Source organism: Nicotiana tomentosiformis, chromosome 6 (genome assembly GCF_000390325.3).
Source record: "Nicotiana tomentosiformis chromosome 6, ASM39032v3, whole genome shotgun sequence".
In the NCBI taxonomy this organism is placed as follows: domain Eukaryota; kingdom Viridiplantae; phylum Streptophyta; class Magnoliopsida; order Solanales; family Solanaceae; genus Nicotiana; species Nicotiana tomentosiformis.
This window is the reverse complement of record NC_090817.1, coordinates 91907744-91979832: the sequence shown is the minus strand read 5'-3', so window position 1 is coordinate 91979832 and position 72089 is coordinate 91907744. Positions and strand designations below refer to the sequence as shown.

General features: G+C 38.6%; 5 protein-coding genes across 5 annotated transcripts; 1 reads left to right on the top strand and 4 right to left on the bottom strand.

Moving 5' to 3' along the window:
* Positions 1–41678: 41678 nt before the first annotated feature.
* Positions 41679–43343, bottom strand: LOC138894974 (uncharacterized). Its single transcript, XM_070179685.1, has 3 exons — positions 42781–43343; positions 42137–42525; positions 41679–42047 (listed from the first exon to the last, which is right to left on the bottom strand). Exons 1-2 carry the CDS (start codon positions 43075–43077, stop codon positions 42358–42360), a joined length of 465 nt encoding a protein of 154 aa, XP_070035786.1. The 5' UTR covers positions 43078–43343; the 3' UTR covers positions 41679–42047; positions 42137–42357.
* On the bottom strand, positions 41727–42222 carry LOC138894406 (uncharacterized). The gene is made up of 2 exons (XM_070179105.1): positions 42211–42222; positions 41727–42047 (listed from the first exon to the last, which is right to left on the bottom strand). Exons 1-2 carry the CDS (start codon positions 42220–42222, stop codon positions 41727–41729), a joined length of 333 nt encoding a protein of 110 aa, XP_070035206.1.
* A 730-nt stretch (positions 43344–44073) lies between the features above and the next one.
* Positions 44074–45918, top strand: LOC138893370 (cytochrome P450 89A2-like). Its single transcript, XM_070177585.1, has one exon. It carries the CDS (start codon positions 44124–44126, stop codon positions 45786–45788), a length of 1665 nt encoding a protein of 554 aa, XP_070033686.1. The 5' UTR covers positions 44074–44123; the 3' UTR covers positions 45789–45918.
* Positions 45919–61621: 15703 nt separating this feature from the next.
* On the bottom strand, positions 61622–63286 carry LOC138894973 (uncharacterized). Its single transcript, XM_070179684.1, has 3 exons — positions 62724–63286; positions 62080–62468; positions 61622–61990 (listed from the first exon to the last, which is right to left on the bottom strand). Exons 1-2 carry the CDS (start codon positions 63018–63020, stop codon positions 62301–62303), a joined length of 465 nt encoding a protein of 154 aa, XP_070035785.1. The 5' UTR covers positions 63021–63286; the 3' UTR covers positions 61622–61990; positions 62080–62300.
* LOC138894405 (uncharacterized) lies at positions 61670–62165 on the bottom strand. The gene is made up of 2 exons (XM_070179104.1): positions 62154–62165; positions 61670–61990 (listed from the first exon to the last, which is right to left on the bottom strand). The coding sequence occupies exons 1-2, from the start codon at positions 62163–62165 to the stop codon at positions 61670–61672; spliced, it is 333 nt and encodes a 110-aa protein (XP_070035205.1).
* Positions 63287–72089: the final 8803 nt, after the last annotated feature.

Here is a 72089-nt window from a genome sequence, read left to right as displayed (position 1 = left end):
ACCTAAGACTTTAAACCAATAAAATTTGCACATATAAGCCCGAGTACGTACTCGTCACCTTGCGTACACGGCTTTCAATCACTCAACTTTCACTTAAGACTCAATGCCTAAGGGGTAATTCCCCAACTCAAGGTTAGGCAATATACTTACCGTTTTGAAGTTAGGCCGATATTTCAAAATCGCCTTCTTGCTTGAATTGACCTCCGGGCAGCTCAAATATAACCAAATTAATTATATAACTTCATTAAAATTCATCGGAAATAATTCTAGACAATAAAATGTCAACTTAAAATTTTACATTAAAAACCAACCAAAAGTCAACGCGGGGCCCGCATATCGGAACCCGGCAAATTTTTTACAAAATCCGAACACCCATTCGGATATGAATCCAACCATACCAATTTTATCAAATTTTGATAATGAATCGTCCTCCAAATCTATATTTTTCGTTTTTGAAAGGTTTTATAATTTTTCCCAATTTTCAACTCAATTCACTGATTAAATGATGAAAATAACAATGGATTCGTGTGATATAGCCAAAATCGAGTTAGAATCACTTACTCCGAAGAATTCTTTGAAAATCCCATGAAAAGTCGCCACAAACCGAGCTCCCAAAGTCCAAATGTGAAATAATACCCTAACACCCGTTTATATAATACACAATCTTACCTCTCATTGTGCTGACCACACAATTTCTTGTGCGGTCACACATCCCAGGTTCTGCGGCTGCGATCCAAATTGTGCGGACGCACTTCAACAGTGACTGCACTACCAAGCATCAGTAAATTGGCCATAACATTCTCTTCAAATTTCCAATTGATTAATGTATACCTTTCTAGAAGCTAGATTCCAAGGGCTAGAACTTTCGTTTTTGCATCATCTCCAAATTCCTTATAGATAAAAAGATATAAGCTTCCGATATCGGACCATCGAACCTGAAAATCTCCTTTCTGCGGCTGCGAGAGAAATTCTGCGGACGACACAATTTCAACTGCGGAGAGCACAATTTCAACTACGGTCCGCACAATTTCCACTGCCTCTGCACTTTGGGAGTTTGCGGCCGCTCTCCAAAATATGCCCTCCGCACTTCAACTGTCCCAAAACATCATCAGAGTGCCGAAATGCCCAAACTCGTTCAAACCTCACCCTCGAAACTCACCCGAGCCACTCGGGACCTCAACCAAAAATACCAACAAGTCCTAAAACATAACATAAACCTGCTCGAGGCCTCAAACGACAACAAACAATGTCGAAACTACGAATTGCACCACAAATTGAACTCATAAATTGCCAAATCTTCCAACTTTAAAAACTCGTGCCGAAACATATCAAATCAATCCGGACTGACTTCAAATTATGCACACAAGTCATAAATGACATAATGGAACTGTTCCAATTTCCGAAATCAAATTTTGACCCCGATATCAATAAATTCAACTCCCGGTCAAACTTTCTAAAAATCTTTCATTTTCCAACTTTCGCCAAAATGCGTAAAATTGTCCTACGGACTTCCAAATTCAAATTCGGACTTATGCCGAAGTCCGAAGTAACCATACAATGTTATTAGAACCATCGAAATTCCATTTCGGAGTCGTTTGCTCAAAAGTCAACTCTCCGGTTAACTCTTTTCTTTTAAACTTCTTAAATAAGAATTGTTCTTCAAATTTGATACCGAATCATCCGAAAATCAAACTCGACCACACACGCAAGTCATAATACACATCACAAAGCTGCTTGGGACCTTAAGTCGCTGAACGAGATGCTAATTCACAAAACGACAAGCTGGGTAGTTATATAACGAAGAGGCAAAACATTTTTATGAACAGTTAGAGACCGCTAATCGTCCACTAAGTGAAGGGAGTATGCACTCTCAGTTGTATGTTGCAGTATTGTTAAGTATCAAATTAGATACCAATATTTCTCAAGCGGCAATGAATTCTTTCATTGGCCTTATGAGTGAACTATTTGACCCAACTTTCAACATACCTGAAGATTTCTGTAAGGTTAAAAGATTGGTTTCTAAGTTAGGACTCTCGTCTATGAGAATCAATTGCTGTGAATATGGTTGCATGTTGTATTATAAGGGTGATGCAGATTTAGAAAGTTGTAAATTTTGTGAAAAAACTCGTTTTAAGCGGTATTCCAGCGGGAAGAAGGTTGATGAAAAGTTAATGCATAATTTACCTCGTATTCCTAGATTAAAGAGGTTTTATGCATCGATGAGTTCCTCTCCTCATATGAGATGACACTATGAAAATAGAAGTCCGCCCAGTGTTGTGTATCATCCTTCAGATGGGGAAGCGTGGAAGCATTTTGATAGGACATATCCGGATTAGGTTAGTGAACCGAGAAATATTCGGTTAGGTTTGTGTGCTGATGGTTTCATGCCATTTTCTGTTTCTGCAACATCGTATTCATGCTGGACAGTCTTTATTACGCCATATAATCCTCCGCTTGAAATGTGTATGACTAGTCCATATATGTTTTAAATTGTGTTACTCCTAGTCCCCGCAATCCAAAGAGTTTGATTGATGTATATTTTCAACCTCTTATTGATGAGCTAAAACAATTGTGGTATGATGGAGTTGAGACATATGACATATCGACTATGCAAAATTTCAACTTGCGTGCTAATTTAATGTGGATCATTAATGATTTTCCTACGTATGGAATGTTATCTTGGTGTATGACTGCTTGAAATTTAGCATGTCCTTACTGCATGGAGAATGGTAAAGAGTTAACTTTAAGACATGGTCGAAAGCAGTCATGGTTTGATTGTCATCGTCAGTTCTTGCCAGTTGATCATGAGTTCAGAAGGATAAAGAATACAGTTGAACATGATTTGCCACCTCCAATTTTGTCCAGTGAAGAAATTTGGGAGAGGGTTCAGCACTTCACTAAAGTTACTGAGGCCCCACCTTCTAGATTTCTTGCATATGATATTACTCATAACTGGACAAAACAGAGCATATTTTGGGAGTTTCCATATTGGAAGGATAATCTTCTCAGACACAATCTTAATGTCATGCATATTGAGAAGAACTATTTTGACAATTTGTTCAACACAGTGATGGATGATAAGAATAAGACAAAAGATAACTCGAAGGCTAGACTAGACTTACAAGAATATTGCAGGGGACCTGAATTACATTTGCAGTCTGCGAACAATGATAAGGTGTTCAAGCCTAAGGCTAGCTACACATTCACTTTGGAACAAAGACGATAGATTTGTGAGTGGGTTACAAACCTAAAGATGCCTGAGGGCTATGCTTTGAACCTGGGAAAACATGCTGATATGGTTGAAGGAAAGCTGGCTCATATAAAAAGTCATGATTGTCATATCTTCATGGAAACTTTAATCCCTATTGCATTTTGTGGTTTGCTTGAAAATATCTCAAAACCCATCATAGAGATACGTTTGTTCTTCAAAGACTATGTTCTACCACATTAAGGGAAGAAAGGCTATTTCAAATGAATCGGAGCATTCCTATAATTAGTAATATGCTGGAAAGGATTTTTCCATGTGGTTTCTTTGATATGATGGAACACCTTTCAATTCACGTTGTACACGAGGTGCGACTTGGATGGCCGGTTTAATGCAGGTGGATGTATCCATTCGAGAGGTAATGATCAATCCTTAATTCATTCTTGTAATTTTCTTTAACATTATCGTCTAATATGAAAATATGCACGACTATTGACAAGTGTAAACGATTTGTTAAGCAGAGGAATAGGATGGAAGGATCCATATGTGAAGCCTACCTTGCAAAGGAAACTGCCCATTTTTGTTCTTACTACTTTGACAGTCATGTGCCATGTGCTAGAAATTGGCCTAATCGGTACAATGTCATGATTGAGAACAATCCATTATATCCACCAATATCTATATTCAATCAACCAGGCCGAGGTTCTAAAGATCGATCAAAAAGGGGCCTAATAGTATGGAGTACAAATCAGCTTCAAATCATGTGTTGCTAAATTGTCCGGAAGTTCAACCCTTTCTTAAGTAAGTGTTGACGTAAGATTAATTTACATGGACTACTATTTAATTCGGTTGATGCAACTAACAAAATTTTCAACGTGTCGCTCAGTGACGTCTTGAGTCTATTTGGCCATGATGGTGTATATTCTACATTTGAAGCATGGCGTAAAGAGTGTGTAAGTGCATCTTACATACTTTCTCACATGTGAATACACATACTTGGTCAGTTGTGAATATACTTGCTCACTTGTAATTTATTTAACAGTACATGTAGGTCAATAATCCAAATAACAGTGTTAATAAATTTTTGAAAGATATATCTTGGGGACCTGTACCTACAGTTACAACTATGTCTAAGTATTTTGTGAATGGTTATAAATTTCACACCGAGGAATGCTCCAAGTATATAAAAAGCAATAACAGTGGGGTGTGTGTCAAAGGTGGTGAAGGCAGCCAGGATGGAGAAAATAATTATTATGGTGTGATTAAAGAGATTCTAGAATTATCATATTCAGGTTGGCCAAATAAGAAGATCATACTTTTCCGATGCAAGTGGTTTGACCCAAAACCTAGAAGAGGTACAAGTGTACACTCGCAGTACACCATAATTGAGGTTAATAAAAAGAGGGAGTATGATCGCTATGATCCTTTTATAATTGCAGAAAAAGTTAGGCAAGTGTATTATGCTCTATATCTATTGTGGAGGGATAAGCCTGATTGGTTGGTTGTAATCAAAACTAAGCATGTTGGTAGGGTGGAAGTTGAGAATGTACTAGATGTTGCTTACCAAAACGATACCTCAAGTGTTAACCAAATGGTGCATGATCAGTTAGAAAATAGATTGGAGCATTCTCAACACATATTAGAAGAAGTTGATATGGAGGAAATAACAATCATAGAAAATGAGGACGAAAAATCACCTAATGAAAATGAAATAAGTGAAGAGGAAGAATTTTCGGACGAGGAAGAATACTTCGAAGACGACTAGCATGTTAGTTTTTTCAAGCGCTCTCAACTTATATATATTTATATTCTCAATTCTTACATTTTCTTTAATTTATGCATATGGCCAGTAGTGGTCGAGGTAGGTCTAAGAAGGATAAGAGGCCTATTGATCATGAAGATAATGCTACACCCTCGCTTCCTTCCACTCCACACTTGCATCCCTCCGCTTATGATGGCCGACAACAATCTTCTAGGCACATATATTTTCCACCACATTTTTATACTCATCAAACTACCTACCATTCGCCTCCAAGCTGTATTCTTACCATTCTCCACCACAGGGCTATACCTCGCTTCCTCCACATGATCCCACATATAGTTACATGGGTCCAGCGAGTCAGCAGTCACAGGGTCATGTGGTGATACGCCCGTCATCTTCTCTATTTGCTTCACTATAAGCTGATCGCATCCATCTAGATTTCAGCCACCCAGATCACAGCAGTGGTCTGGATCGCAGCAGGGGTCTAGATCGCATCCATCTTCATCAGCGACCCTGTCTCCCTCTCCACGGAGTTCGTCTCCTAGAATTTCTAGACTTCGCCTTCGGGATAGTAGCGTCGAGCCAGATGCTTCCCCTTCTATACACAATTTAGATTCATCGGAGGATGATGATCTAGAGGAAGTGCGATATGATCGTTATCATAGAATGATCATCAGGCCTGAGGGCAATGGGTAAGATTTATTTATTACTTCTTTGTTTTTGCTGAATTATAATAGCTAATCTTATTTATTTAATGTAATTGCTATGTTGCAATTTCATACTTAGTCATCAGAATATAAAGATAATCACTAAGCTCTTGGCCGGTTGTATGATGTACCCTATGCGACTTAGAGTGAATTTCCACCGGAGCTCGTGGAGTAAATTTCAACCAATTTAAGGTTTTAATACAATTCTTATCTATTTAAGCATTATATTAATAATATTTTTATCTAACATTACATACTTTATTTGCAGACTAAGTGTGCCTGGGAGGACCGGCATAACGGAGCCATTCTTGCAAATTTTGAGTTCAAATGCCGTAAGAGACTATCTGATTCCTTCTGTTCTGCTCGGAAGAAGAGCAAGAAGCCTTAATAGGTTCTACCGCATTTATGGGAGGATCTGCTGAGCCAGTGGACCATTGAGAAATTTGAGAAGCAGAGTGAATAGTGAAAGAACGCCCAAGCATTTGAGAAGGGTGGCTCCTTGCACTGTGTGGGTGAAATGAGCATGGAGACTGCGAGGAGACTACTGGTAATTCCTTAAAATATTTAAATTTATTTTTATCGAACTATATTTATATATTTTAATTTAGTTAACATGCTTTATTATATTTGTAGGAAAAAAAATATGAGAGGAAGATGACTCATGATGAGTTCTTCATGGAGACTCACATCCGGAAGAAGAAGGGACCGACATATCCAAGTAGATGGGTCGAGGACCGGGCGGAGACTACATATGTAAGTTTCATAACTACTATAACTTGAAATTAATGTTTATAATATTACATAGTTAATATTTTTTTATTTTCTAAATAAAGGGTCGCTACAAGACTAATGTGGAGGAGTACACTCAGAGTTTGCCATCGAATGAGCAAGGCGAGCGACCACCCATTTCAGACGAAGAAGCCCACAAGATATGATTGGATGTTGTCGGTGGTCCTAAAAAGGGGATAACATACGACCTTCCATGGATATCATATCGGCGTTACAGGGTTAGATTGCAAGGTATAGGGACTTCCGCCCAGGGCGAGGCAATTGATAGGTCGACTCTGTCGGCTATGGAGAAGAAAATTGCACAGCTGACAACGGAGCTTGAAGAGACAAAGACTAGAGAAGAAAAAAGAGATAAACAATTTGATACTCTTCAGTTTCAGCTAGAAAAGAGGGACCAACAATTTAATGTCCTTCAAGGTCAACTGGCCAATCTTCTTGCTAGTGGTGCTTTCCCGATTCCCTGGTCTCGTGAGTCTTCCCCAGATGCTAATCCTTCTCGTCGTAATCCTTCGAACCATGCCGACGATGAATCTTCTAGTAGTGGAGATGGAGATGGAAATGAAGATGATGTAGTAGAAAACACTCATTGAATGATGTTTGAACTTTTAACTTGTGATATATTTTATTGTTGGGTATTTTGAAACTCTATAAATATTGTTAATATAATTTTGATAGTTGTTATTGTTGTTGTTGATGTTACTAATGGTTGAATGGCAGCAATGTAATGCTGTCATTATAGGTTATTGGTTGTTGGCAGGTGGTGCAGCCGTAAAATAGCTATATTTTGCCAAAAGCTTACCCAGAAAATTGACCGCCTACCGACCGAAGTCGATCGGAAATGTTCATTTGAATTTTTCATAAATTTAAATTTATCGACCGACTTCGGTCAAAACTTTTGATTTTAAATTTTAAATATTTTAATAATACCGATCGACTTCGGTCAGAATTTTTGATTTTAAATATTTTAATATTACCGACTGAGTTCGGTCGGAAATGAAAAATTTTAAGAAAAATGAATAATTAAAGTTCCGACCGAAGTCAGTAGCTAATTTAAAAATAATTAAAAATTATTTTCAAGAATACCGACCAAATTCGGTTGGTAAATTTATTTTGTGTCAGATTATTTGGTCAAATTGCATTTAAAATTACCGACCGACTTCGGTCGAAAATATCGCCCGTATGCGGTCGTCTCGCATTAGCGACCATTGTTTTTTCGACGAATTCTAAATGGTCGAAAATTGGTTGATTTTTGTTCAATTCCAATCGATTTCAGTCGATTTTTCTGGACGCTTTTTGCCAGTTTTCTAGTACTGCGTTATACGTTACTATTAAAAGTGTAAATAAGAGTAGTCCCCCTATATCAGGGTTAGTGTACAACTTATGAGTTCATCGAACTCATAGCTTTGGCTCTGACCAAATTTTCCAAGCTTTTCACATCTTAATCATTTACGGCTCTACCTTAGCTTATACTCTTTATTATTGAAGCAAGACTTCTTAAATCATGTAAATTTACATGCATGCATACTCACATTTTTAATTAAATTTTTAGTTTTAGTCACATTTTTTATAAATTCTTGGTGTCTACAGACTATTTTTGTTTCTTTCACTGAGATTGGCAAGTACAGAGGAAAACATAAGACACGAGAATTAATTCAACTTGACATAAAAAAAATATTTAAAATAAATTCAACTTGACATGGAAAGTGACACAAAGATGTGAAAAAGAGTACCAACTCATTATATACGATCAATTCTAATTCTAATTCTAATTTCTTGATAAGATTTTTATGAAAATCTTAACTTAAGTCTGAAGTATATTTGTTGAGTTCTCTATGCAAGCATGATGCGTTCAAATGTTCTCTTTAAACTTTATATTTGATAGGAGTTTCATTTCCTTCTTTAACTCAAGCTTCATTCGTCGCGGCAAAGTGATTCAATTTAAACCAAAGCTACTTAGTTCAGATAAATTCATAATATATACCGAACATTCGCTCCTGATGCTATTCGTTTCTAACATTTTTAAACTGTTTATATTGTGGAAAAAATTATTTATATTTTATTGTATATGTTCCATTTTATTTCTTCCTACAAATATAATATTGATGCACGTCTAGTTGATGGAGTGCCCACCTGGCAACTTGTCAACTAGAAGAAGAGCATTATTTGTTTTTGTTTTTTATGAAGTAAGAATAAACATTATTTCATGGTCCTTACTTTGGAAGATATAATCTATAATGGCAATGTAACATATCTAAGGAAAGGTTGTTTGTCAAACACTGCCCATTATAATGTGACCTAGTTGACATATCTCCGCAAACATATACAGCTGTATAATATTCCAAATTGTAACACAAACGAATTATATTTCGTATCTTCAAGATTTTGTATCTTGTTTGAAGTTCGAGCGAGATATCGCAACCACTTGCAAAAGGCAACACAACGTTTCCAAAGTTGAAACGAAACCCACAACAAAATAAGTTGAATTTTATATTAAAGTTGACAAAGAAAAATTATTAGGATAATATAACAGGAAGATCTTTGGCCAAGATTTTTAGTTGCAAAGTTTCAACATTTTAAATGAAGAACGTGCAGCCACATTGGCTAAAATTAAGAAATTACTTTCTCTAACTTCACCTCCAAACTTACAGTTAAACTACTGAGAACATCTTGAAGTTTCCTAGAAAAATATTGTAACGATTCCACCGGTCGTTTTGTGTATTTGAGCACCTTTTTTCCTTTTGAAGCTTTTCGTATGTATATTTGTGATTATTTAATTTGTCGGGGTGGTTGGTTTGATTTCAGAGAAGTTTTGGATTAAATTAGGACACTTAGTCCCTTGGTTGGAGGTTTAAGTTATAATTGACCGGAGTTTGACTTTTGTGTAGACGATCCCGGAATGACATTTTGATGGCTCCAATAGGTTCATATGGTAATTTTGAACTTAGGAGTATGTGCAGATTTGGATTTGGAGGTCACTAGGTTGATTTGGTTCTATTTAGCGAAAGTTGGAAAGTTGAAGGTTTGGAAGGTTGATATGTTTGACCAACAGTTGACTTTGAAGATGTCGGGTTCAAATTGTGATTCCAGAAGTTGAAATAAGTCTGTTGTGTCATTTGGGACTTGCATGCAAAATTTGAGGTCATTTGATGTAAATTTTAAATTTGGAAATTTAGATTAGTTCCTTAGGTGTGAATTGAGGTGTGATTCGTGGTTTTGATATTGTTTTGTGTGATTTGAGGCCTTGAGTAGGTCCGATGTTATGTTTTGGGATTGGTTGGTGTGATTGGACGGGTCCTAGGGGCCTAGTGTGTGTTTCAGATGGGTTTTGAATTATTTTCACGTGTTTTGGACTAGTGATACACGTGTCTGGTTTTCTTCATAGCGATCGCGACAAGGCAGTCGCTTTCGCGGAGGGTATTTGATGGCAGATGTGTTTTCTCTTTGAATTCGCGATGGGATGGTCGCGTTTGCGGGGTAGGAGGGTCAGTGGCCTTCTCATTCGTAGATGAGGAGTCGTGTTCGCATAGAAGGGGAGACTGGTTGGGTGCGTCACGCCTTTAGCCTTCGCGTTCGCGTGTGAAGGACAACGTTCACGTAGGCTCAGCAGTGCTAGGCATCGCATCCGCGACCAGGTCCTCGCATTCGCGAAAGGTCTTCAGAGGCAGCTTCTTGTTTGTGCTTTGCGATTGCAACATAGGTTCCGCGATCGCGAAGGGTATCACTGGGCAGACCCTTAAATATGTTTTTGAGGGTTTTGGTTATTTTATCACATTTTTAGATCTAGAGCTCGGATTTGGGCAATTTCAGAGGGATTTTCATGATTTGAATTAGGGTAAGTATTTTTTACTCAGATTTATTTGTTATTCATGATTCCAACCTTGATTTTAGTGATTGATTGATGAATCTAAGTGAAGTAATTAGGAATTTTAGTAAAAACCTTTCTAAAGTAAAAATTGATGATTTGAGGTCGGATTTGGACGAAACACATTATTTGGAATCGTATTGGAATTAGTGTTTGGAATTTATGAGTTTTGTCGGGTTCCGGGGTGCGAGTTCGGGGTTGACTTTGCATAATTGAACTAAGATATTAGCTTTATTGTTTGACCTTGTTTCCTATGACTTCTATTGATATTATTATGTTGTTTTGGCTAGATTCAAGCTGTATGGAAGTTTATTCACATGAAAAGGGCTTCTTAGAGTAGTGACTTAGCTTTCTTGAGGTAAGTATCTTGCCTAACTTTGTAAATGGGGAATTACCCCTTAGGATTTGGTCTAATTTGCATTATTCGGCTCCTCCCTCACAAAACAGGGATTCGTGAGTGGTCGGGCTTCTTCAAGAGGTCTGGGCTGGATATTCCCTGAAGATTCTTCAAGAGAACGTAGTCCCTGCCCTCGGCCCTCTTTGCTCTAACATAGAGGTTGAAACCCTCAAAGAGCTGGATGATGTTACCTTGTCGAGGAGCATAGCTGGCCTTGCTCTCAGGGTGAGTATTTTAGGGATTCGTCTTTCTGTCTGTTTTTTTGTTTAGTGGTTTTCCTTTATTAGCAGGGGTATTCTCATTTTTTCTTTCCTATTTTTGCTTTTTATGACTGCAGAACATGATTTTGGAGATTGAAAGCGCTCGAAGGGAGGAGAAGCATAACGAAATATTTGAGAGGTTGAAACGCAAATATTTCGAGTACTTCGGCAAGTACCGGGAATTTCGCAGGCGGTTTGGTGAGGTGGCAATTTGCAGGCCCTTCGTGTTGAATTGAATTAGAACAATGACGAGCTGGTGAGAGTCATCGAGAAGTGTAGTGTCCTTGAGAGGTCGTTGAGAACTAGGGAAGAAGAACTCAAAGTCAGCAGAGCCGTAGAGGCCTAATGTGGCGACCTCAGACGCAAGTGGTCGAGCTACGCAGGCAATTTGAGGAGTGACGGCTACAGATGGAGGTCCTTCATGGCGAAGTCGCCGAGAAGCAGAGCAATCTTGAGAAGGCAGAGTCTTCCCGTTTGGAGGCTCGGAGAAAATCGGAGATGTTAGAGTTGGAGAATAGGACTCTCCGGACCGAGCGGGAGATTGATCAATCTACGGCGAAGGCAAAATAAGATAGGTTGGAGGAGAGTATCAAAGAGATGGAAAAAGACAACTCCCTCCTCTAGGTCCGGGTGGCCGCTTTAGAGGCTGAAAAGGCTCAAGTGCTTGCGCAGCCGTCTTCCTCCCGTAATGTAAATTTCCCAAACATTCCTCGAGAATTGATTCATGATGAAGCACAGTTGGACGTGTTTCGAGATTTTTGTAAGGTGGGGTCCATTTTTGTGGTCGCCCTCGATGACATTTATGTTAAGGTGCGCGAGGCTCGGGTTGCTTGTGGATATGATCCCGCCACGCCTGAGGTTGGTGATGATGAGGGGGATGGGGGCGTGGACCAACTTAAAGAGAACGCCTGGTATGATGATGCATACCCTGAGGGCGATGATGATGATGAAGAAGAGGATAGAGATGGCCCAGGCATCGGCGGTCAGGGTAGTGGAGGTGCAGAAGATCCCGATGGCGGCGACCAATAGTTTTTCTCCTCTTTTTGTTTTTGTTGTAAGCTACTGTACTTTTGTCGGCGTCTTCATGATCCTTTGTAAAAGATGTTTAAGTATGAAATGGAATGCCAAGATTGGTTTCTGCATCTATTTCCTTTTCTATGATTAGTTTTTCTGTACTTGCGTGTTTTTTGCTTCTGTTTCTTGTTCGAGCGAGGTTGAACATATTTGAACTTAGTCTCGGTCGAGGGCCAGTAGATGTTAGTTCGAGCGAGGTCGAACATATCTGAACTTAGATGTGGCCCAGGGCCGGCAGATGTTAGTTCGAGCGAGGTCTAACACAACCTGAGTTTAGTTATAGCCGAGGGCCGGTAGGTGCTAGTTCGAGCGAGGTCGAACATAACCTGAATTTAATTATGGCCGAGGGCCGGTAGGTGTTAGTTCGAGCGAGGTCAAACATAACCTGAATTTAATTATGGCCGAGGGCCGGTAGGAGTTAGTTCGAGCGAGGTCGAACATAACTTGAATTTAATTATGGTCGAGGGTCGGTAGGTGTTAGTTCGAGCGAGGTCAAACATAACCTGAATTTAATTATGGCCAAGGGACGGTAGGTGTTAGATCGAGTGAGGTCAAACATTACCTGAATTTAATTATGGCCGAGGGTCGGTAAGTGTTAGTCGAGCGAGGTAGAACATAACCTGAATTTGAGAGAAATGCGCTGGTAAATGTAAAGTTTATTGCCTTGGTTTAGTTGCATTTGTTACATACTTGGAGAATATTACAGATTTTGGGTGTTGGCTGGCATTCCAGTCCAAGTCCCAGTCTATCTAGTACCTTCATTGGTCGATCTGGAGAGTAGCGAGAGGTTGAGCAATGAAATAGTAACCAGGGCTTGGCCTTCGCGTACTTTAACTTGGAGTGTTCCCTTCATCGCCTCGTTAAAAATCTCTTTGAGAAAACCCAACTGGGACAAAACTCAAGTGAGGGAAAAAAGAGTACGACTTGAGGTGGTTGATATTCCAGTTGTTTGGTAGTAGCTTTCCTCCCATTGTTTCTAGCTAAAATGATCCTTTATTCGCTTTTGCTATGATTTTGTACGGACCGTCCCAATTTGTTCCCTGCTTACATTCCTTGGGATCTTTGCTCTCTTAGGTTGTAGCATTCAGTACGTAGTCCCCGACTTTGAGCGGCCTGACCATTGCTTTCTTATTATAATAGCGTTCTGCTTGCTGTTTTTGGGCGATCATTCTTATATAAGCCATATCTCTTCGTTCGTCGACTTCGTCGAGTTTCTGCCTTTGGCCCGCGTTATTGCTTGTGCCACTCTCGTGGGAGTACCTTAGGCTGGGCTCTCTGACTGGTATTACTGCCTCGGTCCCGTAGACCAAAAAGTCGTGCGTCTCTCCTGTGCTAGTTTTCGGAGTTGTTCGGTATGCCCACAATTCTTATGGTAGGACTTCCAGCCACAGTCCCTTGGCATCCTTGAGCTTATTTTTCATGATGATTAGTGTTGATTTGTTGGAGGTCTCTGCTTGCCCGTTGCCCGAGGGGTGGTACGGGGTTGAGAGTATTCTTTTGATATGCCATTTTTCGAAAAGTTTGGCTACTTTCTTTCCCGTGAATTGGGGTCCATTGTCGCAGCTGATTCTTTTGGGTACCGATTTGGTACAGGATGCCTTGGATAAGTTCAAGGTTATTCAAGATCGACTTCGCACAGCTCAGTCTAGGCAAAAGAGTTATGCCAACCGTAAAGTTCGTGATATTGCATTCATGATTGGAGAAAGAATATTACTCCGGGTTTCACCTATGAAAGGTGTAATGAGGTTCAAAAAGAAGGGCAAGCTGAGCCCTAGGTATATTGGACCCTTTGAAATTCTTGAAAGGGTGGGCGAAGTAGCCTATAGGCTTTCATTACCACCTAGTTTATCAGCGGTTCATCTGGTGTTAAATGTGTCTATGCTACGGAAATATCATGGTGATCCATCCCATGTGTTAGATTTTAGCTCAGTCTAATTGAACAAATATTTGACTTTTGAGGAGGAACCTGTAGCTATTCGAGCCCGGCAGGTCCAACAGTTGAGGTCTAAGAGTTATCCTTCAGTTTGATTGCAATGGAGAGGTCAATCATTTGAGACAGCTACCTGGGAGTCCGAGTCAGACATGCAGAGTAAAAATACACACTTATTTACCAGCTCAGGTACTTTTTCTAACAGCACATTCCGTATAATATTTTGTAAAGTGTTTATATGAAATATTGATTAAAATATCAAATAGAGCCTTAAAACTCAACTGAATTGACTTTGGTCAATATTTTGAGCAAATGGACTCGGATCAGTATTTTGACAATTCCAGTAGGTCTGTATCGTGATTTGGGACTTGGACGTATGCCCGAAATTTAAATTGGAGGTCCCTAGCTCAAGTTATGACCATTTAACAGGAACTAGAAATCTAAAAGCTAAGAGTTTCTAAACTTTGACCACGGGGTTGACGTTATGGATATCGGAATCAGATTCGAGTTCTGAGTCGTTGTAGAAATTGAAAGTTTCAAAGTCCATTAGGCTTGAATCTATGTGGGATTCATGTTTTTAATGTTGTTGGATGTGATTTAAGGTTTCGACTAAGTCCGTATGATATTTTAGGACTTGCTGGTATATTTGGTTGAGGTCCTGAGGTCCTCGGGTGGATTTCAGATGGTTAACGGAATTTAATTTTGGCATTTCTAGAACATTTCGACGTCGTTTCTTCAAGAATAAGTGGTATCCCACTAACCAAATAAGTTCCAAATTCAGTTTTGATGAAGCATTAGATCCGTATTGAAATTGTGGAGCCATAGCAAAAAGAATTGTCGAATTCGGACATCGTATTAGAGAGTTATGTCCATTTCCATGTCAGGAAAGATTTTTCGTAGCCGCCAGCGACCAGGGTAGCGTGGGGCACTAGCCCTAGCGCTGGGAAATATTAGTGTTCTGGAAAGTGCGCCAGGCAGCGCCCCACACTACTTGTGGCGCTCGAAAACGTCACAGATCCCATAAAACGAGGCGTTTAGCCATTTTACTCATTTTTGAGTTTGGGGAGCTCTGTTTAGGCGATTTTCACGGGGAAATATTGGGGTAAGTGTTCCTTATCCTATATTGATTATATTTCATGATTCCATACTCATTTATATCATGAATCTGTGAATTTATGGAAGAAAAATTAGATTTTTACAAAATCTTCGAGAAATGTAAAACGAATATTTGAAGGTCAATCCGAACGGGTATCGGAACGGGTGTTCAGATTTTGTGGTTTTTTCTGAGATTCGAGACATGGGTCCCACTGTCAAATTTTATCATGAATTTTGGTTTTTATCCGTAAAATTAGTAAATTCATATGGAACTAATTTCTACGATTTGTGTTAAGTATATTGAATTGTTTGTGACTAGATTTGAAGCTTTCCGATACGAATTAACGAGGCAAAGGTTTATTGGAATCTTGAAATTGGTTGCAAAGCGAGGTAAGTGTCGTGGTTAACCTTGACTAGAGGGAATAGAACCCTTGAATTATTTGCCATGTGAATTTCATGTGTAATGATGTATAGGCAAGGTGACGAGTGCATATACTTTGTCAAATTAATTGTTTGCATAATTATTAAATATCATAAATTGTTTTAATACACGAATTAATTATTATAATAATGGTTTCTCTCATATTCTGTGTTATATATTAATTCTTGAATTCCTACAATTATTGTTATATGCTCATTTGAATTATGTGCATTAATTGCTACTTGACATTTAGCATATTAAATATTAAACTGCCTATTTTATCCCTAATTTCTACAATTAATTGCTACTTGTCATTGTTTGTTTCATAAATGAATTATAATTATTGTATACCTTGATGCTTAATAGTTTTTCATTGAACGTGGTATTTATTGGAGTAGTTTATTACATTTAAGAGTTGAAATGAATATATTGGAGGATCGAGTTGCACGCCGCAACAGAATTAATTGAAATGAATATGTTGGAGGAATGGGTTGCACGCCGCAACAGAATTAATTGAAATGAATATATTGGAGAAACGGGTTGCACGCCGCAACAGAATTAATTGAAATGAATATATTGGAGGAACGGATTGCACACCGCAACAGAATTGACTGAAATGAATATATTGGAGGAGCGGGTTGCACGCCGTAACAGAATTGAATATGAATATATTGTGAGATCGGGTTGCACGCCGCAACGGAAATTGATGAAAATAATAATTTGTTCTGACTGCTGAGTTGGCTTCAACTGTTAAAATGAATTACCTGATTCATTTCTATTATTGTTGTTATTACTATTATTGTGTACAGGTTAATGTAAGTGACCTGCCTTAGCCTCATCACTACTTCGTCGAGGTTAGGTTCGACACTTACCAGTACATGGGATCGGTTGTACTGATACTACACTCTGCACCTCTTGTGCAGATTTCGAAGTTGGTCCCAGCGACGTACTATAGATCTGCCCGAATACAACTACTAGTGGAGACTTGAGGTATAACTGCACAGCGTTAGCAATTCTAAAGTCCCCTTCTATATTATCTCAGTTGTGTACTATATTTCAAACAGATTGAATTTTATTCAGACCTTTATTTGTATTATTCTAGAAGCTCGTGCGATTGTGACTCCAGTTCTGGGATGGTATTTAGATATCGCGACTATTATGCATTATTCACTATATTTCAGACTTTATTTCTGCATTTGAATTCTTGTTATTTAATTAATTTAAAATTTTGTTAAAATGACTAATTATATTATAACGTTGGCTTGACTAGCAAGTAAAATATTAGGCGCCATCACGGTCCCGAAGGTGAGAATTTCGGGTCGTGACACTAAAGCAACGCGGTAGCATTCCCGGGATGTACGCTGCTCTCCTTGTATGCTGAATATCTCCCATGGAGTTGGGAATTTGATGATTTGGTATAAGCTGAATGAGATGGCCTTCATGGGGTGTATCTACGGTCGTCCCAGTATGGCGTTGTACGCGGTGCCTTGGTCCATGATGTTAAATGTTGTTTCTAGAGTTACACCGCCGGCCAAAACGTGATAGTAATTTCCTCGGATGTCCGTTCAACTGAATTGTTAAAACCAGTTAGCGTGATGCAGCGCGACACAGTCTTATCCCCGAGTTGCATTTGGGTAATTACTCGGGGATGAATAATATACGCTCTACTTCTTACATAAATCATAATACATTTACCATCAGTATCCAAAATTTGTACAGTAATAATGAGAGCGTCATGATGAGGAAAGACCAAACCTTCGGCATCCAACTTGTCGAAGATGATACTTTTTTCGAGTTCATCGTACCTTTCGCGGGTGATGGATCGCTTGAGCTTGTGTGTAGTGGTGAACTTCACGCTGTTAATAGAGACGTAGTCTCCGATGATCATGTTGATGCTATGGGCTGGTGATGGTGGTTTGGGTGGCCCTTGATGTTCGCGCCATCTGGCAAAATTGGTTCTTCCCTTATCGCTTAGAAGCTCTTTAAGATGTCCTTGTCGTAGCATATTCACGACCTCCTGCCTTAGGGCAATGTAGTCTTTCATTTTGTTCCCTCGTTCCTAGTGGAACTCACATAGGGCATCAGACTTTCTGGTATTAGGGTCTGATCTCATCTTTGGCGGCCACTTCACTTTTGGTCCGAGCTTCTCCAGGGCGGAGACTATCTCTATATGTGACTGATCTCGTCCAAGTCACACCTCAAATTGGGGTTGTGAAGCGGTCGATTGCAATAATAATACCTCACTAGGAGTCGGGATCGAATCCACAGGGAGCGTAGATGAGATTAGTGGTATGTATTTGGTCTAAGCACGTGAATTGTCTAAGTTGCACTTCCACAAACTTTGTTTTGATTTTACGTCTAAAATTATACTAAGGATTGCAATTGAAAGATATTAAACTAGAGAAGAATGTTTTTGTTGTTGTTTTTCAAATTTATAAAGGGTCTAGGACTGTGATTTCCACCTAGGTGTTTGTCTAACAGGTTGAAGGCTTTAAAGCGAGTTTTGTTGGTCGGGGTGTATTATAGCAATCAACTCTCAAATACCCACTCAATACCTCTCGGTAAGAGAGTGATTTTGCCCAATTTGGATTTCTTAAGTCCAAATGGGTATTGAACTAAACAGTTGACAAATTGCTCAAGTCGGGTTTTACTATCTCTAGGTTCAACCCTTTATTTGGGACTATCAAAATCTTGATTTCATCCCAAACTCTTGTTAGTCAAATTTTCCTAGACTAAGTCTTTCTTTCTCAAGTAGAGACCAAGCCAAATAGGCTTGAACCAATGTTTGCAACCATTAATTCTACAATTATAGCAAGAACTAGGGAAAATAATACACACCCAACCATAAACAAGCCCTAAGTAAAACACCTATTAGGTTCCCACACTAGGGTTGGGTCACAACCCTAGCTAGAAATTTAGCTACTCATAGTGGGTAATGAAGAAAATAAAGAAACAAGATGATAAAACTCATTTTAAATGATTAATACATGAAAATCCAACGTAAAATCCACAATATAAACTAACGTTGCCTAAAAGAGTAAAGAAAAACGGCTACAGTTTTTCTGGTATTCAAAAACTTGACCTAATTTCGTGAAAGTAGTCTATTTATACAAAGCTGGAATTTTCGGACAAAATTTCCCTTTCGGAGGTTCTGCGGCCGCACAATTCTGTGTGTGATCCGTACTTTCCAATTTCCTTGATTGCTTCGATTACCTTGGTTGTTTTGATTGTTCCAATTCCCTTGATTACCTTGAGATTGCCAATGTTGTTGATTCGGTCCTTGAGAGGTGTTTCTTTGCCCTTGGAAGTTGTTCACATATATTGTACTTCATCCTCTTGTTCATTGAAAGATTCATCTTGGTCAAACCAACTATCTTCTTGCATATATTGTTCCGCACGGTTTTGCACTTGTTGACCCTTTTGTCTTTTCTTGTTTACCATCATATTGACACCCTACATTGTATTTACTTGCTTAGGACCTTGAACTTGTTGAAGTTGAGCTTTGGCTAATTGATTCATTGTAGTGGTCAACTCGGCAATTGCTTGCCCATGATCATGCAATTCTTTATGTAGGTGAATCACATTTGGATCACCTTGAGGAACATTTCTCTACTTTGCCATGCCGATGAAGTATCCGACATTTCATCTAAGATTTCAAAAGCTTCGGCATATGGTGTTGTCATGAAATTTCCAGCGGAAAGTTGGTTGACCACGCATTGATTGGTAGTATTGATCCCCCTATAAAAAGTTTGTTGAATCATAGACTCCATCATGTCATTGTTCGGGCACTCTTTCACCATAGTTCGGCACCTCTCCCATATCTCATACAAAGGCTCATTGGGTTCTTGTTTGAATGCTAGAATCTCGTCTCTAAGAGTAACCATATGCCCGGGAGAAAAGAACTTGGAAATAAATTTCTCCAACAATTCATCTTATGTATGGATGGAATGGTTTGGCAACCTTTCTAACCAATCCAAGGCTTTCCCTCATAGAGAGAAAGGAAATAGCCTCAACTTTAAAGCATCCTCGGAGACGTTTGTCTGTTTACTCCCCCAGTAAGTGTCCACAAATCCTTTGAAGTATTTGTACGCATTTTGATTTGGAGCCCCAGTGAAGAATCCTCGTTGCTCTAGCAATGTGAGCATAATATTTGTGATTTGAAAGTTGCCTGCCCTAATGCAGGCCGGGACTATGGCACTTGCATACCCTTCATTCGGCAACACCCGGTGTGGAGCCGTTCTTAATGTATTTAGGGGTGGACGGGAATGTTGTCTTGAGGCGGTCGGCCTCATCTATTTGCTTGAGGTTCAAGACAAACCTCTTCAACTTGGTCTTCTTCCACGTCCACATCCCCAAAAGGCATGTTTCTGAGAGGAACATTATTGTTGAGAGCCATTGTTTCACCTACAATTGTTTCACCAAAAAGATTAGTCACACGGAAAGAAGAAAAGACAATTCACACACAAAGCGAAATATATAGCTAAATCTGTTTCTTTGCTCCCCGGCAACGGCGCCAAAAATTAATCTCGCCCAAGTCACACCTCAAATTGGGATTGTGAAGCGGTCGATTGCAATAATAATACCCAACTAAGAGTCGGGATCGAATCCACAAGGAGCGTAGATGAGATTAGTGGTATGCATTTGGTCTAAGCACGTGAATTGTCTAAGTTGCACTTCCACAAACTTTGTTTTGATTTTACTTCTAAAATTATACTAAGGATTGCAATTGAAAAATATGAAACTAGAGAAGAATGTTTTTGTTGTGACTTCCACCTAGGTGTTTGCCTAACGGGTTGTAGGCTTTAGAGAGAGTTTCATTGGTCGGGGTGTATTATTATCAACTCTCAAATACCCACTCAATACCACTCGGTAAGAGAGTGGTTTTGCCCAATTTGGATTTCTTAAGTCCAAATGGGTATTGAACTAAACTGTTGACAAATTGCTCAAGTCGGGTTTTACTATCTCTAGGTTCAACCCTTTAATTGGGACTATCAATCTCTTGATTTCATCCCAAACTCTTGTTAGCCAAATTTTCCTAGACTAAGTCTTTCTTTCTCAAGTAGAGACCAAGTCAAATAGGCTTGAACCAATATTTGTAACCATTAATTCTACAATTATAGCAAGAACTAGGCTAAATAATACACACTCAACCACAAACAAGCCGTAAGTCAAACACCCATTAGGTTCCTACACTAGGGTTAGGTCACAAACCTAGCTAGAAATTTAGCTACTCATAGTGGGTAATGAAGTAAATAAAGAAGAAAAAATAATAAAATTCATATTGAATGATTAATAAATGAAACTCCAATGAAAAATCCACAATATAAACTAAAGTTGCCTAAAATAGTAAAGAAAAACGGCTACAGACTTTCTGGTATTCAAAAACTTGACCGAATTTCATGAAAGTAGTCTATTTATACAAAGCTAGAATTTTCGGACAAAATTGCCCTTTCGGAGGTTCTGCGGCCACACAATTTTGTGTGCGGTCCGCACTTTTCTTCAGCTCTTGACAAGAGTAGATTATGCGGCTGCACAATTCTGGGTAGCGGCCGCATCTCTTGTGTTCTGCGGTCCGCATAATTTTGGGTGCGGCCGCACATTTGATTTTTATTGCCGCACAATTATAGTGCGGTCCGCAGTTCTAGTTGGGTTTGAATTTAAAACTCTCTGAACTTTGACTTCTGAGGCCGCACAATTATTGTGCGGTCCGCACTTTACACTAAAGCTCTGTTGATTCTTCTTCATATTTTGTGGCCGCAGATAGAATTCTGCGGCCCGCACTTGATCCTGTGTGCTTGATTTTTGTCCTTGTTCAAAAGCACTCCTTCTTGAGTTGGATTTCATCATAATGGCTCATTTACCAATGCTCATGTAAGTAAGTATATTTCAACAGTTTTCGGGAATACCTTCAAACATTTATGAACTAAAACAAAAGTCAAAAGACGCAAATAATTAGTCAAAATCCCCACTTATCAACTACCCCAAACTTAAGCTTTTGCTTGTCCTCAAGCAAATAAGGTAATTCCCACCTCCACAAAATAAATCTATTCTAGCTAATCTACGGTGAATCAAACACACATCAATTTGGACCAACAATTATCCACATACTCATGAATTATCAACAAGGCAATGTTTTGATGTTTTAAGCACAAATAGTTCTAATGTGACACTTGAGCATCAAGAGTTGACTTTACTCATCAAGGAAGTTCGCTCTTTCATGTAGGTCATTGTGGATCCCAAATTCATCCTCCTCTACTCTCTGTTATCTTATCTCACTTAAGAATGTAGCACTCAATACAAGGATTTGTGAAAAGATCGCTCATCTCTCTCAAAAGAATGTCACAAGTACGTCATGTAAATCACCACTAATGTAAGTTCACTCTGCTTGAAATCACGTACGCATTTTCGGTATGTAATGAAGGCTTTTGGACTAAGGTAGTAAATGTTGGAATATAATGGGTTCATCTTTCCTTAAGCACTCCATTTTCTCTTTTTTCCTCATGCTTTGCCGACTGTTTGAGGCATTTTCTTCTTCCTTAGGGGAACTAGAGAGACTTGACATCACTCTTTCATGGTTATGATATTCATTTTTATCCTTCTTTGTTTTCTCCATGCTTTGCATTTTTATTTTTTTTTGCTTCTCTTTGAATCCCTTAAACTCCTCAATTTATTCACATTCTTTTTGCATTTTTCTTTTGTTCTTTATTTCTTTTTTTTCTTTGCCTTTCCTTTTCTTCATTTCTTTTCATTTTTTGTACCTTGATATCACTTTCAAACTTCTCGTCTCTCCCCCTAACTTATGGTTTAGCCAATTGCTTCTCATGAGTTCTAAGGAAAGCTCGGGTGCCAAGAGAGGATCGCTACAAAACAGGTAAAGACTTGTAACATGATTTTTAAATGAGAAAGGCTTTAGGCTCAAAAGGGTTGACTATGGATAACATCATTGTTGGGCCATGGAAAATTTCAAAACGGGTTAAGGAGAGCCTACAATCACTTCTCAAGCCAAGCAAAACTTAAAATTTTGCCTAGAAACACATTCAGGGCATGTTCTAGACCATTCGCACAGGTACTTGGACTAGCAACAGAACATCTCACCTCTCACACAACTGGATTGTCAAAGAGGATAGAGTCGAGGGCCCACAACCACCATATTCGAGATTGAAAATCACTAATGGTTCAACTATACCACTCGATGATTGATTAAGTCAACACAAGAGTCAAAAGGTTACTAACTAGAGTTATATCTTTCCAAGAACTTGTTTTTAATCATAAGCATGTATGTAGTTAAGTGTGTTGGTACCAAGTGAAGCATGTTTGACCTTTCTAGTTTGACTCAATTAGGTCCTCTTATTCATTATTACTACTGTTCTTACCTAAACAACAAAAATGGACTCAATCCCTTAAGAAGGTTGTCACTCCATCCATCGTTTGGAAGAGTCACCCGGTTCACACGAAAACCACCTTTGGAAAGAACCGTGGCATTAAAAAAACCAAAGGCTTATTGATCACTAAAACATGAAAATAAGCTACTAAATCAAAAGAGGCTATTAAAGTAAATAAGAAGTTAGACTATTAAGAAAACAGAATAAAGAAGCTATGAAATAAACTACTGAAAGCAAAAAATGAATATACAAATCGAAAAAGGATAAAAGAATATATACATCAATAGAGAGAGAAGAATATATACATAATGAAAATAAAAATAAAAAGAGAGTATTATAGTTATTACAGGCCAATGTCAAATGTCATATCAAATCAAAATAGACCACCCCCTGAATAAGAATAAGCATTGTACTCAATGCTTAACAAAAGTCAAAATAAGGAGGGGAAATAATAGAGAGGACTCCCTATGTGGTCTCGGTATCCATAGCAGCATCAGGCTCCTCCAACTGGATCTCATCATACTTTGATCGGGGAGTGGCTGGGTTGATGAACATCTGTAGCACCGCCTCAGCGGTGTGGCTAGCGCGGTGTGGCTCCTCAAACTAGCCAGTTGGTGCCACTGATGCTGTTGGGTCTGCTGGTACTGATGGTTTTGTATCCATCAGTAAGTCAAATGGAAGATCCCCAACGGTTGTTATCTTGGTCACTTCTCGTCTCAATTTGTCAACTGATTTTCTCGAAGCCTGAGATTTCCTCATCTTCTTTACCTGCTTGCCAAGCTCCTCAATTGCTCCCCCATGTGCCACCAAGGTGAACATGATGGTCTTTTGATTCTCCAATATTTTCTTCAATGTTTCATCCACTGACGGAGGAATCTGGGGTGCGGAGGTAGTGGTCAGAGCTGCAATAGCACTGGATAGGTCAGACTAGTTTGCAGTAGTTGTCTGCTTCTAGTTGTTGAGACTCGCCAGTGTCTGGGAGACTCGCAGCACAAAGAGAGTGAACCCGTCTAGAGAGCACATTGTAGATATACTGGAACCGGTAGTGCCAAAAGCTAAGGCACCAATGCCAAGGCCTCCTCCTCCATACCCTCAAAGGCTTGCCAAGAAAAATGGCGAGAACGAATTCAAAAAGTTCATTGACATGATGAAAAGCCTATCTATTAATGTGCCATTGGTTGAGCTTTTAGAGCAAATGACCGTTTATGCAAAGTTCATAAAGGATTTGGTGACAAATAAGAGGACGATGAATTGTTAGACTATAAAGATGACACATCAAGTGAGTGCAATTGTGCACTCAATGGCTCCTAAATTAGAAGATCCCGGTGTTTTTACAATCCCTTGTACTATTGGAAGCGCCGACTTTGCAAAAGTTCTTTGTGATCTTAGGGTAAGTATCAATTTGATGCCCTACTTATTTTTCAAGACTTTGGGAATTAGGCAACCAAGACCCATATCTATGAGGTTACAAATGGCGGATCGTACTATGAAGAGACCATTGGGTATTATTGATGATGTGTTGGTTCGTGTTGATAAATTCATCCTCCCGGCGAACTTTGTGATTCTTGACTGTGAAGTAGACTATGAGGTACCTATTATTCTAGGGAGACCTTTCCTTGCTACGGGGAAGGCTCTTGTTGATGTGGAAGCCAGTGAGCTCACTTTCTGGGTGGGTGATGAAAAGGTGGTTTTCCACGTGTTCAAATCTATGAGGAAACCGAATAGCAATGAAGTTTGTTCGTTTGTGGACTTGGTAGTCAATATGATTATTGATGATACTAGTGCCATAATGAATGTGGATGATAATTTGAAGTACATTTTGCTCAACCTTGATGATGATGAGAAGGATGGCTATGTGGAATGTGTGAATGCATTGCAAGGAATGAGGTCTTACACTTATGAACCCCGCAAATTGTCTTTGGATCTTGAAAATCGGAAGACTTTTCCAACAAAGCCCTCAATAGAGAAGCCTCCCACTTTGGAGTTAAAGCCATTGCCTCCACATCTCAGGTATGAATTCCTTGGCCCTTGTTCTACTTTACCAGCTATTTTTTCCTCTTATTTGACTAACGTGCAGGTAGACTCCACATTGGCGGTGCTAAAAAAGAGGAAGAAAGCTATTAGATGGACATTGGCAGATATTCGGGGTATAAGCCCCACCTTTTGCATGCACAAAATTATTTTAGAGGAGGATGCCAAACCCTCCCGTTGAACATCAAAGAAGACTAAATGAAGCAATACAAGAGGTGTTCAAAAAGGAGATCATAAAGTGGTTGGATTCCGGGGTTGTTTACCCCATTTCCGATAGTTTGTGGACCTCTCCGGTGCAATGTGTCCCAATGAAAGGGGGCATGATGGTGGTAACCAATGATAAGAACGAGTTGATTCCTACAAGAACGGTGATGGAGTGGAGAGTGTGTATGGACTATCGCAAACTCAACAAAGTCACAAGGAAGGATCATTTCCCACTTCCCTTCCTTGATCAAATGCTTGATAGGTTGGCCGGCCATGATTTCTATTATTTCCTTGATGGGTATTTCGACTACAATCAAATTTTTATTGCTCCGGAGGATCAAAAGAAGACTACTTTCACATGTCCCTATGGTACTTTTGCATTCTCGCGGATGCCATTTGGTTTATGCAATGCACCAATGACTTTTCAACTGTGTATGATGGCTATCTTCACAGACATGGTGGATGATTCCCTTGATGTCTTCATGGATGATTTTTCAGTGGTCGGGAATTCTTTTGATGATTGCTTGAAAAATTTGGATAAGGTCTTGGAAAGATGTGAAGAAACGAACTTGGTACTCAATTGGGAGAAATGTCACTTCATGGTCGAGGAAGGCATTGTCCTTGGCCACAAAATTTTAAAAATGGTATTGAGGTCGACAAGGCCAAAACAGAGGTGATTTCTAAACTTCCACCCCCAACATCCGTGAAGGGAGTGAGGAGTTTCTTGGGTCATGCGGGGTTCTACCGCCGTTTCATCAAGGATTTTTCCAAAGTGGTGAACCCTTTGTGTAAGCTATTGGAGAAAGATGCCAAATTCCATTTCAACGAGGATTGCATAAAGGCATTTGAATTGCTCAAGTTCAAATTGACAACCACTCCTATCATCACCGCTCCGAATTGGAGCTTGCCTTTTGAGCTCATGTGTGATGCTAGTGATGTGGCGGTCCGAGTAGTTTTGGGGAAACGTATCAACAAAATCTTCCATCCGTTGTACTATGCTAGTAAGACCATGAACAATACCCAAGTCAATTACACAGTGACCGAAAAAGAGCTCCTTGCTATTATTTTTGCTATGGAAAAGTTCTGCCCGTACTTGATGGGTACAAAGGTGATTGTCCACACGGATCATGTGGCACTTCGGTACCTAATGAGAAAGAAAGATTCAAATGCGCGGTTAATGAGATGGGTGCTTTTATTGCAAGAGTTCGATCTGGAAATCCAAGACCGCAAAGGTAGTGAAAACCAAGTGGCGGACCACTTGTTTCGCTTGGAGGAGGATGGGAGGCCACATGACGGCCTTGAAATCAATGACTCCTTCCCCGACGAGCCACTTCTTCAATGACTAAGATGCCACGGTTAGCTGACTTAGCAAATTATCTTGTGAGTGATATTGTACCGAATGTGTTCTCTTCAAACCAAAGGAAGAAACTCAAACGGGATTGCCTTGACTACTATTGGGATGAACCGTACCTCTTAAGGATTTATACTAATGGTGTGATTCGAAGATGTGTTCCAGAGGAGGAACAAGTGGAAATTCTTGATGCTTGCCACTCTCACCATATGGTGGTCACCATGGTGGAGAGAGAACGGTGGCGAATGTTTTGAGTTGTGGATTCTATTGGCCTACTCTCTACAAGGACGCAAGTGATCTAGTCAAGCGTTGTTATGAATGTCAAAGGGCCGGTGGGATTTCTAAGAAAAATGAGATGGCCCACACCACCATCTTGGAAATTGACATTTTTATGTGTGGGGCCATTATAGGTTTGGTACTCCAAAGGCCATTATAAGTGAAGGGGGATCACACTTTTACAACAAAGCTTTTGATACCTTACTCACCAAGTATGGTGTCACTCACAAAGTCACGACCCCCTATCACCCTCAAGCAAGCGGACAAGTGGAAGTCTCCAACCTGGAGATCAAGAGTATTTTGTCAAAGATAGTGAATGCCAACTGGACGGATTGGTCGAAAAAACTTGATGATGCTATATGGGCCTATAGGACGGTTTACTAAACTCCGATTGGGATGTCTCCATACCGGTTGGTGTTCGGGAAAGCTTGTCACCTTCCGGTGGAACTTGAGCATAAGGCTATGTGGGCATTGAAGAAGCTAAATCTTGAGTGGGATGTCGCCGCCAACTTAAGGGTGACACAATTGAATGAGCTTGATGAATTCCGATACCATGCTTATACAAGTTCTTCCTTATACAAGGAAAGATGAAGTACCTCCATGACAAGTACATTTAGAACAAGGAGTTCAGAGAAGGTGATCTTGTGTTATTGTTCAATTCTCGGTTACAAATATTTTCGGGAAAGTTGAAGTCTAAATGGAGTGGCCCGTTTGAAGTTGTGAGTGTGACACCCTTTGGTGCATTAGACTTGCAGAATAAAAATGATGAAGTGTTTAGAATCAATGGTCACCGGGTGAAGCATTATTTGGGAAAGGTTGATGATGGCCATGTCGTGGCATTGATTTATTTCAAGTGTTTGATGGTAATCAGCGTCGTGCCACGACGTTAAATCAGGCGCTTCTTGGGAGGCAACCCATGTCTTTTTTTATTTTTCTTCTTCTTCATTTTTTTAGATAGGTCTTGTCTTGTGCTAACTAGTTTTGAAGTATGTTATAGGAATGAGTGTTCTTTGCAGGAACTGTGCACAGAAATAAATGCTAAGTATGGAAAAAAGTGCGGATTGCACATTTATTATGCGGACCGCACAATCTTGATGGCCACAACAGAGAGGAGTCTGCGGCCGCACAATTCATTGTGTGACCGCACAACTGGAGATCACAAAATTGCAAACTCTCTGAAGTTTGAATTGCAGAGAAAGAGCCGATATGCGGCCGCACAAGAAAATGTGCGGTCCGCACAAAAATCTGCGGCCGCACTCAGAAATGCGCGGACCGCAGATCGTCAATAAGGGTAATTGGTAACATGTAAGGAGTGTGGACCGCACACAAAATTGTGCGGACGCACTTAGCTTAGCATTTTTGCCCTAGTTGGTCAAACTATAAATAGAAGCCCCCTCACACTGGTCAAACTTTACACACTCTGAACACTTAACACAAAAGCCAGCACAGTGCGCTTAAATTGATTCAAGCATCTCACACCTATTTCATCTTTCTTGATCCTTCCTTGCATCGCTACATCACTGATAGGTTCAATCCATCTTCAAAATTTTCAACTTTTTTTAATTTTGTTCATAGTTAGCGTAGTTAATTTTAAGCCTAATGCCAAATTCATCATCATGTGTGCTTAACATTGTGTGGGTAACTTCCTAGTTGATAATTGGGGGATGGGTAAACTGTGCATCATGTTTAATTTTCCAATAAAATGTCTAAGTTGTGCAAAACCTAAGTTCAGTGTCGTCTAATTTTGAAATGTACGGCCGCACAAGAAATTGTGCGGTCCGCAGATCCTTAGGCGAGGGCAAAGTCTGTGCATTTATTGTGTGGACCGCACTCAAAATTATGCGGTCTGCAGAAACTGAATTGCAGCCGCACTCAAAATTATGCGGTCTGCAGATCAAAACTTCAGAGAATTGATATTTCTGGGCCTTGAGTTATGTGGCCGCACTCAGAATTGTGTAGACCTCACTACAATTGTTATGCCGCCATTCCAAAATTGTGCGGTCCGCACAAGCTATTCTACAGCCACACTTCCCCCTCCTGCCCACTGTTTTCTCTGCAACTATTTTATAGTCTGTGTTTGAACTTTAATTGACTCATGTTGCTATGTATTGCAGAAAATTGTTAGATCAAGAGGACGTGGTGATACTTCCAAAGGGAGGGGTGAACCCTCCCGAGGCCGAGGCAGGGGTACCCTACAACTCTCCGTGCAAAAAATGATTAGTAATAAGGCAACAATAGTCTGAGATAGACATCCGTAGCCCTCCGAATCAAGTTCATATGCCCCGTCTATGGAAGCATTAGAGGGAGACTCAGTGCAAAGGCAACATGATGTGCCATCACAGCCACAACTGCCCCAGGATAGATTCCGACTGAGAGATAAGCCTACCTCTTCTGAGAGTTCTTCTGATGGATCGGAAGGGAACAGTCAGGCTACGGAGCCCTCATCTACTCATGCCCCCGCCGCACCAGTCACAGTTGATGATGATGATGATATTCCGGATGACAGTCGGGGGGGTGATACCAGAGTTGCAGGCCTTGAGAAGTCAAAGAAGAAGGAAGTTTGGGAAGATAGGTTTGTGAGCTTGACTGCATTCAACAGGTTCTGAGAGTGGTGGCAGCAAAGATTGCTCACTCTTGAGTGACCGTTTGTGTTGAAAGATCTGGATAGATACAACCCGAATGTGTTAAGATAATTTCGTGAAAGAAAATGGTGGAAATGGTTCACGAAAAGCGTATTGGATGCCAAGGAGCACTTAGTCCGGGAGTTTTACGCCAATGTGGTGCACATCAAAAAGGGGACTAAGGTGCGGAACTTAAAAGTACGATTTGATCAGACCACCCTGAACACTTATTTGGGGCTCGAGGATATGTAGCCAGTGCAGTATTTAGAGAAGTTTGCACTGGGTGATGCAGCTCGCCCTTGGCTAGCTGAGATACTAGCAGCTCCAGGACCACCACCACCATGGATCACAACAGGGGTTCCTATTTTGCGGAACACCCTCAACTTTGAAAGTAAAAGGGTGGCAAACATTTGTATGCAGTCGCATAGACCCAAGCAGAAATGAAAACAATCTTCCTATCCCCCGTGAAGTCTTAGTTGCATCTATCATGTCCGGGTACCCAATTAATGTGGGTTCCATCATGTCGGCCAATATGTCTCTGGTTATCAGGCAGGGTGAAAGCTCATATCCGTATCCCAACACTATCACAAAGTATCTCACAGATGCGGGGGTGGATCCCAAGAGCTTTGATACGAAGGTAAAGGCTAAGCATCCCTTCTCCTGGTACTCTCTGAAGGACCCAAGGAACCCGAAAAACAAGGGTAAGTCGACTACTACCGTAGGCCAGTCTGATGATCCATCGGTGGTAGTTGCAGATTCTGCTGCTATGCCTTCTACAACTTTCATGCCTTCCATAGTAGCTCGTCCTTCCACCCTCTTGAGTCTCCTCCACATTGTCATCAATATCAATTCTTACTTCATCATTGGCTTGCACCAAATTGTTTGGAATCTTATCTTCTTGAATCACTAGTTCATCATCTACAATATTTCTTTGATTTGAGGTGGTTGCATCCCCACCTTTTCCACTCCTTGTAGTCACGACCATGGCATGTCTCGTGTTGTTCCCACCCTTTGGGTTCACAACCGTGTCACTTGGTAGTGCCCCTTAGGACGATTGTTCAAATCTTGCGAGATTTGCCCCAATTGGATTTTTAAATTGCGAATTGAAGTGTTGTGAGAGGCTAGTCGAGCTTCGGAGTCGGCATTCTTCTCCATCATTTGTTTAAACATGTTCTCAATTTGCACCATCTTATTATTGGAAGAGCTAGGACCATTGAAAGGATAAGGAGGTGGGTTGTTTGGTAGTTGATACATCGGGGGCCTTTGAAAGCCCATCCCCCGATTCCCTTGATTATTGTTCCATCCCCCTTGATTGTTGCCTCCCCAATATCCTTGACTATTGCCACCCCAATTGCTTTGATTGTTTTGACCATTCAAATTTTCTTGATTGTTCCAATTACCTTGGTTGTTTTGATTGTTCCAATTCCCTTGATTACCTTGAGATCGCCATTGTTATTGATTTGGACCTTGAGAGTTGTTTCTTTGCCCTTGGAAGTTGTTCACATATATTGTACTTCATCCTTTAGTTCATTGTAAGATTCATCTTGGTCAAACCCACTATTTTATTGCACATATTGTTCCGCATGGTTTTGCACTTGTTGACCCTTTTGTCTTCCCTTGTTTACCATCATATTGACACCCTCTATTGTATTTACTTGCTTAGGACCTTGAACTTGTTGAAGTTGAGCTTTGGCTAATTGATTCATTGTAGTGGTCAACTCAGCAATTGCTTTCCCATGATCATGCAATTCTTTATGTAGGTGAATCACTTTTGGATCACCTTGAGGAACACTTGCTCTACTTTTCCATGCTAATGAAGTATCTGACATTTCATCTAAGATTTCAAAAGCTTTGGCATATGGTGTTGTCATGAAACTTCCACCGGCAAGTTGGTTGACCACATATTGATTGGTAGTATTGATCCCCCTATAAAACGTTTGTTGAATAATAGCCTTCATCATGTCATTGTTCAGGAACTCTTTCACATAGTTCGGTACCTCTCCCATAACTCATGCAAAGGCTCATTGGGTTCTTGTTTGAATGCTAGAATATCGACTCTAAGAGTAGCCATATGTCCGGGAGAAAAGAACTTGGAAATAAACTTTTCCGCCAGTTCATCCCATGTATGGATGGAATGGTTTGGCAACCTTTCTAACCAATCCAAGGCTTTCCCCATGAGAGAGAAAGGAAATAGCCTCAACCTTAAAGCATCCTCAGAGACGTTTTTCTGTTTACTCCCTTAGCAAGTGTCCACAAATCCTTTAAAGTATTTGTACACATTTTGATTCGGAGCCCCGATGAAGAATCCCCGTTGCTCTAGCAATGTGAGCATAACATTTGTGATTTGAAAGTTGCCTGCCCTAATGTGGGACGGGACTATGGCACTTGCATACCCTTCATTCGGCAACACCCGGTGTGGAGCCGCTCTTGGTGGATTTGGGGGCGAAACGGGAACGTTGTCTTGAGGCGGTCGGCCTCATCTATTTGCTTGAGGTTCAAGAGAAACCTCTTCAACTTGGTCTTCTTCCATGTCCACATCCCCCAAAGGCATGTTTCACGACCTCCTGCCTTAAGGCAATGTAGTCTTTCATTTTGTTCCCTCATTCCTAGTGGAACTCACATAGGGCGTCAGAATTTCTGGTATTAGGGTCTAATCTTATCTTTGGCGGCCACTTCACTTTTGGTCTGAGCTTCTCCAGGGTGGAGACTATCTCTATATGTGACTTATCTCGCCCAAGTCACACCTCAAATTGGGGTTGTGAAGCGGTCGATTGCAATAATAATACCTAACCAGGAATCGGGATCGAATCCATAGGGAGCATAGATGGGATTAGTGGTATGTATTTGGTCTAAGCACGTTAATTGTCTAAGTTGCACTTCCATAAACTTTGTTTTGATTTTACTTCTAAAATTATACTAAGGATTGCAATTGAAAATGAAACTAGAGAAGAATGTTTTTGTTGTTATTTTACAAATCGGTAAAGGGTCAAAATTGTCGATGTACTATCGAATACTATTTAAAATTGTCCTCTGTTATACTATTTGGTCAATTATATCCCTGCCTTTATACTATTATTCGAATATACCCATAATTTAGACGACCGGCCACGAGTCACTCTCAAATTCAATTGACCCTTTCCCAATTTAAAATACCCGATTCATCTCTTCTCCGCGCCGTCACCCGACCCTAAACCCCCTAACTAACATAACTCCACCAAATACGAGCAGGTTTTCGATGTTCCAAGCAATCATTAAAAGAAATTTTTGGCGTTGTTCCTAGTAATTACTATTTGAACAAATGAATAAAAATGAGATTAAGTTGAAAGGACAATTGAACAAGTACATCACGTGATTGTGATTCTTTATTAGCTGAAGTCTGACGCAAACTTTTGCATAGTGGCCGAAAAGATTTCTATTAACACGATCAGATTTCTAAAGGCCACCGATATCTAAAGGTCACTGGAAATCCAAAAATAACAAGCAGATTCAAGGATTTTCAGTGGAATGTGGTGAGGATCCATTTTCTGGCTAAGTTCAAAAAGTTTCGGAACCTCCTAAGTTTTTAGATCTAACAAATTGCAAGAAGAAAGAGAAAATGACTAGAAAAAAATGGAAGAAAGGGGTGAGGTTGTGGTATTTTGGCCATTTTTTAGTCAAGATCTACAATGGATCTTGTCGGTTTTCATGGTGATTGAAAATATAAAGAGGGAAAACAGTGAGAGAGAGTAGAGGTAGATCATGGTGGTGGCTTTCTGATTTTTCCGACGAGTTTCACCGGTTCCGTTTGCTGGTTTGGTGGAACGGGGTTGCTGTTTGGATGACGAAACAAGAAGAAGAAGAAGAAGAAGAAGAAGAAGAAGAAGAAGAAGAAAAGGGGGACAAATAGGGGGTCGGTATAGTGGAGGTTAGTGCTGCCTGGAGGAATTTTCCGGTGAGCTGCCATTTCCGGCGGTTTTGGTGTGATGTGAGGGAAGAGAAGAGAAGAGGGAAGAGAGTGGGGTGGAGTCATGTCTGGTGCGTTATTTCGGAGGTGGAGGGGTTTAGGGTCGGTTAATGGGGCAGATAAGAGATGAATCAGGTATTTTAAATTAGGGATGAGTCAATTGAATTTGCGAGTGACACGTGGCCAACCATCTAAATTAGGGGTATATTCGAACAATAGTATAACATAATTGACCAAATAGTATAACGGAGAGGAATTTTAAACAATATTCGATAGTACGGTGACAATTTTGACACTTTACCATTTTCAAATTTGTAAAGGGTCTAGGGCTGTGACTTCCACTTAGGTGTTTGCCTAACGGTGTGTAGGCTTTAGAGCGAGTTTCGTTGGTCGGGGTGTATTATAGCAATCAACTCTCAAATAATCACTCAATACCTCTCGGTAAGAGAGTGGTTTTGCCCAATTTGACTTTCTCAAGTTCAAATGGATATTGAACTAAGCAGTGGATAAATTGCTCAAGTCGGGTTTTACTATCTCTAGGTTCAACCCTTTAATTGGGACTATCAATCTCTTGATTTCATCCCAAACTCTTGTTAGCCAAATTTTCCTAGACTAAGTCTCTCTTTCTCAAGTAGAGACCAATTCAAATCGGCTTGAAACAATGTTTGCAAACATTAATTCTACAATTATAGCAAGAACTAGGCTAAATAATACACACCCAACCATAAACAAGCTCTAAGTCAAACACCCATTTGATTCCCATACTAGGGTTAGGTCACAAACCTAGCTAGAAATTTAGCTACTCATAGTGGGTAATGAAGAAAATAAAGAAGAAAAGATGATATAACTCATATTGAATGAGTAATAGATGAAACTCCAATGTAAATTCCACAATATAAACTAAAGTTACCTAAAAGAGTAAGAAAAAATGGCTACAGACTTTCTAGTATTGTAATACTTGACCTAATTTCATGAAAGTAGTCTATTTATACAAAGCTGGAATTTTCGGACAAAATTGCCCTTTCGGAGGTTCTGCGGTCGCACAATTCTGTGTGCGGACCGCACTTTTCTTCAGCTCTTGATAGGAGTGGATTCTGCGGCCGCACAATTCTGGGTTGCGGCCACACCTCTTGAGTTCTGCGGTCCGCATAATTCTGGGTGCGGCCGAACATTTGATTTCTGCGGCCGCACAATTATAGTGCGGTCCGCAGTTCTTGTTGAGTTTGAATTTAAAACTCTCTGAAACTTTGACTTCTGAGGCCGCACAATTATTGTGCGGTCCGCACTTTACACTGAAGCTCTGTTGATTCTTCTTCATATTCTGCGGCCGCAGATAGAATTCTGCGGTCCGCACTTGAGCCTGTGTGTTTGATTTTTGTCCTTGTTCAAAAGCACTCCTTCTTGAGTTGAATTTCATCGTAATGGCTCATTTTCCAATACTCCTATAAGTAAGCATATTTCATCAGTTTTCGGGAATACCTTCAAACATTTATGAACTAAAATAAAAGTTAAAATGTGAAAATAAGTAGTCAAAATCTCCACTTATTAGTGACACACAAAAATTGTGACCAAACAATAGGGGAATACATCTGTCGTTTCGATGAGTTACTGTCCTTAGTCTGGATGGTCGTTCTGATATATGGTTGGTGTCGTTCCCTGTTAGGTCGTGGGATCGGGTGATCTCTTCTGGCATTGTCTCTTCGATCCTTTCTTAACTCCGCTTGTACTGAGGTTAGCCGGTGGGTTGGCCCGTTGAGGTTGTCCTTATCTGCACGGACTTGGCACAATAAGCATTGTGGATTTCGTCCCAAGTTGTTGGGGATACTTCATCAACCGACTTAACGGTTTCCTCGTTGCTCTTGAACCATCCCTGCTCAACCCGTTCTGAAAGGATGCGACCGCCATCTCTTCGGACACGTTTGGTAAAGTCATCCTTACTCGGTTGAACCGGGTGGGGACGTCCCTCAATCCCTCTCCCAGAAATCATTTGATGGTAAATATGTCATTCACTCTTGCCTCGGCCTTTTTGGCTCCAGCGTGGGCCGTTACAAACTTGTCGGGCATTTCTTCAAAGGTTTCAATGGAGCGTGCCGGTAGCTGTGAATACCAGGTTAATGCTCCTCCAGTGAGGGTTTTGCCGAACCTTTTCAGCAAAATAGAAGACACTTGTTCCTTGGCAAGGTCGTTGCCTTTTACTCTGGTGATGTAATGAGTCAAATGATCTTCGGGGTCGGTTGTGCCGTCATATATCCTAGGTAGGGCGGCATTTGAAAGGTTTTTGGTATAGCATGTGGGGCTACATCATCACTGTATGGTTGTTCGACGAACCGGTTGTCATCCTTCTTTGGCAACATCTTGGGGGCGCCCGATATTTTATCGACCATTTCCTAGTGTTCTTTCATTTGATCTCGGAGTGCCTTGTTCCCATTCTCCATTCCCTCCACCCTTTTCGAAATGGCTGCGAGGGCCATAATAATCTTTGGCCTTGAATATCACAGCTGGCATCCCGTTGTGAGTCATTTGTCTAGCAATGACGTTTTCTTTGTCTGGCCGGGTAGGGTTCAATGTTGAAGATGGAGGAGCAGTGACCGTTGTGGCACAAGAGTGTTTTCCTGGAATTGCCTCGTTATTAAGATTCGTGACTGATGATGGGATGTTTCTTCCGTATTTACTCCCCAGAAGAGGGCCTTCCGGCGGCTCCATCAATTGGAGCGTGAGAGATACACGCTTCTGTGGAAAGAGACGTTACTAGCCGTTGGAGAGAGAAAAAAAATAGAGTTATCGGGACCCCTTGCAAATATTCAAGATTTTGTATAATATTCCATCATAATGTGACATAGTCATAAAAAGAGAGTTATCGTTACTAGCCATCATAATGTGACCTAGTTGACATATCTCCGCAAACATATACAGCTGTATAATATTCCAAATCATAACACAAACGAATTCTATTTCGTATCTTCAAGATTTTGTTTCTTGTTTGAAGTTCGAAGAGTTATCGCGACCACTTGCAAAAGGCAACATAAAGTTTTCAAACTTGAAACGAAACCCAAAACTAAAGGTCGAAAAATAAGCTAGAATTTTAATTTTAAAGTTGACAAAGAAAAATTATTAGGATAATGTAACAAGAAGATCTTTGGCCAATTTTTTAGTTGCAAAATTTCAACATTTTAAATGAAGAGCGTGCAGCCACATTGGCTAAGATCTTGTTTGTTTATTATTAAAATTAAGAAATTACTTTCTCTAACTTCAACTCCAAACTTACAATCAAACTACTCAGAACAAATCTTGAATTTTCCTAGAAAGATATAAGTTTTGTTTGTACTACCAAAAAAATAAAAGAGTTATGTTTGTTTCGATGAATGCTAGCTGTATGTGATCAACACCACTACATGATTCACGTCGCCATGTAAAAGAGTACACCAACTTCCTCAAACAGCACTTCAGAGAATGATAATACATAGGGTGTGTTTGGTGTGAAGGAAAATGTTTTCCTGGAAAATGAGTAGTTTTATTACTTATTTTTTCATGTTTAATTGGTGAGTAAAAAACTTTTTTCCGGAAATATTTCTAGTGTTTGTTTAGAGGGTGGAAAATATTTTTTAGAAAAATATTCTTTTATGTTACTTTTCTTACCCCCCCCCCCCCCCCCCTTCCTCCAAATCCTCATGTTTCATGTGCTCCCCCTCTCCCCTCCCTCCCCCAAACTCTAAATACTCAACGTTTTCAGGACTCTATTTTCTTCAAGAATTTAATTATTCTTTTAAAAATTCACACAAATTTTGGGACTAATGTGCTGCTTTACTTTTTCACTCAAAAACAACGTTAAAATTTGTGCTACATAACTAAAAAGAAAATACTCATTTTTTGGTTGAAAAAGAAAGTATTTTTTTACAACATGAAAAAAGTATTCATTTTATTAAAATGAAAGAAAATATTTTTTCTACAACATGAAAAGAAAATACTCATTTTGTTGAAATGAAAAACAATACTCTTTCTACATTATTTTGTTGAAACGAAAGAAAATACTTTTTCAACATCATAAAAGAAAGTATTTTTTTGTTGAAATGAAAGAAAATACTTTTTTATATCATGAAAACAAAATACTCATTTTGTTGAAATGAAAGAAAATACGTTTTCTACATCATTAAAAAAAGGTATTTTTTTGTTGAAATGAAAGACGATACTTTTTACTACATTATTTTGTTGAAATGAAAGAAGATAGTTTTTACTACATCATTTTGTTGAAATGAAAGAAAATATTTTTTCGGCATCATGAAAAGAAAGTACTTCTTTGTTGAAATGAAAAAAGATACTTTTCACTATATTATGTTGTTGAAATGAAAGAAAATATTATTTCTACATCATGAAAAGGAAGTATATTTTTTTTGTTGAAATGAAAGAAGATATTTTTTACTACATCATTTTGTTGAAACGAAAGAAAATACTTTTTCAACATCATGAAAATAAAGTACTTTTTGTTGAAATGAAAGAAGATACTTTTATTGCATTATTTTGTTGGAATGAAAGAAAATACTTTTTCTACATCATGAAAAGAAAGTATTTTTTTGTTGAAATGAAACAAAATACTTTTTTTATATCATGAAAAAAAAAATATTCATTTTGTTGAAATAAAAAAAGAAAGTACTCTATTTACAACATAAAAAAAAGTATTCTTAATAATAATATTTCTATTTAGGGTGGGCATAGGGCAAGGTTTGGGGGAGGGTGGGTGTGGTGGGGGTGGATGGGGTAGGGGTGGGATAGGTGTGGGGGGGTTGGTGGGGATGGAGAATAGGGTGGGGAAGGTTGAAGAAGAATTTTGAAAAATATTTTCCCTTCTCTTGATAGAGAAATCATTTTCCTCCAATTGAAGGAAAATGAGTTCACTAGAAAATTATTTTTCCAAAACACTTAAGTCAACCAAACATGAAAAAATTAAAAATATTTTCCATCATACCAAACACACCCTTAATGTTATATATTATTATTGTTATTATTATTATTATTATTATTATTTATATGTAAATAAAACTTCTAAGTCAAATAACTTTAAACTAATCGCATTCCAAGGGAAAAAGGAAAAAGCAATAATACTTAAGCTTATCATTGCAGATATTTTATTACCATTATTATTATTAGTATTATTTTATTACTTATTTTGGTCCTTAATTTAAGCATCTTAAATAGGAAAATAATTACTACTTTTAAGTTGCCTTGTTTAGTTTTATTGACAACAACAATAACAACAACAACAACAACAACAATAACATACTCAGTATTATCTCACACCGGTTGGGTTTGGTGAGGGTACTATGTACGCAGACCTTACCCCTATCTTGTGAGGATGAAAATGTTGTTTCCAATAGACAATCTGTCTATCAATCCACTTGTCAAGTATAGAGAGGCCTTGCCAAGTATAAGAGAGCCTCGCATAAGTATGATATAAGAAACAAAATAAATTTTCTTTGCCTATTATCTATGCAAAGGATATATGGCAAACATCACAAGCGATTGTCAAATGAAGTCGCTCAACGTGACATATTGATATATACTATTACTAAAGGAGTAATACATTACCATCCTTGTGGGGAAAACATAAATCAAGATACGCACATCACTCAATCATTGAAAGCATATACATAAAAACTTTCATCACCGAGGGGTCTACTGGAAACTGGACATGAACTGAAAAAGGAAAAGAAAATAACTTCCACAACAAGTAGGATTGTGATCGGCTGATGGTGATGTGAAGTTGCGAAAAACTAGGAGTGTATATATTTGCACGCTAACTGTTTCAAATCACAGCTGGGGGTGTAACCATACGCAGATTACCTGTTGAACTCAACTTCCTCATAGCTTCTGACTGAGAAAATGAGTTGATGTGGCATGAGTAACATGACATCCAATTCAAAGATTAGAGATATCGGACAGCTGTGGGTCGAAAAATAACTCCACAAGAGTATGAGTTGCAAGAATCTCCATAAAGCTCGGTTATCACGCCCAACTGTAGTCCTAAAAAGGATAAGCGGTCGCTGCAAATATAATCCGGTCTAAAAGTCCGGAGTCGAATCCCACAGAGAACTAAGGCTTAGCTATAATTGTTCAATATTGCTAAGAAACACAAGTCCAAACAATTTCCTAATTATAAAGATTATAATGTTTATTCTTATCTAATTAACTAACAAATACTAGAAAGCAGTACAATTATCAATTAACAAGGATAAGGATTGAAGACAAGACTAAGGAGGTCTAGAGTTATGATTTCCCCAATTGTCGGAATATTTCCCGCTGTGTCTTCTATAATTTCGCCTAAGTATTCTCTACCGATCGTGAGTACTTTGGTTGTCGTAATTCTCTCTCGAGCAATTACCGCAATTTACTAGATGTATTCTCTCGAACTACACTAGCTGGCACTTACTTCATTGCTCACTACGATCGCACCAAGGTTTCGTTATCTCTAATCCCGCCTTTAAACCCTCCGTATTGATCTCTTACAAACGTTAGGAGTGATGTTGTTCAACAACTACCTAAATATATACTCTCTCTCAAGCAGTACACACTAAATAGGCACAGTCAATTGATGGCCATTCAATCAACAGCAAAAAACACATAGTTGAGCAAGTAGAGAAATCCAACGGCTCAATTATATTAAAACATAACACGAATTCATCCTCCAAAAGGTTTCATCAAAACCCTAGATAACAAATTAGCTATTCATAATAGTATGCATAACTACAATACTAGAATTCATAACCAATAATGGAAATAGGAAGAAGGAAGTGAGAAACTTGTAGAAGAATTCTCCGCCTTGCTCCTAGTGTGTTCTTGCATCCTTAGGTCGAATCCCCAGTCTCCTTAGGTCTAAATTATGTCAAAAGTATGTCAAAGGTCCTCAAAATACCGTTTTTCCATGTATATATACCAAGTAGGGTCGGGCCCAAATAATTATACCTTCTCCTACGCCAAAAAGTATACTTTTCTAGGTCAGGACGTCCGCGGCCGCGGATTCGACCGCATTTGTCACCCTGTTCTGTTGGGAATTTGGAAAAGTATAAAACATGAAAGTTGTAGCTCTTTGAAATATATTTCAAACCATATATTGTGGAGTCCAAATAGAATTCTGAACGAAAAGTTATGTGCATCTTACTAGACAGTACGCAATATGCCTACTCGATTCTTTGTTCGTTCTTAACTATCATCCGTTGATCCCCGAACGCGATCCCAGCTTAATTCCTTGGGCTTTTACTCAGATTTCAAAGTTCCAAATTACTTGAATTCATTCCATAACATCTACTTAGCTAGAAATCACTCCTACAAGGCATAAAACACACCATTAGTGCAAAACACTAGCGACTAAAGCTCAAACTCAATTAAAATACAGTAAATTAGAGTGTAATAAGCGACTAAAATACGTAGTTATAGCTTATCATCACTTGGATCTGAAGATGGTGAAATCGAATTGAAGTTGGCACAAACACCGTTGTTATACCTTTAAATTTTAAGCAAGTACATACTGAGTTGAATTTGAAACCACTAGGTACGACAAATTAAACACATTAAGAAATAGTCAGTCGCGCAATTTTCTTGAAACAATAGAACTACAACTGTTTAGCAGTTACATTGGAGCTCACAAAAGATCTTTTAGTAGCGATTGCTGATTGATAGTCGCAAATAGGTTTCAGCAAACTTAATTTAGTAAATATTTGTGGCAACTTAATCACAGTCGCCACTGAAACTTCTCGTGACAACTATTAGGGTCATCATGAATATAATTATCCAGGGATCCACGAAACCTACAATGGTCGCCAAAACCTCTTTTATTGTAGTGATAGTTGATGCATATGTGGTAAAGTTATCGCCTTGAGTCAGTAAACTCACCCTTAATTTGTATATGTTTGAGATTCTAAAGCTCAAGTTGAGCTAGCAATGCAACTAGGTGAGGCCCATCCGTCAGTTGTTATATATTGACCTCAATAGTTGCTTAACTATAATAGACGTTTAGATCATACAATGTTTTGAGACGATCCCAGGTGTTAATCTTTAGTTATATCTATATGCCATGCTTTAGTTGTGTTGAATGTTTAATATGATTATAGATAGGTTTTTGTTATGAATGAATATTAACTGTTGGGATATTGAGTTGTTGAATATTTAATTGGAAGAAGTCATTGAAGTAGTAGGCTCATCAACATCAAAGAAGGCAACTAGCTCCATCGAGAGAGGGTATTTAGTTAGTACTATGAGAACTATCCTTTGGTGGTAAATGTGCTTCATTAGATCTGAAACTGAACATACGCGTTGTAATTGGAAAACAAGCTCAAAAGTGAATTAAATACCCACATTAAAAATTAAAAGATCCTTGCAATTTAATTTCATTAAATGATATTAGGCCTAATAATATTCTTGATTACAATCAAGCACTCTGTGGTGTTGTGTCTTGTTCACGAAGTAGAAGGGACCTCAAGATAGCTTCACCGATTGGACCAACATGCCACAACGCATGTCCACCATCACTAACTTCATGATAATGAATCCAAGGTAGCCTTTTGGAAACATATCTTTGTAAGCGACAAGGTACTATGTTGTCCTCATAACCTTGCCAAATATGAACTGAGCTTTCTTTTTCATCAGGAAATGGATTACCAAATTCTAGTGGATCAAAGTCCCACTTTCCATATGCCAAGGTGAAGTCTTGGAGAAGAGACTCAAAATCACTTTGCTTCGGATAAAGTTTCTGCAAATTAATTAAGACAATTAATTTTCAAGATAATCATTTCGCGAAAACTCATGTTTGATTTGAGAGAGGTGGATGATGAGCTTTACCGGGTCAAAAACTTCCGATCTATTTGCATTCTTTGCAACTTCCCTGTCCTTTTTGCTTAACAATGCAGAATTGCCCGAGAAAACATTGTTCGATTTTTGTGTAAAAAATGAGTAGAGTAACCCAGGAGCATAGCGTGCGAGCCAAATTACTAATCGCCAAAGCTTGTTATTATGATCGTTCTTGATCAAATCATGAGGAAGGGAGTTCCATTTGTAGTTGATTATTGGAACAACAAAAGCCACGCCTGATAGCCTGTGTGGTATGCGTCTGAGGCAATTCCAGGCAGGATACCTTCACTTTCTAATGACCGTTTAGGATTTATATCACTTTCCCCATATCCAGCTCTATCAAACTGTAGCATATATATCCTCATCTCCTCTAGGATTTCCTAAAGAATATAGTTAGTAGATCAATCTAATGAAAACATTATTTAGGAGCTAAAAGCGGAGAGACAAATAAACTATTATTGGATGTCCCTCTCTGAATGTGAAATATCAAAACAACCATGTTAACAATTAAAGAGAAAAAATGAGCATCAAACATACTTTTAATTCTTAGGAGACTAGGACGATAATTCTTCAAGATTAGGAAAGTAAAATGTTGTATTACTAGTAAAGTTGAAAAGGGTGTTAGCTAGTCATACTTGGGTTGCAAGAAAATCCTTATCTTTGGAGCTGTTAATCCCATGGACAAGGATGATTCTGTGAAGGGATTTGTCCATTGGGACTCCTCTTTCTCTGTATGCCAGCCATCTTCCATCCTTTAGTCTGATTCTTGGTGAAGAAACAACTCTCTGCATTTCTCTGCTATTCGATGGTGATCTTTGAGAATCAGAAAACCCCACGAAACTTAACACCGAAACTGCAATTTTCTTTAAAAGCATCTCCAGAAGGGATATGAAAACTAATAGAAGCAAGCCAACAAGTTTCCTTAAATCCATTTCTTGGAAAGAAAAAGAAATGAAAGACAGAGGAAAACAATGGTGGGATTGATTTGGAAGTTGCTATTTTATAAGTAGTATTATCAGTGTTTCTGATACAAAATTGCGATATCTATATTTATCCAAGGGTGTGAGTGGGATGGTTGATATTCTTTCTCTCTAACTAGATGTCTGGAGTTCGAGTCCTAGAAATAAAAAATCTTTCAACAAGAAATGCTTTACACTTTTTAACGGGCCTATCCGGGGAGAATCCAAATTAATTGGCTCAGTGAGTTTTTAAAAAAATGAAAATTCGTTTTGTATAGTGCCACAACTCATCAGCCAGAGTCTCCATTTTGTCTGCTTACATGTGAGAGTGGTGTTCATCAGCCTTTTATCTGCAATATCTCTAGCTGTATTCTTTCAATAACTTCATCAAATCGCCGTGGAATACAATACCCTACGTCTCTGCACGTTTTAGAAAGAAGACGAGAGTCTCTCTGTTTTACCCCAAAATAAGTGATTTTGGTTCCTACCGGGAAAACTGATTTTTCACTCTCAGTGTCACTTCCAGATAGAACAGTAATTTTTTATTTGTTTGTCACACATCCCTGCATGTATCTCATAAAAACTACTGCTAGTATAAACTAACATGTTAAAACAGATTTAATACAACACTAATATTATAAAGGTAACGTACCATAGTAGTGGGAGAAGATAGAGATTTTTAATAATAAGAAGTCTTAAGAATTTTTCAATCAGTCTAGCCATACGCTAGCTGTCATCCTCCTTTTTTTATTGCACTAAAATAATTTCCTACATTAGTGATCAGAAGGCAACTAAAATGTCATATAGGCATTTCCTGTTACATTTAGTCCCTTGCAGTCTTGTTCAAATACTTTGATTACAAACAGAAAGGGGACGCGGGAGTCATAATAAAGAAACATTTAATTCTACTCTTCCTACTTTCCTTTCTTCAATATCTGTTAATCATCCTACTCTTCTTTCTTTGATACCCACACGTAGCAAGTCTCTATCTCTAGTACATATGTCCTGGTAATATTTATATGACAAACACAAGTACTGGAATAATGGAAAGCTTGTTCATCATTGTGGTCACATTCTGTATCTCTTTCTTCCTCATACTTCTCTTTAATCTTTTCTTCCAGAAAACAAAGAAACTCCCACCAGGTCCCTTTATCTTCCCAGTGATTGGGATGTTACCATTGCTAAGAAAAACTAGTCGCGATCTCGAACTCATGCTTCGAGATCTCAAACGCAAATATGGTCCTATCATCGCCATAAAAATAGGCTACTCATCTCCATCCATAGTCATCAGCAGCCACTTGTTAGCCTACCAGGCTTTAGTTCAGCAAGGTGCCATTTGCTCCGATCGGCCAATTGCTTCAACAACCAGTAAAATTTTCAACTCTAACCAGCGGACAATAGCATCCAGCTCTTATGGTCCCACGTGGCGGCTCCTTCGTCGAAACCTCATCTCAGAAATGCTCCATCCCTCTCGCATCATCAAGTCCCACTCCAAGAACCGAGCTTGGGTACTAGGCATACTCATTCAAAAGCTCCTTCTTGCTCATGAATCAGCCGCAGCTGATTATGCCACGGAAGCGATCATGTTACTTGATCATTTTAAGTATGCCATCTTCTGTCTCCTTGTCCTCATTTGCTTCGGGAATAAGCTCGATGAGTTTCAAATAGAGCAAATTAAAGACGCACAACATCGAGCACTTAAAAATTTTCACCGTTTCAGAATACTAGATTACTTTCCTGAATTTTTAGGAAAAACAATATTTAGAAAACGCTGGAAAGAGCTCATTGAACTACGAAAAGAGTTGGACGGGGTCTTCATCCCTCTGATCCAAGATCGGGTGAAATACAAATTAGAAGCAGTGGGAGCGCCTAAACCTGGAGTTGATCATCATCACAAAGAAGAGGAGGAGCTGGAAGCCGATATTGCTTATGTTGATACGCTGGTGAATTTGGAATTGCCAGAAGAAAAGAGGAAGCTCAATTACCAAGAGATGGCCAGCCTCTGCGGCGAGTTCCTTGCTGCCGCCAGCGATACGACATACACCGCCTTGCAGTGGATTATGGCATGCTTGGTAAAGTACCCTTCCATTCAGGAAAAATTGTATAAAGAAATATGCCAAGTTGTGGAATCAACACCATTATTACAATCAATTAAGAACAATAAGGTGATAGAGGAGGCAGTGAAGGAGGAGGATTTACAGAAAATGCCATACTTGAAAGCAGTGATTTTGGAAGGTCTTAGGCGACATCCACCAACTCACTTTGTTCTGCCACATAGGGTAACAGAGGATATGGAGTTGAACGGCTATGTTATACCCAAGAACGCTACCATCAATTTTATGGTGGGGGAAATGGGCTTGGACCCAAATGTGTGGGATGATCCAATGGAATTCAAGCCAGAGAGATTCTTGGTGGATGGAGATGGAACTCTTCAAGAGTTTGATATAACAGGAAGTCGAGAGATCAAGATGATGCCATTTGGTGCAGGGAGGAGAATATGCCCAGGCTATGGATCTGCTATGCTCCATTTACAGTACTTTGTGGCTAATTTGATTTGGCAATTTGAATGGAAGCCTGTGGAGGGAGATGAAGTTGATCTAACAGAAGGGTCAGATTTCACCGTTACAATGAAGAATCCATTGCGAGCTCGCATCAGTCCCAGGTGTTGTACGGGGAGCTTATAGAAACCACAAGTACCATTCAGTTTAATTTCATAATTCGGTAACCAAATGAAAGGGTGTTTTGGCTAATGATGTTTCTATACAGCACCATTTTGTTTCATACTATTATGAAGATGTCTTTTTGGTGTTTCAACATCTGTATGTCTTTGGATTGAACGACGAATTAAATAACTGCCCGTAACTTATGGTTATAATAACCAAATGCTAGTATTAGCTATGTACAAAATAACTAGAGATGTATGTATAATTTCAAAGTATGGGGAGTGTAAAAAAAGAATTAAAACAAGGGATGTGGTTTTATGTAAATATACTTCAACACCACCAAACAACACAAGTTCTTTATTTTTCACTCTTCTGCCTTCTTCTCAATAAAAACCGAGGACAAAGCACAAGAGGTAGAGTCTTAAAAGCAGCGGAAATGGGTTATAACAAAATGCAAGTTAAGATTTGATTCTGGATTGATGCGATGTACATATCAACAAAGTCAAATCTTTTTGGATATGAATATCCCATAAACCAGCATTTTCCAACCTAAACACGCACGTAACTTGAAATTCTTTCATACTTATGCTAATGACAATCTTCATACACTAGACCCGTGCTTATTGCATATTGCCTTGAGGACCCAATTCATTGTCCAGGAAATTTCTCTCTTAGGCATTTTATCAAACAGCTATTCATGCACTGTGGGAATCTTCACAAAGTTATAACCAAAAAAAAAATTGCGCTCGAGATTTCAAGAGCTTAATCAAGCAAAGAGGATCAATCAAAACTGGTATTGTAACAACAGAACAATGCAAATGAATCGTCAAACGAGTTCACGCATTTTTAAACTAAAATAAAAATAGTAAATAAAACTTAAGTTTTGTCAAAAATAGGAATTACCGAACAGGAGTGTAGTCATTAAAGCCACAAAATAGAAATTACCGAACAGGAGTGGGTTGCTTTAGTGGTAAGCATCCTCCACTTTCAATCAAGAGGTTGTGAGTTCGAGTCACCCTAACAGCAAGTGGGGAGTTTTTGGAGGGAGTGAACCGAGAGTCTATCGAAAACTTCCTTTAGGGGAAGACTTAACCCAACAAAAACGGGAGGAAGAAAATAGAAATAAAAAAGAAATGACAGGAGGCTTTTTTCTGAGAGCGTAATTTTTTTATTTTATCTTTTTTCCTATAAACGAAATAAGATCGTCGCAAAAGAGCTTTTTCTTGGCGACTTCTTATGGTTCGTCGAATATGAGAGTCGCCACTATCAATTTATGTGGCGACTAAATGTGTCCCAGAAAACCATATTTCTTGTATTGAATTCTTGTTTACATGAAACTTTTGAAAGAGCGAAGGCTTCACTGTGAAGCCTTGGTACAACAACAGCAGTTAAATGAGAGGAAAGGCACCTCCGCTCTATTAAAAAAACTAGTTAAGTTACAAGCGCGGTCATACATGTATCATTATAAATTTAGTTGATATAGAAAATATAAAAGTTTATATAAGAATTTATGATTAAAATATAATATAAGACATATGCAAAATGTAAATTAAATGTACAAAAAAATACATATAAAAAAACAAAAAAGGAATAAATCATCTGATATATTTAACTTAGATATGTTTGAGCAAAAAATAAAAGAAGCGAAGAAAGCCATGAGGTACTTAGTGTTGAGTACTCCATGAGCAAATAAAATAGTGGAACTCCATTTTTGGTTTAGTTTCTTGAGAATTCACATGAGAGCCAAAGTTATTTGCCTTTCTGTAGAAGCCGAAGCCTTGTTATAACTGTAAGCATCGGTAAGCACTTAAACCTTCTTGTAACAGTAAGCATTTATTCCATATAAATTGGCAAAAATATTACTAAGCATTTGTCTTAGAAACATATTTGTCTTATAAACCAAAGGGAAAAGTTGCATATGTTAGGAACGCATCCATTAGAATTCAAAAGCGGCAATAAAATTTATTTTTCCTTATATATCATGCAGCTACAATCAAGGGAAAAGACGCAAGTTTGTTATTTTTTTATTTTATTTTTTTTGTATTTTTTTTACGTAAGGTAAAGGCAAAAATTGCAAAACAATGGAGAAAAGAGACAATATAATTGATGGTCATTGGGAATGACTAAATTATTGCATTTTAAAAGAATTCTTTATCTGTTTAGTTCTATTAGTTGAATAAATTATAGGACATTTATTGTCACAACCAAAAAATCGCTAAAGGTCGTGATGGCGCCTAACACCGCCGCCAGGCAATCCAACGGTGATCTATCAACTTACTTACCTATTTTAGTAATTGAAATCAAAAAAAATTCTTAATGAAATAGTATGAAATAGATTTTCAAAGTAATTGATAATATTTACACAACTACATCAACGAACAACCCGTAGGAACTCCCAAAACCCGTTGTCACAAGTACATGAGTATTTTTCTAAGGAGTACAATAATAATATAACAGTTGTCATCTCACATGAAGTCTCCTCAACAGGTGGGCCTATAAATCATGTACTGAGAAATCCTCCTTCCGAGCCATTCACTGCCGCGATCCATACATAAGCACTCTACCATTACACCAATACGGTGCGATAACAACTCATGAACAACTAGCAATCCGTGCATAGCCTTTAAACCATAGGAAGTATAGATACTGATCTGAAAGGATAGAACACCCTTCCGCAAAGTGACGATAATAACTCGTCCGAACACGTAGAGAAAACATCCGGCACTACGTCTGCAGTATCAATGCCACTACTCGACGTCCAATTGATAGCAAGTGCTTCGTGTCGCATAAGATTGAGTATGAAGGAAATAAAGGCACAAGCCTCAATGGAATCAAACCGCACGATGAGGAAATCAAGAAGGGAAGTGCTCCTAATAGCCCTGTAGCCTCTCGAAGATAAGTACAGATGTTTTCGTACCGATCCTCAAGACTCTACTAGACTTGCTCATGACTCGTGAGACCTAAGTGAACCTAATGCTATGATCCCAAGCTATCACAACCCAAAATTTGCTAAAGGTCGTGATGGCGCCTAACACCGCCGTCAGTCAAGCCAACGGTGATCTATCAACTTACTTACCTATTTTAGTAATTGAAATCAAAACTTTTCCATAATGAAATCGTATGAAATAGATTTTAAAAGTAAGTGATAATATTTACACAACTACATCAATGACCCGTAGGAACCCCCAAAATCCGGTGTCATAAGTACATGAGCATTTTTCTAAGGAGTACAATAATAATATAACAGTTGTCCTAAATGTAATAAGACAAAAAATAATTAGTACAATGGAGACTCAGTGGACCACGATGCGTAGCCTGGAATGCAACTCACATGAAGTCTCCTCAACAGGTGCACCTACACGCCATGGTGACCATCGAATGAACCTGTCAGATCCTGCACATTTAGTGTAGAAGTGCAGCATGAGTACGTAAATCAACGCGTACCCAGTAAGTGTCTAGCCTAAACCCGGAGAAGTAGTGACGAGGGGTCGACATCGACACTTACTAAAGGTCCAATAAAACAATATAATAAAACATAAGAAGATATGAAGAATACAACAATGATGGGGTAAATCTATAAGTTACATCATCTTCCAATTACTTCTTTTAAAGCATGAATGTCTAAACCATGTATTCTACCTTAACAACTCCGAAAAATGTCAAGTGTCATTATCAAATAAATAAGGAATACCATATAAAACGTCGGGCATTAGTGGAAGGTTTATCTCGTGAATATTCGGACTACTAACGATATAACGCACTATTTTGCGGAGGTCGTTCGGCCGATCCAGAATAATGTGTACACTGCCGAGGAATGTGCGACATGATTCATAGATGCATCTATATACTACCAAGGCATTCGGCCCGCTCCATAAGAAAAGTAAGGAAGTCACCAAATTACGGGACACGTTTTTACAATACAGCACATAAGTATATGAATATAACTCTTACCGTTTCTCAAATAACTCGCCCACAACTCAAAGTGTTAAGGCTTGACGTACATATATTTACTTCTAAATCAATTTCAATTATAACTTCAATAAATTAAGCCAGCAGAATGGGTTCAAATAATTCAAATATTACATGATGAGATCCTAAGTCTACCCGGACATAACATGATGTAGCTACATACGGACTCTCGTCACCTCGTGCGTACGTAACACCCACAACTAGTTGCACATAATAATAAATATCACCTAGGGGTAGTTTCCCTCTCACAAAGTTAGACAGGAGACTTACCTCGCTCCGAAGTTTCATAACCGGCTCCAAAGCGTCTCTAACACCTCAAATCTAAGAGGTGTAAGTTACATAATCTTCCAATTACTTCTTTTAAAGCATGAATTTCTAAACCATGTATTCTACCTTAATGACTTAGAAAAATGTCAAGTGTCATTATCAAATAAATAAGGAATACCATATAAAATGTCGGGCATTAGTGAAAGGTTTATCTCGTGAACATTCGGACTACTAACGATATAACACAAGATTTCGCCGAGGTCGTTCGGCCGATCCAGAATAATGTGTACACTGCCGAGGGACGTGCGCCATGATTCATAGATGCATCTATATACTACCAAGGCATTCGGCCCGCTCCATAAGAAAAGTAAGGAAGTCATCGAATTACGGGACACGTTTTTACAATACAGCACACAAGCATAAAATGAATATAACTCTTACCGTTTCTCAAATAACTTGCCCACAACTCAAAGTGTTAAGGCTTGACCTAGTGTACATATATTTACTTCTAAATTAATTTCAATTATAACTTCAATAAATTAAGCCAACAGAATGGGTTCAAATAATTCAAATATTACATGATGAGATCCTAAGTCTACCCGGACATAACATGATGTAGCTACGTACGGACTCTCATCACCTCGTGCGTACGTAGCACCCACAACTAGTTGCACATAATAATAAATATCACCTAGGGGTAGTTTCCCTCTCACAAAGTTAGACAGGAGACTTACCTCGCTCCGAAGTTTCATAACCGGCTCCAAAGCATCTCTAACACCTCAAACCCAAGCCTGTCGATCCAAAACTATTCAAACAATGTTCAACCAATTAAAATATATTCTAATATCCATAATTAATCAATCTAAACAATTTTAAACTCTGCTCGAAAAGTAGATAAAGCTAACCTTCGGGCCCACGTGCCCGGATTCCAAATATTTTCGAAGATAACTTTACCCATGACACCACAAACTCAAATATAAGATTTATTCCTAATTACATGTCCAAAATCGTGGTCAAAATCCAAAATTATAAATTTTAGGTCTTCTACAAAAATCCCACAATTTTCCTAAATTTTCCTCCTTAAATCCACATATAAACCTTACATTATGCTCCCAACAAGTGGAAAATTACTTACCTTGTGTTACATGATGAAAACGCCTCTAAATCATCCAAGAACTGAGCTCCAAAAATCCCAAATGAAAATGACGAAATGACCAAGTTCGATCCCCTTATGTTCTGCCCAGTTTCCGCTTCTGCGGACATATTTATGCATCTGCAGCCTCGCTTTTGCGAGCCAAAATACGCATCTGCGGAGCACACTGCCCAGCTGAGACCTCGCATCTGCAAAAGAATTTTCGCTTCTGCGCAGGCGCTTTTGCGATGGCCAAACGTGCATATGCGGATCCGCCACTTCTGCGTCTTAATTCTCGTTTCTACGATTCTGCAGGTGCAGGAATTTCTTTGCACCTGTGACCACTGCCTTGCCCCTTCCATTCCGCTTCTGCAAGCTCGACCTCGCTTCTGCGATGTCGCTTCTGCGATGTCGCTTCTACGACCAAGACATCGCATAAGCGATCACACCAGTTGCTGCCTAGCTTCAGCATTTCTTAGGTCCAAAATATCAATTCGTTAACCATCCGAAATTCACCTGAGGCACTCGGGTCCTTAACCAAATATACCAACACAACCCAAAATACAATACGAACTTAGTCGGGCCTTCAAATCACATCAAACAACACTAAAACTACAAATCGCACCTCAATTCAAGATTAATAAACTTTAGAACTTCAAACATCTACATTCGATGTCGAAACCTAGCAAATCAAGTCTGATTGACCTCAAATTTTGCACTCAAGTCATAAATGACATAACGAAGTTATTCCAAGGCTTGGAACCCCAAATGGACATCGATAATATTAAAATCCACTTCAAATCAAACTTAAGAATTTCTTAAACTTTTGAAATACCAACCTCCCATAATAAGCGTCGAAATGCACCCGGGTTCGATCATCATACGAACCTATTGGAACCTTCGAATCCCGTTTCCAAGGTCGTTTACTTAAAAGTCAAATCTTAGACAATTCTTCCAACTTAAAGCTTCCGAAATCAGAATTTTCTTTCCAAATCAACTCCGAACTTCCCAAGATTCGATTCCTACTACACGTACAAATCATAATACCTGAGGTGAATCTACTCTAGGCTTCAAACCGCCGAACAACGCGCTAGAGCTCAAAATGACCGGTCGGGTCGTTACATTCTCCCCAACTTAAACATATGTTCATCCTCGAATGTGCTAAGGACTTCTCGTGAGTTGTCCAAAATCACTATTTAACACCTCGTGCACCTACCTGTGCCACCACATTCCAGTTGAACACATTAGCTCGAGCCAGACTGAAAATTCTCCCTATAACCTTAGCTAACAAGCTTTAGAACCAAGTTCTGACTTCCGAATTTCTTTACAAGGCCTGATCCTAACACACGGACACCGTACCAATCACCACATACTGTACCAAAACATGATCATGCATCTATGCCGAAATCACACCATGCTCCACATAAGTCCGTTGTCCATAATAACATTCCCCGACCACAATAACTGAGATTCCACGAATCTGATGCCCACAATACACCTCATGACACATGTAAGTCCTGTTCCAACTCTCGCAATGTTGCCACGACAAAAGAGATGCGTAGAAACTCATAACCACCTGCCGAATCAATAATTCATGGAGTATCTCCTCCTGACAAGAACCATTACCTCATTTTGAATTAAATAACGATATTTTCTCTTTAATGAACCTTATATAAATCTGATTGCTCAAATTTCAGGTCCAATAACCTCGTCTCACTCAGTACAAGCTACTCAGGAAATAAGTCATCTCAGACACTGCCAAAAATCTTATATGACGCCCATAACGCGCCAATAAGCTCCAACTCGAATGCGATACATAAGGAAAACAAACTCTGGAGAAGGACTACCAAGCCCACGTAACGAATAAATCGGCCGAATAGATGTTGTGAACCTACCTCAGGGATGAAAACAAGGCACACAAAATATGTGTAAGGAGCTATGCTCAAACTTTCATTGTTGCGGCGTGCAACTCGATCCGACATGACACTATTGCGGTGTGCAACCCGATCCACACAACATGCCCGTGGCTGCGTCCCACCTGATCCACACATAACAATCACGAATAAAACACACATATCAAGCCGTAATGCTTATACTTACGAAATGCCTGAATATCAAACACAAGCACGCCAAGTGCATAATACCAAATCCTAGGGATACGGATAGCGCCATACGTTATGAACCCCAAGCACAACTAAGGTGCAATAAATGACCTGTATCTCGAGTGCCACCCTGCTCACATAATACCACAAGCTACATAGGACATCAACACGTGTGCGAATAATCAAGCCGTCTCACAACCCACATGGAATAATAGAGATTTACATAGAATAGCTGATGGCGAAAATAACATTCGACCTGACGTAAAGCACACACTCACGTTAGTCATACCAACGGATCTCACACCGATTCTGATCATACCATACTAGGCTAATAACTTTCTAAAGATCCACAATGGCCCTATTCATGACACATAAGAACAACCGTCAAATCCGAAACAAACTCACAAGGGCCACAACCCAAGGAATAGGGAGCCTCTCAGTCATAAGCTCTCGCATTCGCGATGTTACCATAACCTCCACACTTGGTCTTAATCTTTAACAATCAAGTGACTAACATGCCACACTTATACAAATCTCCCTGTGCGGTATGCTCCCATGACCTTCCGCTCAGGTAGCAAAGTCCGCACATCCATACCACCAACCGTACTAATTCTGTTAGGCAAATCACAATCCGCCAATCAATACACAATGCCTCTTCAACAGAACACCATGCTCAGGCGATACTAAGATAACACCAGCTCACTCTAAACATTTTAATTCTTCCCTGCTCATCCAAGCTCGTAACATTCTTATCAACACCGAACCGCAACCTTGATCCTCAACTTTCAAATTCTCATGCTGCTCACTACACCCATCATGCCGCTACGAGAAAATATAAGAATTCATCATAACCCCTGAATTACCAGTAGAACAAACACTTCATTGGCTAGAAACCTTTCACTTAACTCATTTCAGAAGAACAGATGCAACACGCGACCGAATTCCCAAACCGCAGAAAATACAAACCTCAAGTCGTGACCTAAACCGCCATGACTCTTCCGGAATCTATTTACCCAACAAGGCCATGTGAATCAAATACCTCCTAAATCAATCAAGTTATGGTGGCTGTCAAGCCGCACGTACGTCCCAAACCACATGTATAACTTCATATACCGAAGGGACTGATCATTGCCACAATCATGTCGATTCAACTACTACTAACCAACCCAACTCCTTTCAATTTACTCTTGACTTGTCTTAGAAATAAGAATAGCTCCACTCGTAACATAACGAACTCAATCTGCACTCATCCCGAGTGACATGCATCACGAGACCACATCGTCTTAATTGGGACTATCAATCTCTTGATTTCATCCCAAACTCTTGTTAGCCAAATTTTCCTAGACTAAGTCTCTCTTTCTCAAGTAGAGACCAATTCAAATCGGCTTGAAGCAATGTTTGCAAACATTAATTCTACAATTATAGCAAGAACTAGGCTAAATAATACACACCCAACCATAAACAAGCTCTAAGTCAAACACCCATTTGATTCCCATACTAGGGTTAGGTCACAAACCTAGCTAGAAATTTAGCTACTCATAGTGGGTAATGAAGAAAATAAAGAAGAAAAGATGATATAACTCATATTGAATGAGTAATAGATGAAACTCCAATGTAAAATCCACGATATAAACTAAAGTTGCCTAAAAGAGTAAGGAAAAATGGCTATAGACTTTCTAGTATTGTAATACTTGACCTAATTTCATGAAAGTAGTCTATTTATACAAAGCTGGAATTTTCGGACAAAATTGCCCTTTCGGAGATTCTGCGGCCGCACAATTTTGTGTGCGGACTGCACTTTTCTTCAGCTCTTGACAGGAGTGGATTCTGCGGCCGCACAATTCTGGGTTGCGGCCACACCTCTTGAGTTCTGCGGTCCGCATAATTCTGGGTGCGGCCGAACATTTGATTTCTGCGGCCGCACAATTATAGTGCGGTCCGCAGTTCTTGTTAAGTTTGAATTTAAAACTCTCTAAACTTTGACTTCTGAGGCCGCACAATTATTGTGCGGTCCGCACTTTACACTGAAGCTCCATTGATTCTTCTTCATATTCTGCGGCCGCAGATAGAATTCTGCGGTCCGCACTTGAGCCTGTGTGTTTGATTTTTGTCCTTGTTCAAAATCACTCCTTCTTGAGTTGAATTTCATCGTAATGGCTCATTTTCCAATACTCCTATAAGTAAGCATATCTTATCAGTTTTCGGGAATACCTTCAAACATTTATGAACTAAAATAAAAGTCAAAAGGTGCAAATAAGTAGTCAAAATCTCCACTTATTAGTGACACACAAAAATTGTGACCAAACAATAGGGGCATACCTCTGTCGTTTCGATGAGTTACTGTCCTTAGTCTGGATGGTCATTCTGATATATGGTTGGTGTCGTTCCCTGTTAGGTCGTGGGATCGGGTGATCTCTTCTGGCATTGTCTCTTCGATCCTTTCTTAACTCCGCTTGTACTGAGGTTAGCCGGTGGGTTGGCCTGTTGAGGTTGTCCTTATCTGCACGGACTTGGCACAATAAGCATTGTGGATTTCATCCCAAGTTGTTGGGGATACTTCATCAACCGACTTAACGGTTTCCTCGTTGCTCTTGAACCATCCCTGCTCAACCCGTTCTGAAAGGATGCGACCGCCATCTCTTCGGACACGTTTGGTAAAGTCATCCTTACTCGGTTGAACCGGGTGGGAAAGTCCCTCAATCCCTCTCCCAGAGATTATTTGATGGTTAATATGTCGTTCACTCTTGCCTCAGCCTTTTTGGCTCCAGCGTCGGCCGTTACAAACTTGTCGGGCATTTCTTCAAAGGTTTCAATAGAGCGTGCCGGTAGCTGCTAATACCAGGTTAATGCTCCTCCAGTGAGGGTTTTGCCGAACCTTTTCAGCAAAATAGAAGACACTTGTTCCTTGGCAAGGTCGTTGCCTTTTACTCTGGTGATGTAATGAGTCAAATGATCTTCGAGGTCGGTTGTGCCGTCATATATCCTAGGTAGGGCAGCATTTTAAAGGTTTTTGGTATAGCTTGTGCGGCTACATCATCACTGTATGGTTGTTCGATGAACCGGTTGTCATCCTTCTTTGGCAACATCTTGGGGGCGCCCGATATTTTATCGACCATTTCGTAGTGTTCTTTCATTTGATCTCGGAGTGCCTTGTTCCCATTCTCCATTCCCTCCACCCTTTTCGAAATGGCTGCGAGGGCCATAATAATCTTTGGCCTTGAATATCACAGCTGGCATCCCGCTGTGAGTCATTTGTCTAGCAATGACGTTTTCTTTGTCTGGACGGGTAGGGTTCAATGTTGAAGATGGAGGAGCAGTGACCGTTGTGGCATAAGAGTGTTTTCCTGGAATTGCCTCGTTATTAAGATTCGTGACTGATGGTGCGATGTTTCCTCCGTATTTACTCCCCATAAGAGGGCCTTCCGGCGGCTCCATCAAGTGGAGCGTGAGAGATACGCGCTTCTGTGGAAAGAGACGTTACTAGCCGTTGGAGAGAGAAAAAAAAAGGAGTTATCGGGACCCCTTGCAAATATTCAAGATTTTGTATAATATTCTATCATAATGTGACATAGTCATAAAAAGAGAGTTATCGTTACTAGCCATCATAATGTGACCTAGTTGACATATCTCCGCAAACATATACAGCTGTATAATATTCCAAATCGTAACACAAACGAATTTTATTTCGTATCTTCAAGATTTTGTTTCTTGTTTGAAGTTCGAAGAGTTGTCGCGACCACTTGCAAAAGGCAACATAAAGTTTCCAAACTTGAAACGAAACCCAAAACTAAAGGTCGAAAAATATTTTTTCTACAACATGAAAAGAAAATACTCATTTTGTTGAAATGAAAAATAATACTCTTTCTACATTATTTTGTTGAAACGAAAGAAAATACTTTTTCAACATCATAAAAGAAAGTATTTTTTTGTTGAAATGAAAAAAAATACTTTTTTATATCATGAAAAAAAATACTCATTTTGTTGAAATGAAAGAAAATATGTTTTCTACATCATTAAAAAAAGGTATTTTTTTTGTTGAAATGAAAGACGATACTTTTTACTACATTATTTTGTTGAAATGAAAGAAGATATTTTTTACTACATCATTTTGTTGAAATGAAGGAAAATATTTTTTCGACATTATGAAAAGAAAGTACTTCTTTGTTGAAATGAAAAAAGATACTTTTCACTATATTATTTTGTTGAATCGAAAGAAAATATTTTTTCTACATCATGAAAAGGAAGTTTTTTTTTTTGTTGAAATGAAAGAAGATATTTTTTACTACATCATTTTGTTGAAACGAAAGAAAATACTTTTTTAACATCATGAAAATAAAGTACTTTTTGTTGAAATAAAAGAAGATACCTTTACTACATTATTTTGTTGGAATGAAAGAAAATACTTTTTCTACATCATGAAAAGAAAGTATTTTTTTGTTGAAATGAAACAAAATACTTTTTTTATATCATGAAAAAAAATACTCATTTTATTGAAATGAAAAAAGAAAGTACTCTATTTACAACATAAAAAGAAAGTATTCTTAATAATAATATTTCTATTTAGGGTGGGCGTAGGGCAAGGTTTGGGGGAGGGTGGGTATGGTGGGGGTGGATGGGGTAGGGGTGGGATAGGTGTGGGGGGGTTGGTGGGGATGGAAAATAGAGTGGGGAAGGTTGAAGAAGAGTTTTGGAAAATATTTTCCCTTCTCTTGATAGGAAAATCATTTTCCTCCAATTGGAGAAAAATGAGTTCACGAGAAAATTATTTTTCCAAAACACTTAAGTCAACCAAACATGAAAAAATTGAAAATATTTTCCATCATACCAAACACACCCTTAATGTTATATATTATTATTATTATTATTATTTATATGTAAATAAAACTTCTAAGTCAAATAACTTTAAACTAATCGCATTCCAAGGGAAAAAGGAAAAAGCAATAATACTCAAGCTTATCATTGCAGATATTTTATTACCATTATTATTATTAATATTATTTTATTACGTATTTTGGTCCTTAATTTAAGCATCTTAAATAGGAAAATAATTACTACTTTTAAGTTGCCTTGTTTAGTTTTATTGACAACAACAATAATAACAACAATAACAACAACATACTCAGTATTATCTACACCAGTTGGGTTTGGGGAGGGTACTGTGTACGCAGACCTTACCCCTATCTTGTGAGGATGGAAATGTTGTTTTCAATAGACAATCTCTCTATCAATCCACTTGTCAAGTATAGAGAGGCCTTGCCAAGTATAAGAGAGCCTCGCATAAGTATGATATAAGAAACAAAATATATTTTCTTTGCCTATTATCTATGCAAAGGATATATGGCAAACATCACAAGCGATTGTCAAATGAAGTCGCTCAACGTGACATATTGATATATAATATTACTAAAGGAGTAATACATTACCATCCTTGTGGGGAAAACATAAATCAAGATACGCACATCACTCAATCATTGAAAGCATATACATAAAAACTTTCATCACCGAGGGGTCTACTGAGATGATTGAAATTTCTCCACCGTTAACGAGAAGTCGAGTTCTGGAAATGGTGAATCTTTCGATAGGAAATGCTTTATTCCCTTGGTGGCCCTATCCCGCGTGAAACTGGACATGAACTGAAAAAGGAAAATAAAATAACTTCCACAACAAGTAGGATTGTGATCGGCTGATGGTGATGTGAAGTTGCGAAAAACTAGGAGTGTATATATTTGCACGCTAACTGTTTCAAATCACAGCTGGGGGTGTAGCCATACGCAGATTACCTGTTGAACTCAACTTCCTCATAGCTTCTGACTGAGAAAATGAGTTGATGTGGCATGAGTAACATGACATCCAATTCAAAGATTAGAGATATCGGACAGCTGTGGGTCGGAAAATAACTCCACAAGAGTATGAGTTGCAAGAATCTCCATAAAGCTCGGTAAACACGCCCAACTCTAGTCCTAAAAAGGATAAGCGGTCGCTGCAAATATAATCCGATCTAAAAGTCTGGAGTCGAATCCCACAGAGAACTAAGGCTTAGCTATAATTGTTCAATATTGCTAAGAAACACAAGTCCAAACAATTTTCTAATTATAAAGATTATAATGTTTATTCTTATCTAATTAACTAACAAATACTAGAAAGCAGTACAACTATCAATTAACAAGGATAAGGATTGAAGACAAGACTAAGGAGGTCTAGAGTTATGATTTTCCCAATTGTCGGAATCCTTCCCGCTGTGTCTTTTATAATTTCGCCTAAGTATTCTCTACCGATCGTGAGTACTTTGGTTGTCGTAATTCTCTCTCGAGAAATTACCGCAATTTACTAGATGTATTCTCTCGAACTACACTAGCTGGCACTTACTTCATCGCTCACTACGATCGCACCAAGGTTTCGTTATCTCTAATCCCGCCTTTAAACCTTCTGTATTGATCTCTCACAAACGTTAGGAGTGATGTTGTTCAACAACTATCTAAATATATACTCTCTCTCGAGCAGTACACACTAAATAGGCACAGTCAATTGATGGCCATTCAATCAACAGCAAAAAACACATAGTTGAACAAGTAGAGAAATCCAACGGCTCAATTATATTAAAACATAACACGAATTCATCTTCCAAAAGGTTCCATCAAAACCCTAGATAACAAATTAGTTATTCATAATAGTATGCATAACTACAATACTAGAATTCATAACCAATAATGGAAATAGGAAGAAGGAAGTGAGAAACTTGTAGAAGAATTCTCCGCCTTGCTCCTAGTGTATTCTTGCCTCCTTAGGTCGAATCCCTAGTCTCCTTACCCTCCTTAGGTCTAAATTATGTCAAAAGTATGTCAAAGGTCCTCAAAAAACCGTTTTTCCATGTACATATACCAAGTAGAGTCGGACCCAAATAATTAAACCTTCTCCTACGCGAAAAAGGACACTTTTCTAGGTCAGGACGTCCGCGGCCGCGGATTCAACCGCGGATTTGGCCGCGAATTTTACCCAGTGTTCTGCCACAAATCCGCGGCCGCGGATTCGACCGCGTTTTTCACCCTGTTCTGTTTGGAATTTGGAAAAATATAAAACATGAAAGTTGTAGCTCTTTGAATTATATTTCCAACCATATATTGTGGAGTCCAAATGGAATTCTGAACGAAAAGTTATGTGCATCTTACTAGACAGTGCGAAATATGCCTACTCGATTTTTCGTTCGTTCTTAACTATCATCCGTTGATCCCCGAACGCGATCCCAGCTTAATTCCTTGGGCTTTTACTCAGATTTCAAAGTTCAAATTACTTGAATTCATTCCATAACATCTACTTAGCTCGGCATCACTCCTACAAGGCATAAAACACACAATTAGTGCAAAACACTAGCGACTAAAGCTCAAACTCAATTAAAATGCAGTAAATTAGAGTGTAATAAGCGACTAAAATACGTAATTATAGCTTATCATCACTTGGATCTGAAAATGGTGAAATCGAATTGAAGTTGGCACAAACACCGTTGTTATACCTTTTAAATTTTAAGCAAGTAAATACTGAGTTGAATTTGAAACCACTAGGTACGACAAATTAAACACATTAAGAAATAGTCAGTCGCGCAATTTTCTTGAAACAATAGAACTACAACTGTTTAGCAGTTACATTGGAGCTCACAAAAGATCTTTTAGTAGCGATTGCTGATTGATAGTCGCAAATAGGTTTCAGCAAACTTAATTTAGTAAATATTTGTGGCAACTTAATCACAGTCGGCACTGAAACTTCTCGTGACAACTATTAGGGTCATCATGAATATAATTATCCAGGGATCCACGAAACCTACAATGGTCGCCAAAACCTCTTTTATTGTAGTGATAGTTGATGCATATGTGGTAAAGTTATCGCCTTGAGTCAGTAAACTCACCCTTAATTTGTATATGTTTGAGATTCTAAAGCTCAAGTTGAGCTAGCAATGCAACTAGGTGAGGCCCATCCGTCAGTTGTTATATATTGACCTCAATAGTTGCTTAACTATAATAGACGTTTAGATCATACAATGTTTTGAGACGATCCCAGGTGTTAATCTTTAGTTATATCTATATGCCATGCTTTAGTTGTGTTGAATGTTTAATATGATTATAGATAGGTTTTTGTTATGAATGAATATTAACTGTTGGGATATTGAGTTGTTGAATATTTAATTGGAAGAAGTCATTGAAGTAGTAGGCTCATCAACATCAAAGAAGGCAACTAGCTCCATCGAGAGAGGGTATTTAGTTAGTACTATGAGAACTATCCTTTGGTGGTAAATGTGCTTCATTAGATCTGAAACTGAACATACGCGTTGTAATTGGAAAACAAGCTCAAAAGTGAATTAAATACCCACATTAAAAATTAAAAGATCCTTGCAATTTAATTTCATTAAATGATATTAGGCCTAATAATATTCTTGATTACAATCAAGCACTCTGTGGTGTTGTGTCTTGTTCACGAAGTAGAAGGGACCTCAAGATAGCTTCACCGATTGGACCAACATGCCACAACGCATGTCCACCATCACTAACTTCATGATAATGAATCCAAGGTAGCCTTTTGGAAACATATCTTTGTAAGCGACAAGGTACTATGTTGTCCTCATAACCTTGCCAAATATGAACTGAGCTTTCTTTTTCATCAGGAAATGGATTACCAAATTCTAGTGGATCAAAGTCCCACTTTCCATATGCCAAGGTGAAGTCTTGGAGAAGAGACTCAAAATCACTTTGCTTCGGATAAAGTTTCTGCAAATTAATTAAGACAATTAATTTTCAAGATAATCATTTCGCGAAAACTCATGTTTGATTTGAGAGAGGTGGATGATGAGCTTTACCGGGTCAAAAACTTCCGATCTATTTGCATTCTTTGCAACTTCCCTGTCCTTTTTGCTTAACAATGCAGAATTGCCCGAGAAAACATTGTTCGATTTTTGTGTAAAAAATGAGTAGAGTAACCCAGGAGCATAGCGTGCGAGCCAAATTACTAATCGCCAAAGCTTGTTATTATGATCGTTCTTGATCAAATCATGAGGAAGGGAGTTCCATTTGTAGTTGATTATTGGAACAACAAAAGCCACGCCTGATAGCCTGTGTGGTATGCGTCTGAGGCAATTCCAGGCAGGATACCTTCACTTTCTAATGACCGTTTAGGATTTATATCACTTTCCCCATATCCAGCTCTATCAAACTGTAGCATATATATCCTCATCTCCTCTAGGATTTCCTAAAGAATATAGTTAGTAGATCAATCTAATGAAAACATTATTTAGGAGCTAAAAGCGGAGAGACAAATAAACTATTATTGGATGTCCCTCTCTGAATGTGAAATATCAAAACAACCATGTTAACAATTAAAGAGAAAAAATGAGCATCAAACATACTTTTAATTCTTAGGAGACTAGGACGATAATTCTTCAAGATTAGGAAAGTAAAATGTTGTATTACTAGTAAAGTTGAAAAGGGTGTTAGCTAGTCATACTTGGGTTGCAAGAAAATCCTTATCTTTGGAGCTGTTAATCCCATGGACAAGGATGATTCTGTGAAGGGATTTGTCCATTGGGACTCCTCTTTCTCTGTATGCCAGCCATCTTCCATCCTTTAGTCTGATTCTTGGTGAAGAAACAACTCTCTGCATTTCTCTGCTATTCGATGGTGATCTTTGAGAATCAGAAAACCCCACGAAACTTAACACCGAAACTGCAATTTTCTTTAAAAGCATCTCCAGAAGGGATATGAAAACTAATAGAAGCAAGCCAACAAGTTTCCTTAAATCCATTTCTTGGAAAGAAAAAGAAATGAAAGACAGAGGAAAACAATGGTGGGATTGATTTGGAAGTTGCTATTTTATAAGTAGTATTATCAGTGTTTCTGATACAAAATTGCGATATCTATATTTATCCAAGGGTGTGAGTGGGATGGTTGATATTCTTTCTCTCTAACTAGATGTCTGGAGTTCGAGTCCTAGAAATAAAAAATCTTTCAACAAGAAATGCTTTACACTTTTTAACGGGCCTATCCGGGGAGAATCCAAATTAATTGGCTCAGTGAGTTTTTAAAAAAATGAAAATTCGTTTTGTATAGTGCCACAACTCATCAGCCAGAGTCTCCATTTTGTCTGCTTACATGTGAGAGTGGTGTTCATCAGCCTTTTATCTGCAATATCTCTAGCTGTATTCTTTCAATAACTTCATCAAATCGCCGTGGAATACAATACCCTACGTCTCTGCACGTTTTAGAAAGAAGACGAGAGTCTCTCTGTTTTACCCCAAAATAAGTGATTTTGGTTCCTACCGGGAAAACTGATTTTTCACTCTCAGTGTCACTTCCAGATAGAACAGTAATTTTTTATTTGTTTGTCACACATCCCTGCATGTATCTCATAAAAACTACTGCTAGTATAAACTAACATGTTAAAACAGATTTAATACAACACTAATATTATAAAGGTAACGTACCATAGTAGTGGGAGAAGATAGAGATTTTTAATAATAAGAAGTCTTAAGAATTTTTCAATCAGTCTAGCCATACGCTAGCTGTCATCCTCCTTTTTTTATTGCACTAAAATAATTTCCTACATTAGTGATCAGAAGGCAACTAAAATGTCATATAGGCATTTCCTGTTACATTTAGTCCCTTGCAGTCTTGTTCAAATACTTTGATTACAAACAGAAAGGGGACGCGGGAGTCATAATAAAGAAACATTTAATTCTACTCTTCCTACTTTCCTTTCTTCAATATCTGTTAATCATCCTACTCTTCTTTCTTTGATACCCACACGTAGCAAGTCTCTATCTCTAGTGCATATGTCCTGGTAATATTTATATGACAAACACAAGTACTGGAATAATGCTAGTCGGCTGCTGGGAAACAAAGGAAGAAGAAGAGAGGTTGCATTTGGCTAGGGGTGTTATAGTTGTTTTGGTGAAAATTGGGGGGGGGGGGGGGGAAGACTTAACCCAACAAAAACGGGAGGAAGAAAATAGAAATAAAAAAGAAATGACAGGAGGCTTTTTTCTAAGAGCGTAATTTTTTTATTTTATCTTTTTTCCTATAAACGAAATAAGATCGTCGCAAAAGAGCTTTTTCTTGGCGACTTCTTATGGTTCGCCAATAAATGTTTACTTTCCAAGTCAAATATGAGAGTCGCCACTATCAATTTATGTGGCGACTAAATGTGTTCCAGAAAACCATATTTCTTGTATTGAATTCTTGTTTACATGAAACTTTTGAAAGAGCGAAGGCTTTACTGTGAAGCCTTGGTACAGCAACAGCAGTTATATGAGAGGAAAATCACCTCCGCTCTATTAAAGAAACTAGTTAAGTTACAACCGCGGTCATACATGTATCATTATAAATTTAGTTGATATAGAAAATATAAAAGTTTATATAAAATTTTATGATTAAAATATAATATAAGACATATGCAAAATATAAATTAAATGTACAAAAAAATATATATAAAAAAACAAAAAATGAATAAAAGTTCCACATAGAGAAAAGTTAGCTTTCATTTTATAGAAAAAGAATATGTAACATAACTCTTCTAGCATGCCTTTGATTTATATTTGTCCACAAATAATTTTAATTATTGTAAACAATATCATTTGTTATTAATAAATGTATAATTTAGAGGTAACTATTATTCATAATAAGAGACATTTGGTCTAAAAAAAAGAGTAAATTTTATGGGTGGTCATCCAGCTTTGTATGCATTACACAAAAGTCGCTATTCTTTCTTTTGTTACATAAAAATCATTTTTCTTTGCTCCACTTTTCACAAAAATAACTTTCGACATTTTTTGTTAAAACCCCACCTAAAATGTGAGAGAAAATAATAAAAATGATCCTTATATTTTCCGGTAAGTTTAATATGCGCCCATAAATATACTCCTTAGTTGTTTTGATTAATAAAGTAGTCAAAAGTGAGTACTTTTGGTTTTCTCGAGTATTTAAGAAATTATAATTGTTATTTTATTGAAAAATGCGAAAAAAGAGATTACCATGGAATCACATTTAGAAGTGTATTTTTTTACAATTTCGGCTATTTTTGACTTATTATAAGATTTTGTATAACTTTTTGAGGCGTAATATGCTATTTTAAAATTTATTTCTAGCATCTTATTCATTTTTTGTTTTACTACTTCTAGATTTGACAAGTCCATCCCATCAAAGTATTTAGTCTTACTTGCAATTAGGTATAAAATAACTGAATTTTGTTGTTCCATAATTAATCATACGGTCTGAAGATATAAAATTCGTATATCATGAAAGGAGTAACTCATTTTCAATGTGAATATAGGTTAGTTGCATTAAAGTCGATTGTGGCGATTGGTGAATTTGCGTTCATCCTTTGGTTCGACTTTTGGACAAATCATTAATTTTTTTTATTTATTAAATGATCAAATACTAACTATTATACAATAAGAAAAACATGAAAGTCCAGAAATTAATATAACAATAAAATAAAAATAACATTCGGACATATTATTAGTTTGCCTTTGTATTTTACTTCTATTATTATCTAGTAATTGGACTAATTTGAATTCTTGCCGCCAAGCCGTGTAAAGCTCTTTAAAGAAGAAAACGGGATCTACCAGACTGCCACATTCTCTAACTTTGCAAAATATAAAAGAAAAGATCAAGCACAAAACTTTCTAGTTTCTACATTCTCCAACAAAAGCTATGGACTCCACACCTTTTATAGTGTCAATTCCTGCCCATTGAAAGCATAAAATATTATACGGGAATCGCACCCACAAGGCTACAAGAAATATAATATGTCAATAATGAACTCAAGATACTTAAACAAAAGATATATCCATATATAATCCTTCGTTGAGTAAATCATCTGATATTTAACTTAGATATGTTTGAGCAAAAAATAAAAGAAGCGAAGAAAGCCATGAAGTACTTAGTGTTGAGTACTCCATGAGCAAATAAAATAGTGGAACTCCATTTTTGGTTTAGTTTCTTGAGAATTCACATGAGAGCCAAAGTTATTTGCCTTTCTGTAGAAGCCGAAGCCTTCTTATAACGGTAAGCACTTAAACCTTTTTGTAACGGTAAGCATTTATTCCATATAAATTAGCAAAAATATTACTAAGCATTTGTCTTAGAAACACATTTGTCTTATAAACCAAAGGAAAAAGTTGTATATGTTAGGAACACATCCATTAGAATTCAGAAGCGACAGTAAAATTTATTTTTCCTTATATCATGCAGCTACAATCAAGGGAAAAGACGCAAGTTTGTTAGTTTTTTTTTTTTTTTTTGTATTTTCTTTACGTAAGGTAAAGGCAAAAATTGCAAAACAATGGAGAAAAGAGACAATATAATTGATGGTCATTGGGAATGACTAAATTATTGCATTTTAAAAGAATTCTTTATCGGTTTAGTTCTATTAGTTGAATAAATTATAGGACATTTATTGTCACGACCAAAAAAGTGCTAAAGGTCGTGATGGCACCTAACACCGCCGCCAGGCAATCCAACTGTGATCTATCAACTTACTTACCTATTTTAGTAATTGAAATCAAAAAAAATTCTTAATGAAATAGTATGAAATAGATTTTCAAAGTAAGTGATAATATTTACACATCTACATCAACGAACAACCCGTAGGAACTCCCAAAACCCGTTGTCACAAGTACATGAGCATTTTTCTAAGGAGTACAATAAAATAATTATTACAATAAACAGTTGTCCCAAATATAATAAGACAGAATAAAATAATTATTACAATGGAGACTCGGTAGACTGCGATGCATAGCCTTGAATGCAGCTCACATGAAGTCTCCTCAACAGGTGCGCCTATAAATCATGTACTGAGAAATTCTCCTTCCGAGCCATTCACTGCCGCGATCCATACATAAGTACTCTACCATTACACCAACACGGTGCGATAACAACTCATGAATAACCTAGAAATCCGTGCATAGCCTCAAAACCATAGGAAGTACATATACTGATCTGAAAGGATAGAACACCCTTCCGCAAAGTGACGATAATAACTCGTCCGAACACGTAGGGAAAATATCTGGCACTACGTCTACAGTATCAATACCACTAATCGACGTCCAATTGACAGCAAGTTCTTCGTGTCGCATAAGATTGAGTATGAAGGAAATAAAGGCTCAAGCCTCAATGGAATCAAACCGCACGATGAGGAAATCAAGAAGGGAAGTGCTCCTAATAGCCCTATAGCCTCTCAAAGATAAGTACAGATGTCTTCGTACCGATCCTCAAGACTCTACTAGACTTGCTCATGACTCGTGAGACCTAAGTGAACCTAACGCTCTGATCCCAAGCTATCACAATCCTAAATTTGCTAAAGGTCATGATGGCGCCTAACACCGCCGTCAGGCAAGCCAACGGTGATCTATCAACTTACTTACCTATTTTAGTAATTGAAATCAAAACTTTTCCTTAATAAAATCATATGAAATAGATTTTGAAAGTAAGTGATAATATTTACACAACTACATCAACGACCCGTAGGAACCCCCAAAATCCGGTGTCATAAGTACATGAGTATTTTTCTAAGGAGTACAATAATAATACAACAGTTGTCCTAAATGTAATAAGACAGAAAAAATAATTAGTACAATGGAGACTCGGTGGACCACGATGCGTAGCCTGGAATGCAGCTCACCTGAAGTCTCCTCAACAGGTGCACCTACACGCCAAGGTGATCATCGAATGAACCTGTCAGATCCTGCACATTTAGTGTAGAAGTGCAGCATGAGTACGTAAATCAACGTGTACCCAGTATGTGTCTAGCCTAAACTCGGATAAGTAGTAACGAGGGGTCGACATCGATACTTACTAAAGGTCCAATAAAACAATATAATAAAACATAAGCAGATATGAAGCATACGACAATGATGGGGTAAATCTGTAAGTTACATAATCTTCCAATTACTTCTTTTAAAGCATGAATTTCTAAACCATGTATTCTACCTTAATGACTTAGAAAAATGTCAAGTGTCATTATCAAATAAATAAGGAATACCATATAAAATGTCGGGCATTAGTGAAAGGTTTATCTCGTGAACATTCGGACTACTAACGATATAACACAAGATTTCGCCGAGGTCGTTCGGCCGATCCAGAATAATGTGTACACTGCCGAGGGACGTGCGCCATGATTCATAGATGCATCTATATACTACCAAGGCATTCGGCCCGCTCCATAAGAAAAGTAAGGAAGTCATCGAATTACGGGACACGTTTTTACAATACAGCACACAAGCATAAAATGAATATAACTCTTACCGTTTCTCAAATAACTTGCCCACAACTCAAAGTGTTAAGGCTTGACCTAGTGTACATATATTTACTTCTAAATCAATTTCAATTATAACTTCAATAAATTAAGCCAACAGAATGGGTTCAAATAATTCAAATATTACATGATGAGATCCTAAGTCTACCCGGACATAACATGATGTAGCTACGTACGGACTCTCATCACCTCGTGCGTACGTAGCACCCACAACTAGTTGCACATAATAATAAATATCACCTAGGGGTAGTTTCCCTCTCACAAAGTTAGACAGGAGACTTACCTCGCTCCGAAGTTTCATAATCGGCTCCAAAGCATCTCTAACACCTCAAACCCAAGCCTGTCGATCCAAAACTATTCAAACAATGTTCAACCAATTAAAATATATTCTAATATCCATAATTAATCAATCTAAACAATTTTAAACTCTGCTCGAAAAGTAGATAAAGCTAACCTTCGGGCCCACGTGCCCGGATTCCAAATATTTTCGAAGATAACTTTACCCATGACACCACAAACTCAAATATAAGATTTATTCCTAATTACATGTCCAAAATCGTGGTCAAAATCCAAAATTATAAATTTTAGGTCTTCTACAAAAATCCCACAATTTTCCTAAATTTTCCTCCTTAAATCCACATATAAACCTTACATTATGCTCCCAACAAGTGGAAAATTACTTACCTTGTGTTACATGATGAAAACGCCTCTAAATCATCCAAGAACTGAGCTCCAAAAATCCCAAATGAAAATGACGAAATGACCAAGTTCGATCCCCTTATGTTCTGCCCAGTTTCCGCTTCTGCGGACATATTTATGCATCTGCAGCCTCGCTTTTGCGAGCCAAAATACGCATCTGCGGAGCACACTGCCCAGCTGAGACCTCGCATCTGCAAAAGAATTTTCGCTTCTGCGCAGGCGCTTTTGCGATGGCCAAACGTGCATATGCGGATCCGCCACTTCTGCGTCTTAATTCTCGTTTCTACGATTCTGCAGGTGCAGGAATTTCTTTGCACCTGTGACCACTGCCTTGCCCCTTCCATTCCGCTTCTGCAAGCTCGACCTCGCTTCTGCGATGTCGCTTCTGCGATGTCGCTTCTACGACCAAGACATCGCATAAGCGATCACACCAGTTGCTGCCTAGCTTCAGCATTTCTTAGGTCCAAAATATCAATTCGTTAACCATCCGAAATTCACCTGAGGCACTCGGGTCCTTAACCAAATATACCAACACAACCCAAAATACAATACGAACTTAGTCGGGCCTTCAAATCACATCAAACAACACTAAAACTACAAATCGCACCTCAATTCAAGATTAATAAACTTTAGAACTTCAAACATCTACATTCGATGCCGAAACCTAGCAAATCAAGTCTGATTGACCTCAAATTTTGCACTCAAGTCATAAATGACATAACGAAGTTATTCCAAGGCTTGGAACCCCAAACGGACATCGATAATATTAAAATCCACTTCAAATCAAACTTAAGAATTTCTTAAACTTTTGAAATACCAACCTCCCATAATAAGCGTCGAAATGCACCCGGGTTCGATCATCATACGAACCTATTGGAACCTTCGAATCCCGTTTCCAAGGTCGTTTACTTAAAAGTCAAATCTTAGACAATTCTTCCAACTTAAAGCTTCCGAAATCAGAATTTTCTTTCCAAATCAACTCCGAACTTCCCAAGATTCGATTCCTACTACACGTACAAATCATAATACCTGAGGTGAATCTACTCTAGGCTTCAAACCGCCGAACAACGCGCTAGAGCTCAAAATGACCGGTCGGGTCGTTACATTCTCCCCAACTTAAACATATGTTCATCCTCGAATGTGCTAAGGACTTCTCGTGAGTTGTCCAAAATCACTATTTAACACCTCGTGCACCTACCTGTGCCACCACATTCCAGTTGAACACATTAGCTCGAGCCAGACTGAAAATTCTCCCTATAACCTTAGCTAACAAGCTTTAGAACCAAGTTCTGACTTCCGAATTTCTTTACAAGGCCTGATCCTAACACACGGACACCGTACCAATCACCACATACTGTACCAAAACATGATCATGCATCTATGCCGAAATCACACCATGCTCCACATAAGTCCGTTGTCCATAATAACATTCCCCGACCACAATAACTGAGATTCCACGAATCTGATGCCCACAATACACCTCATGACACATGTAAGTCCTGTTCCAACTCTCGCAATGTTGCCACGACAAAAGAGATGCGTAGAAACTCATAACCACCTGCCGAATCAATAATTCATGGAGTATCTCCTCCTGACAAGAACCATTACCTCATTTTGAATTAAATAACGATATTTTCTCTTTAATGAACCTTATATAAATCTGATTGCTCAAATTTCAGGTCCAATAACCTCGTCTCACTCAGTACAAGCTACTCAGGAAATAAGTCATCTCAGACACTGCCAAAAATCTTATATGACGCCCATAACGCGCCAACAAGCTCCAACTCGAATGCGATACATAAGGAAAACAAACTCTGGAGAAGGACTACCAAGCCCACGTAACGAATAAATCGGCCGAATAGATGTTGTGAACCTACCTCAGGGATGAAAACAAGGCACACAAAATATGTGTAAGGAGCTATGCTCAAACTTTCATTGTTGCGGCGTGCAACTCGATCCGACATGACACTATTGCGGTGTGCAACCCGATCCACACAACATGCCCGTGGCTGCGTCCCACCTGATCCACACATAACAATCACGAATAAAACACACATATCAAGCCGTAATGCTTATACTTACGAAATGCCTGAATATCGAACACAAGCACGCCAAGTGCATAATACCAAATCCTAGGGATACGGATAGCGCCATACGTTATGAACCCCAAGCACAACTAAGGTGCAATAAATGACATGTATCTCGAGTGCCACCCTGCTCACATAATACCACAAGCTACATAGGACATCAACACGTGTGCGAATAATCAAGCCGTCTCACAACCCACATGGAATAATAGAGATTTACATAGAATAGCTGATGGCGAAAATAACATTCGACCTGACGTAAAGCACACACTCACGTTAGTCATACCAACGGATCTCACACCGATTCTGATCATACCATACTAGGCTAATAACTTTCTAAAGATCCACAATGGCCCTATTCATGACACATAAGAACAACCGTCAAATCCGAAACAAACTCACAAGGGCCACAACCCAAGGAATAGGGAGCCTCTCAGTCATAAGCTCTCGCATTCGCGATGTTACCATAACCTCCACACTTGGTCTTAATCTTTAACAATCAAGTGACTAACATGCCACACTTATACAAATCTCCCTGTGGGGTATGCTCCCATGACCTTCCGCTCAGGTAGCAAAGTCCGCACATCCATACCACCAACCGTACTAATTCTGTTAGGCAAATCACAATCCGCCAATCAATACACAATGCCTCTTCAACAGAACACCATGCTCAGGCGATACTAAGATAACACCAGCTCACTCTAAACATTTTAATTCTTCCCTGCTCATCCAAGCTCGTAACATTCTTATCAACACCGAACCGCAACCTTGATCC

Coding starts and splice junctions, on each gene's coding strand:
- LOC138893370 (XM_070177585.1), top strand. CDS start 44,124: ATGACAAACACAAGTACTGGAATAATGGAAAGCTTGTTCATCATTGTG.
- LOC138894973 (XM_070179684.1), bottom strand. CDS start 63,020: ATGGATTTAAGGAAACTTGTTGGCTTGCTTCTATTAGTTTTCATATCC. Junction 62,469..62,723: donor AGGATTTTCTTGCAACCCAA/GTATGACTAGCT, acceptor TATATTCTTTAG/GAAATCCTAGAGGAGATGAG.
- LOC138894974 (XM_070179685.1), bottom strand. CDS start 43,077: ATGGATTTAAGGAAACTTGTTGGCTTGCTTCTATTAGTTTTCATATCC. Junction 42,526..42,780: donor AGGATTTTCTTGCAACCCAA/GTATGACTAGCT, acceptor TATATTCTTTAG/GAAATCCTAGAGGAGATGAG.